The following is a 72,089-nucleotide window of genomic DNA, read 5'->3' on the forward strand; positions in this document are numbered from 1 at the left end:
AGTCATTTTTCTGGCGTTTATCAGACTTTCAGAAAGGGGAAATGTCAGTGAGCGTTCCGATTTCAGTTCCAGAGCGATTCGCCCAATGAGTCCTTGATATTTAGTTGTTTTCAGCCAATTTTCTGGATTTTTGAAAATTTCACTTTTTTGTGAAAATATCCACTAAATGAGGGAATATTATGTGTGAGGGTACCCCAGGAGAGCTCTAAATGTGTGTGGGAAGAATATATATCCCACGGGGGTAAAATTGAAAAAAGTTGAAAAAAATTTTTTTTTGGACTTAGTCATTTTTCCGGCGTTTATCAGACTTTCAGATAGGGCAAATGTCTGTGAGCGTTCCGATTTCAGTTCCAGAGCGATTCGCCCAATGAGTCTTTGATATTTAGTCGTTTTCAGCCAATTTTCTGGATTTTTGAAAATTTCACTTTTTTGTGAAAATATCCACTAAATGAGGGAATAATATGTGTGAGGGTACCCCAGGAGAGTTCCAAATGTGTGTGGGTAGAATATATATCCGACGGAGGTAAAATTGAAAAAAGTTGAAAAAAAATTTTTTTGGACTTAGTCATTTTTCTGGCGTTGATCAGACTTTCAGATAGGGCAAATGTCAGTGAGCATTCCGATTTCAGTTCCAGAGCGATACGCCCAATGAGTCCTTGATATTTAGTCGTTTTCAGCCAATTTTCTGGATTTTTGAAAATTTCACTTTTTTGTGAAAATATCCACTAAATGAGGGAATAATATGTGTGAGGATACCGCAGGAGAGTACCAAATGTGTGTGGGAAGAATATATATCCCACGGGGGTAAAATTGAAAAAAGTTGAAAAAAATTTTTTTTTGGACTTAGTCATTTTTCCGGCGTTTATCAGACTTTCAGATACGAGAAATGTCAGTGAGCGTTCCGATTTCAGCTCCAGAGCGTTTCGCCCAATGAGTCCTTGATATTTAGTCGTTTTCAGCCAATTTTCTGGATTTTTGAAAATTTCACTTTTTTGTGAAAATATCCACTAAATGAGGGAATAATATGTGTGAGGGTAACCCAGGAGAGTTCCAAATGTGTGTGGGAAGAATATATATCCCACGGGGGTAAAATTGAAAAAAGCTGAAAAATTTTTTTTTTGGACTTAGTCATTTTTCTGGCGTTTATCAGACTTTCAGATAGGGGAAATGTCAGTGAGCGTTCCGATTTCAGTTCCAGAGCGATTCGCCCAATGAGTCCTTGATATTTAGTTGTTTTCAGCCAATTTTCTGGATTTTTGAAAATTTCACTTTTTTGTGAAAATATCCACTAAATGAGGGAATAATATGTGTGAGGGTACCCCAGGAGAGCTCTAAATGTGTGTGGGAAGAATATATATCCCACGGGGGTAAAATTGAAAAAAGTTGAAAAAAATTTTTTTGACTTAGTCATTTTTCCGGCGTTTATCAGACTTTCAGATAGGGGAAATGTCAGTGATCGTTCTGATTTCAGTTCCAGAGCGATTCGCCCAATGAGTCCTTGATATTTAGTCGTTTTCAGCCAATTTTCTGGATTTTTGAAAATTTCACTTTTTTGTGAAAATATCCACTAAATGAGGGAATAATATGTGTGAGGATACCGCAGGAGAGTACCAAATGTGTGTGGGAAGAATATATATCCCACGGGGGTAAAATTGAAAAAAGTTGAAAAAAAATTTTTTTTGGACTTAGTCATTTTTCCGGCGTTTATCAGTCTTTCAGATACGAGAAATGTCAGTGAGCATTCCGATTTCAGCTCCAGAGCGTTTCGCCCAATGAGTCCTTGATATTTAGTCGTTTTCAGCCAATTTTCTGGATTTTTGAAAATTTCACTTTTTTGTGAAAATATCCACTAAATGAGGGAATAATATGTGTGAGGGTAACCCAGGAGAGTTTCAAATGTGTGTGGGTAGAATATATATCCGACGGGAGTAAAATTGAAAAAAGTTGAAAAAAAATTTTTTTTGGACTTAGTCATTTTTCTGGCGTTGATCAGACTTTCAGATAGGGCAAATGTCAGTGAGCGTTCCAATTTCAGTTCCAGAGCGATTCGCCCAATGAGTCTTTGATATTTAGTCATTTTCAGCCAATTTTATGGATTTTTGAAAATTTCACTTTTTTGTGAAAATATCCACTAAGTGAGGGAATAATATGTGTTAGGGAACCCCAGGAGAGTTCCAAATGTGTGTGGGTAGAATATATATCCCACGGGGGTAAAATTGAAAAAAGCTGAAAAAATTTTTTTTTGGACTTAGTCATTTTTCTGGCGTTTATCAGACTTTCAGATAGGGGAAATGTCAGTGAGCGTTCCGATTTCAGTTCCAGAGCGATTCGCCCAATGAGTCCTTGATATTTAGTTGTTTTAAGCCAATTTTCTGGATTTTTGAAAATTTCACTTTTTTGTGAAAATATCCACTAAATGAGGGAATATTATGTGTGAGGGTACCCCAGGAGAGCTCTAAATGTGTGTGGGAAGAATATATATCCCACGGGGGTAAAATTGAAAAAAGTTGAAAAAAATTTTTTTTTGGACTTAGTCATTTTTCCGGCGTTTATCAGACTTTCAGATAGGGCAAATGTCTGTGAGCGTTCCGATTTCAGTTCCAGAGCGATTCGCCCAATGAGTCTTTGATATTTAGTCGTTTTCAGCCAATTTTCTGGATTTTTGAAAATTTCACTTTTTTGTGAAAATATCCACTAAATGAGGGAATAATATGTGTGAGGGTACCCCAGGAGAGCTCTAAATGTGTGTGGGAAGAATATATATCCCACGGGGGTAAAATTGAAAAAAGTTGAAAAAATTTTTTTTTTGGACTTAGTCATTTTTCTGGCGTTGATCAGACTTTCAGATAGGGGAAATGTCAGTGAGCGTTCCAATTTCAGTTCCAGAGCGATTCGCCCAATGAGTCCTTGATATTTAGTCGTTTTCTGCCAATTTTCTGGATTTTTGAAAATTTCACTTTTTTGAGAAAATATCCACTAAATGAGGGAATAATAAGTGTGAGGGTACCCCAGAAGAGTTCCAAATGTGTGTGGGTAGAATATATATCCGACTGAGGTAAAATTGAAAAAAGTTGAAAAAAAGTTTTTTTTGGACTTAATCATTTTTCTGGCGTTGATCAGACTTTCAGATAGGGGAAATGTCAGTGAGCGTTCCGATTTCAGTTCCAGAGCGATACGCCCAATGAGTCCTTGATATTTAGTCGTTTTCAGACAATTTTCTGGATTTTTGAAAATTTCACTTTTTTGTGAAAATATCCACTAAATGAGGGAATAATATGTGTGAGGGTACCCCAGGAGAGTTTCAAATGTGTGTGGGTAGAATATATATCCGACGGAGGTAAAATTGAAAAAAGTTGAAAAAAATTTTTTTGACTTAGTCATTTTTCCGGCGTTTATCAGACTTTCAGATAGGGGAAATGTCAGTGAGCGTTCCGATTTCAGTTCCAGAGCGATACGCCCAATGAGTCCTTGATATTTAGTCGTTTTCAGCCAATTTTCTGGATTTTTGAAAATTTCACTTTTTTGTGAAAATATCCACTAAATGAGGGAATAATATGTGTGAGGATACCGCAGGAGAGTACCAAATGTGTGTGGGAAGAATATATATCCCACGGGGGTAAAATTGAAAAAAGTTGAAAAAAATTTTTTTTTGGACTTAGTCATTTTTCCGGCGTTTATCAGTCTTTCAGATACGAGAAATGTCAGTGAGCGTTCCGATTTCAGCTCCAGAGCATTTCGCCCAATGAGTCCTTGATATTTAGTCGTTTTCAGCCAATTTTCTGGATTTTTGAAAATTTCACTTTTTTGTGAAAATATCCACTAAATGAGGGAATAATATGTGTGAGGGTAACCCAGGAGAGTTTCAAATGTGTGTGGGTAGAATATATATCCGACGGGAGTAAAATTGAAAAAAGTTGAAAAAAAATTTTTTTTGGACTTAGTCATTTTTCTGGCGTTGATCAGACTTTCAGATAGGGCAAATGTCAGTGAGCGTTCCAATTTCAGTTCCAGAGCGATTCGCCCAATGAGTCTTTGATATTTAGTCATTTTCAGCCAATTTTATGGATTTTTGAAAATTTCACTTTTTTGTGAAAATATCCACTAAGTGAGGGAATAATATGTGTTAGGGAACCCCAGGAGAGTTCCAAATGTGTGTGGGTAGAATATATATCCCACGGGGGTAAAATTGAAAAAAGCTGAAAAAATTTTTTTTTGGACTTAGTCATTTTTCTGGCGTTTATCAGACTTTCAGATAGGGGAAATGTCAGTGAGCGTTCCGATTTCAGTTCCAGAGCGATTCGCCCAATGAGTCCTTGATATTTAGTTGTTTTAAGCCAATTTTCTGGATTTTTGAAAATTTCACTTTTTTGTGAAAATATCCACTAAATGAGGGAATATTATGTGTGAGGGTACCCCAGGAGAGCTCTAAATGTGTGTGGGAAGAATATATATCCCACGGGGGTAAAATTGAAAAAATTTTTTTTTTGGACTTAGTCATTTTTCTGGCGTTGATCAGACTTTCAGATAGGGGAAATGTCAGTGAGCGTTCCAATTTCAGTTCCAGAGCGATTCGCCCAATGAGTCCTTGATATTTAGTCGTTTTCTGCCAATTTTCTGGATTTTTGAAAATTTCACTTTTTTGAGAAAATATCCACTAAATGAGGGAATAATAAGTGTGAGGGTACCCCAGAAGAGTTCCAAATGTGTGTGGGTAGAATATATATCCGACTGAGGTAAAATTGAAAAAAGTTGAAAAAAAGTTTTTTTTGGACTTAATCATTTTTCTGGCGTTGATCAGACTTTCAGATAGGGGAAATGTCAGTGAGCGTTCCGATTTCAGTTCCAGAGCGATACGCCCAATGAGTCCTTGATATTTAGTCGTTTTCAGACAATTTTCTGGATTTTTGAAAATTTCACTTTTTTGTGAAAATATCCACTAAATGAGGGAATATTATGTGTGAGGGTACCCCAGGAGAGCTCTAAATGTGTGTGGGAAGAATATATATCCCACGGGGGTAAAATTGAAAAAAGTTGAAAAAAAATTTTTTTGGGACTTAGTCATTTTTCCGGCGTTTATCAGACTTTCAGATAGGGCAAATGTCTGTGAGCGTTCCGATTTCAGTTCCAGAGCGATTCGCCCAATGAGTCTTTGATATTTAGTCGTTTTCAGCCAATTTTCTGGATTTTTGAAAATTTCACTTTTTTGTGAAAATATCCACTAAATGAGGGAATAATATGTGTGAGGGTACCCCAGGAGAGCTCTAAATGTGTGTGGGAAGAATATATATCCCACGGGGGTAAAATTGAAAAAAGTTGAAAAAATTTTTTTTTTGGACTTAGTCATTTTTCTGGCGTTGATCAGACTTTCAGATAGGGGAAATGTCAGTGAGCGTTCCAATTTCAGTTCCAGAGCGATTCGCCCAATGAGTCCTTGATATTTAGTCGTTTTCAGACAATTTTCTGGATTTTTGAAAATTTCACTTTTTTGTGAAAATATCCACTAAATGAGGGAATAATATGTGTGAGGGTACCCCAGGAGAGTTTCAAATGTGTGTGGGTAGAATATATATCCGACGGAGGTAAAATTGAAAAAAGTTGAAAAAAATTTTTTTGACTTAGTCATTTTTCCGGCGTTTATCAGACTTTCAGATAGGGGAAATGTCAGTGAGCGTTCCGATTTCAGTTCCAGAGCGATACGCCCAATGAGTCCTTGATATTTAGTCGTTTTCAGCCAATTTTCTGGATTTTTGAAAATTTCACTTTTTTGTGAAAATATCCACTAAATGAGGGAATAATATGTGTGAGGATACCGCAGGAGAGTACCAAATGTGTGTGGGAAGAATATATATCCCACGGGGGTAAAATTGAAAAAAGTTGAAAAAAAATTTTTTTTGGACTTAGTCATTTTTCCGGCGTTTATCAGTCTTTCAGATACGAGAAATGTCAGTGAGCATTCCGATTTCAGCTCCAGAGCGTTTCGCCCAATGAGTCCTTGATATTTAGTCGTTTTCAGCCAATTTTCTGGATTTTTGAAAATTTCACTTTTTTGTGAAAATATCCACTAAATGAGGGAATAATATGTGTGAGGGTAACCCAGGAGAGTTTCAAATGTGTGTGGGTAGAATATATATCCGACGGGAGTAAAATTGAAAAAAGTTGAAAAAAAATTTTTTTTGGACTTAGTCATTTTTCTGGCGTTGATCAGACTTTCAGATAGGGCAAATGTCAGTGAGCGTTCCAATTTCAGTTCCAGAGCGATTCGCCCAATGAGTCTTTGATATTTAGTCATTTTCAGCCAATTTTATGGATTTTTGAAAATTTCACTTTTTTGTGAAAATATCCACTAAGTGAGGGAATAATATGTGTTAGGGAACCCCAGGAGAGTTCCAAATGTGTGTGGGTAGAATATATATCCCACGGGGGTAAAATTGAAAAAAGCTGAAAAAATTTTTTTTTGGACTTAGTCATTTTTCTGGCGTTTATCAGACTTTCAGATAGGGGAAATGTCAGTGAGCGTTCCGATTTCAGTTCCAGAGCGATTCGCCCAATGAGTCCTTGATATTTAGTTGTTTTAAGCCAATTTTCTGGATTTTTGAAAATTTCACTTTTTTGTGAAAATATCCACTAAATGAGGGAATATTATGTGTGAGGGTACCCCAGGAGAGCTCTAAATGTGTGTGGGAAGAATATATATCCCACGGGGGTAAAATTGAAAAAAGTTGAAAAAAATTTTTTTTTGGACTTAGTCATTTTTCCGGCGTTTATCAGACTTTCAGATAGGGCAAATGTCTGTGAGCGTTCCGATTTCAGTTCCAGAGCGATTCGCCCAATGAGTCTTTGATATTTAGTCGTTTTCAGCCAATTTTCTGGATTTTTGAAAATTTCACTTTTTTGTGAAAATATCCACTAAATGAGGGAATAATATGTGTGAGGGTACCCCAGGAGAGCTCTAAATGTGTGTGGGAAGAATATATATCCCACGGGGGTAAAATTGAAAAAAGTTGAAAAAATTTTTTTTTTGGACTTAGTCATTTTTCTGGCGTTGATCAGACTTTCAGATAGGGGAAATGTCAGTGAGCGTTCCAATTTCAGTTCCAGAGCGATTCGCCCAATGAGTCCTTGATATTTAGTCGTTTTCTGCCAATTTTCTGGATTTTTGAAAATTTCACTTTTTTGAGAAAATATCCACTAAATGAGGGAATAATAAGTGTGAGGGTACCCCAGAAGAGTTCCAAATGTGTGTGGGTAGAATATATATCCGACTGAGGTAAAATTGAAAAAAGTTGAAAAAAAGTTTTTTTTGGACTTAATCATTTTTCTGGCGTTGATCAGACTTTCAGATAGGGGAAATGTCAGTGAGCGTTCCGATTTCAGTTCCAGAGCGATACGCCCAATGAGTCCTTGATATTTAGTCGTTTTCAGACAATTTTCTGGATTTTTGAAAATTTCACTTTTTTGTGAAAATATCCACTAAATGAGGGAATAATATGTGTGAGGGTACCCCAGGAGAGTTTCAAATGTGTGTGGGTAGAATATATATCCGACGGAGGTAAAATTGAAAAAAGTTGAAAAAAATTTTTTTGACTTAGTCATTTTTCCGGCGTTTATCAGACTTTCAGATAGGGGAAATGTCAGTGAGCGTTCCGATTTCAGTTCCAGAGCGATACGCCCAATGAGTCCTTGATATTTAGTCGTTTTCAGCCAATTTTCTGGATTTTTGAAAATTTCACTTTTTTGTGAAAATATCCACTAAATGAGGGAATAATATGTGTGAGGATACCGCAGGAGAGTACCAAATGTGTGTGGGAAGAATATATATCCCACGGGGGTAAAATTGAAAAAAGTTGAAAAAAATTTTTTTTTGGACTTAGTCATTTTTCCGGCGTTTATCAGTCTTTCAGATACGAGAAATGTCAGTGAGCGTTCCGATTTCAGCTCCAGAGCGTTTCGCCCAATGAGTCCTTGATATTTAGTCGTTTTCAGCCAATTTTCTGGATTTTTGAAAATTTCACTTTTTTGTGAAAATATCCACTAAATGAGGGAATAATATGTGTGAGGGTAACCCAGGAGAGTTTCAAATGTGTGTGGGTAGAATATATATCCGACGGGAGTAAAATTGAAAAAAGTTGAAAAAAAATTTTTTTTGGACTTAGTCATTTTTCTGGCGTTGATCAGACTTTCAGATAGGGCAAATGTCAGTGAGCGTTCCAATTTCAGTTCCAGAGCGATTCGCCCAATGAGTCTTTGATATTTAGTCATTTTCAGCCAATTTTATGGATTTTTGAAAATTTCACTTTTTTGTGAAAATATCCACTAAGTGAGGGAATAATATGTGTTAGGGAACCCCAGGAGAGTTCCAAATGTGTGTGGGTAGAATATATATCCCACGGGGGTAAAATTGAAAAAAGCTGAAAAAATTTTTTTTTGGACTTAGTCATTTTTCTGGCGTTTATCAGACTTTCAGATAGGGGAAATGTCAGTGAGCGTTCCGATTTCAGTTCCAGAGCGATTCGCCCAATGAGTCCTTGATATTTAGTTGTTTTAAGCCAATTTTCTGGATTTTTGAAAATTTCACTTTTTTGTGAAAATATCCACTAAATGAGGGAATATTATGTGTGAGGGTACCCCAGGAGAGCTCTAAATGTGTGTGGGAAGAATATATATCCCACGGGGGTAAAATTGAAAAAAATTTTTTTTTGGACTTAGTCATTTTTCCGGCGTTTATCAGACTTTCAGATAGGGCAAATGTCTGTGAGCGTTCCGATTTCAGTTCCAGAGCGATTCGCCCAATGAGTCTTTGATATTTAGTCGTTTTCAGCCAATTTTCTGGATTTTTGAAAATTTCACTTTTTTGTGAAAATATCCACTAAATGAGGGAATAATATGTGTGAGGGTACCCCAGGAGAGCTCTAAATGTGTGTGGGAAGAATATATATCCCACGGGGGTAAAATTGAAAAAAGTTGAAAAAATTTTTTTTTTGGACTTAGTCATTTTTCTGGCGTTGATCAGACTTTCAGATAGGGGAAATGTCAGTGAGCGTTCCAATTTCAGTTCCAGAGCGATTCGCCCAATGAGTCCTTGATATTTAGTCGTTTTCTGCCAATTTTCTGGATTTTTGAAAATTTCACTTTTTTGAGAAAATATCCACTAAATGAGGGAATAATAAGTGTGAGGGTACCCCAGAAGAGTTCCAAATGTGTGTGGGTAGAATATATATCCGACTGAGGTAAAATTGAAAAAAGTTGAAAAAAAGTTTTTTTTGGACTTAATCATTTTTCTGGCGTTGATCAGACTTTCAGATAGGGGAAATGTCAGTGAGCGTTCCGATTTCAGTTCCAGAGCGATACGCCCAATGAGTCCTTGATATTTAGTCGTTTTCAGACAATTTTCTGGATTTTTGAAAATTTCACTTTTTTGTGAAAATATCCACTAAATGAGGGAATAATATGTGTGAGGGTACCCCAGGAGAGTTTCAAATGTGTGTGGGTAGAATATATATCCGACGGAGGTAAAATTGAAAAAAGTTGAAAAAAATTTTTTTGACTTAGTCATTTTTCCGGCGTTTATCAGACTTTCAGATAGGGGAAATGTCAGTGAGCGTTCCGATTTCAGTTCCAGAGCGATACGCCCAATGAGTCCTTGATATTTAGTCGTTTTCAGCCAATTTTCTGGATTTTTGAAAATTTCACTTTTTTGTGAAAATATCCACTAAATGAGGGAATAATATGTGTGAGGATACCGCAGGAGAGTACCAAATGTGTGTGGGAAGAATATATATCCCACGGGGGTAAAATTGAAAAAAGTTGAAAAAAATTTTTTTTTGGACTTAGTCATTTTTCCGGCGTTTATCAGTCTTTCAGATACGAGAAATGTCAGTGAGCGTTCCGATTTCAGCTCCAGAGCGTTTCGCCCAATGAGTCCTTGATATTTAGTCGTTTTCAGCCAATTTTCTGGATTTTTGAAAATTTCACTTTTTTGTGAAAATATCCACTAAATGAGGGAATAATATGTGTGAGGGTAACCCAGGAGAGTTTCAAATGTGTGTGGGTAGAATATATATCCGACGGGAGTAAAATTGAAAAAAGTTGAAAAAAAATTTTTTTTGGACTTAGTCATTTTTCTGGCGTTGATCAGACTTTCAGATAGGGCAAATGTCAGTGAGCGTTCCAATTTCAGTTCCAGAGCGATTCGCCCAATGAGTCTTTGATATTTAGTCATTTTCAGCCAATTTTATGGATTTTTGAAAATTTCACTTTTTTGTGAAAATATCCACTAAGTGAGGGAATAATATGTGTTAGGGAACCCCAGGAGAGTTCCAAATGTGTGTGGGTAGAATATATATCCCACGGGGGTAAAATTGAAAAAAGCTGAAAAAATTTTTTTTTGGACTTAGTCATTTTTCTGGCGTTTATCAGACTTTCAGATAGGGGAAATGTCAGTGAGCGTTCCGATTTCAGTTCCAGAGCGATTCGCCCAATGAGTCCTTGATATTTAGTTGTTTTCAGCCAATTTTCTGGATTTTTGAAAATTTCACTTTTTTGTGAAAATATCCACTAAATGAGGGAATATTATGTGTGAGGATACCGCAGGAGAGTACCAAATGTGTGTGGGAAGAATATATATCCCACGGGGGTAAAATTGAAAAAAGTTGAAAAAAATTTTTTTTTGGACTTAGTCATTTTTCCGGCGTTTATCAGACTTTCAGATAGGGGAAATGTCAGTGAGCGTTCCGATTTCAGCTCCAGAGCGTTTCGCCCAATGAGTCCTTGATATTTAGTCGTTTTCAGCCAATTTTCTGGATTTTTGAAAATTTCACTTTTTTTGTGAAAATATCCACTAAATGAGGGAATAATATGTGTGAGGGTACGCCAGGAGAGCTCTAAATGTGTTTGGGAAGAATATATATCCCACGGGGGTAAAATTGAAAAAAGTTGAAAAAATTTTTTTTTTGGACTTAGTCATTTTTCTGGCGTTGATCAGACTTTCAGATAGGGGAAATGTCAGTGAGCGTTCCAATTTCAGTTCCAGAGCGATTCGCCCAATGAGTCCTTGATATTTAGTCGTTTTCAGCCAATTTTCTGGATTTTTGAAAATTTCACTTTTTTGAGAAAATATCCACTAAATGAGGGAATAATAAGTGTGAGGGTACCCCAGAAGAGTTCCAAATGTGTGTGGGTAGAATATATATCCGACGGAGGTAAAATTGAAAAAAGTTGAAAAAAATTTTTTTGACTTAGTCATTTTTCCGGCGTTTATCAGACTTTCAGATCGGGGAAATGTCAGTGAGCGTTCCGATTTCAGTTCCAGAGCGATACGCCCAATGAGTCCTTGATATTTAGTCGTTTTCAGCCAATTTTCTGGATTTTTGAAAATTTCACTTTTTTGTGAAAATATCCACTAAATGAGGGAATAATATGTGTGAGGATACCGCAGGAGAGTACCAAATGTGTGTGGGAAGAATATATATCCCACGGGGGTAAAATTGAAAAAAGTTGAAAAAAATTTTTTTTTGGACTTAGTCATTTTTCCGGCGTTTATCAGACTTTCAGATACGAGAAATGTCAGTGAGCGTTCCGATTTCAGCTCCAGAGCGTTTCGCCCAATGAGTCCTTGATATTTAGTCGTTTTCAGCCAATTTTCTGGATTTTTGAAAATTTCACTTTTTTGTGAAAATATTCACTAAATGAGGGAATAATATGTGTGAGGGTACCCCAGGAGAGTTCTAAATGTGTGTGGGAAGAATATATATCCCACGGGGGTAAAATTGAAAAAAGTTAAAAAAAATTTTTTTTTGGACTTAGTCATTTTTCCGGCGTTTATCAGACTTTCAGATAGGGCAAATGTCAGTGAGCGTTCAAATTTCAGTTCCAGAGCAATTCGCCCAATGAGTCTTTGATATTTAGTCGTTTTCAGCTAATTTTCTGGATTTTTGAAAATTTCACTTTTTTGTGAAAATATCCACTAAGTGAGGGAATAATATGTGTTAGGGAACCCCAGGAGAGTTCCAAATGTGTGTGGGTAGAATATATATCCCACGGGGGTAAAATTGAAAAAAGCTGAAAAAATTTTTTTTTGGACTTAGTCATTTTTCTGGCGTTTATCAGACTTTCAGATAGGGGAAATGTCAGTGAGCATTCCGATTTCAGTTCCAGAGCGATTCGCCCAATGAGTCCTTGATATTTAGTTGTTTTCAGCCAATTTTCTGGATTTTTGAAAATTTCACTTTTTTGTGAAAATATCCACTAAATGAGGGAATATTATGTGTGAGGGTACCCCAGGAGAGCTCTAAATGTGTGTGGGAAGAATATATATCCCACGGGGGTAAAATTGAAAAAAGTTTAAAAAAATTTTTTTTTGGACTTAGTCATTTTTCCGGCGTTTATCAGACTTTCAGATAGGGCAAATGTCTGTGAGCGTTCCAATTTCAATTCCAGAGCGATTCGCCCAATGAGTCTTTGATATTTAGTCGTTTTCAGCCAATTTTCTGGATTTTTGAAAATTTCACTTTTTTGTGAAAATATCCACTAAATGAGGGAATAATATGTGTGAGGGTACCCCAGGAGAGTTCCAAATGTGTGTGGGTAGAATATATATCCGACGGAGGTAAAATTGAAAAAAGTTGAAAAAAAATTTTTTTTGGACTTAGTCATTTTTCTGGCGTTGATCAGACTTTCAGATAGGGCAAATGTCAGTGAGCATTCCGATTTCAGTTCCAGAGCGATACGCCCAATGAGTCCTTGATATTTAGTCGTTTTCAGCCAATTTTCTGGATTTTTGAAAATTTCACTTTTTTGTGAAAATATCCACTAAGTGAGGGAATAATATGTGTTAGGGAACCCCAGGAGAGTTCCAAATGTGTGTGGGTAGAATATATATCCCACGGGGGTAAAATTGAAAAAAGCTGAAAAAATTTTTTTTTGGACTTAGTCATTTTTCTGGCGTTTATCAGACTTTCAGATAGGGGTAATGTCAGTGAGCGTTCCGATTTCAGTTCCAGAGCGATACGCCCAATGAGTCCTTGATATTTAGTCGTTTTCAGCCAATTTTCTGGATTTTTGAAAATTTCACTTTTTTGTGAAAATATCCACTAAATGAGGGAATAATATGTGTGAGGATACCGCAGGAGAGTACCAAATGTGTGTGGGAAGAATATATATCCCACGGGGGTAAAATTGAAAAAAGTTGAAAAAAATTTTTTTTTGGACTTAGTCATTTTTCCGGCGTTTATCAGTCTTTCAGATACGAGAAATGTCAGTGAGCGTTCCGATTTCAGCTCCAGAGCGTTTCGCCCAATGAGTCCTTGATATTTAGTCGTTTTCAGCCAATTTTCTGGATTTTTGAAAATTTCACTTTTTTGTGAAAATATCCACTAAATGAGGGAATAATATGTGTGAGGGTAACCCAGGAGAGTTTCAAATGTGTGTGGGTAGAATATATATCCGACGGGAGTAAAATTGAAAAAAGTTGAAAAAAAATTTTTTTTGGACTTAGTCATTTTTCTGGCGTTGATCAGACTTTCAGATAGGGCAAATGTCAGTGAGCGTTCCAATTTCAGTTCCAGAGCGATTCGCCCAATGAGTCTTTGATATTTAGTCATTTTCAGCCAATTTTATGGATTTTTGAAAATTTCACTTTTTTGTGAAAATATCCACTAAGTGAGGGAATAATATGTGTTAGGGAACCCCAGGAGAGTTCCAAATGTGTGTGGGTAGAATATATATCCCACGGGGGTAAAATTGAAAAAAGCTGAAAAAATTTTTTTTTGGACTTAGTCATTTTTCTGGCGTTTATCAGACTTTCAGATAGGGGTAATGTCAGTGAGCGTTCCGATTTCAGTTCCAGAGCGATACGCCCAATGAGTCCTTGATATTTAGTCGTTTTCAGCCAATTTTCTGGATTTTTGAAAATTTCACTTTTTTGTGAAAATATCCACTAAATGAGGGAATAATATGTGTGAGGATACCGCAGGAGAGTACCAAATGTGTGTGGGAAGAATATATATCCCACGGGGGTAAAATTGAAAAAAGTTGAAAAAAATTTTTTTTTGGACTTAGTCATTTTTCCGGCGTTTATCAGTCTTTCAGATACGAGAAATGTCAGTGAGCGTTCCGATTTCAGCTCCAGAGCGTTTCGCCCAATGAGTCCTTGATATTTAGTCGTTTTCAGCCAATTTTCTGGATTTTTGAAAATTTCACTTTTTTGTGAAAATATCCACTAAATGAGGGAATAATATGTGTGAGGGTAACCCAGGAGAGTTTCAAATGTGTGTGGGTAGAATATATATCCGACGGGAGTAAAATTGAAAAAAGTTGAAAAAAAATTTTTTTTGGACTTAGTCATTTTTCTGGCGTTGATCAGACTTTCAGATAGGGCAAATGTCAGTGAGCGTTCCAATTTCAGTTCCAGAGCGATTCGCCCAATGAGTCTTTGATATTTAGTCATTTTCAGCCAATTTTATGGATTTTTGAAAATTTCACTTTTTTGTGAAAATATCCACTAAGTGAGGGAATAATATGTGTTAGGGAACCCCAGGAGAGTTCCAAATGTGTGTGGGTAGAATATATATCCCACGGGGGTAAAATTGAAAAAAGCTGAAAAAATTTTTTTTTGGACTTAGTCATTTTTCTGGCGTTTATCAGACTTTCAGATAGGGGAAATGTCAGTGAGCGTTCCGATTTCAGTTCCAGAGCGATTCGCCCAATGAGTCCTTGATATTTAGTTGTTTTCAGCCAATTTTCTGGATTTTTGAAAATTTCACTTTTTTGTGAAAATATCCACTAAATGAGGGAATATTATGTGTGAGGATACCGCAGGAGAGTACCAAATGTGTGTGGGAAGAATATATATCCCACGGGGGTAAAATTGAAAAAAGTTGAAAAAAATTTTTTTTTGGACTTAGTCATTTTTCCGGCGTTTATCAGACTTTCAGATAGGGGAAATGTCAGTGAGCGTTCCGATTTCAGCTCCAGAGCGTTTCGCCCAATGAGTCCTTGATATTTAGTCGTTTTCAGCCAATTTTCTGGATTTTTGAAAATTTCACTTTTTTTGTGAAAATATCCACTAAATGAGGGAATAATATGTGTGAGGGTACGCCAGGAGAGCTCTAAATGTGTTTGGGAAGAATATATATCCCACGGGGGTAAAATTGAAAAAAGTTGAAAAAATTTTTTTTTTGGACTTAGTCATTTTTCTGGCGTTGATCAGACTTTCAGATAGGGGAAATGTCAGTGAGCGTTCCAATTTCAGTTCCAGAGCGATTCGCCCAATGAGTCCTTGATATTTAGTCGTTTTCAGCCAATTTTCTGGATTTTTGAAAATTTCACTTTTTTGAGAAAATATCCACTAAATGAGGGAATAATAAGTGTGAGGGTACCCCAGAAGAGTTCCAAATGTGTGTGGGTAGAATATATATCCGACGGAGGTAAAATTGAAAAAAGTTGAAAAAAATTTTTTTGACTTAGTCATTTTTCCGGCGTTTATCAGACTTTCAGATCGGGGAAATGTCAGTGAGCGTTCCGATTTCAGTTCCAGAGCGATACGCCCAATGAGTCCTTGATATTTAGTCGTTTTCAGCCAATTTTCTGGATTTTTGAAAATTTCACTTTTTTGTGAAAATATCCACTAAATGAGGGAATAATATGTGTGAGGATACCGCAGGAGAGTACCAAATGTGTGTGGGAAGAATATATATCCCACGGGGGTAAAATTGAAAAAAGTTGAAAAAAATTTTTTTTTGGACTTAGTCATTTTTCCGGCGTTTATCAGACTTTCAGATACGAGAAATGTCAGTGAGCGTTCCGATTTCAGCTCCAGAGCGTTTCGCCCAATGAGTCCTTGATATTTAGTCGTTTTCAGCCAATTTTCTGGATTTTTGAAAATTTCACTTTTTTGTGAAAATATTCACTAAATGAGGGAATAATATGTGTGAGGGTACCCCAGGAGAGTTCTAAATGTGTGTGGGAAGAATATATATCCCACGGGGGTAAAATTGAAAAAAGTTAAAAAAAATTTTTTTTTGGACTTAGTCATTTTTCCGGCGTTTATCAGACTTTCAGATAGGGCAAATGTCAGTGAGCGTTCAAATTTCAGTTCCAGAGCAATTCGCCCAATGAGTCTTTGATATTTAGTCGTTTTCAGCTAATTTTCTGGATTTTTGAAAATTTCACTTTTTTGTGAAAATATCCACTAAGTGAGGGAATAATATGTGTTAGGGAACCCCAGGAGAGTTCCAAATGTGTGTGGGTAGAATATATATCCCACGGGGGTAAAATTGAAAAAAGCTGAAAAAATTTTTTTTTGGACTTAGTCATTTTTCTGGCGTTTATCAGACTTTCAGATAGGGGAAATGTCAGTGAGCGTTCCGATTTCAGTTCCAGAGCGATTCGCCCAATGAGTCCTTGATATTTAGTTGTTTTCAGCCAATTTTCTGGATTTTTGAAAATTTCACTTTTTTGTGAAAATATCCACTAAATGAGGGAATATTATGTGTGAGGGTACCCCAGGAGAGCTCTAAATGTGTGTGGGAAGAATATATATCCCACGGGGGTAAAATTGAAAAAAGTTTAAAAAAATTTTTTTTTGGACTTAGTCATTTTTCCGGCGTTTATCAGACTTTCAGATAGGGCAAATGTCTGTGAGCGTTCCAATTTCAATTCCAGAGCGATTCGCCCAATGAGTCTTTGATATTTAGTCGTTTTCAGCCAATTTTCTGGATTTTTGAAAATTTCACTTTTTTGTGAAAATATCCACTAAATGAGGGAATAATATGTGTGAGGGTACCCCAGGAGAGTTCCAAATGTGTGTGGGTAGAATATATATCCGACGGAGGTAAAATTGAAAAAAGTTGAAAAAAAATTTTTTTTGGACTTAGTCATTTTTCTGGCGTTGATCAGACTTTCAGATAGGGCAAATGTCAGTGAGCATTCCGATTTCAGTTCCAGAGCGATACGCCCAATGAGTCCTTGATATTTAGTCGTTTTCAGCCAATTTTCTGGATTTTTGAAAATTTCACTTTTTTGTGAAAATATCCACTAAGTGAGGGAATAATATGTGTTAGGGAACCCCAGGAGAGTTCCAAATGTGTGTGGGTAGAATATATATCCCACGGGGGTAAAATTGAAAAAAGCTGAAAAAATTTTTTTTTGGACTTAGTCATTTTTCTGGCGTTTATCAGACTTTCAGATAGGGGTAATGTCAGTGAGCGTTCCGATTTCAGTTCCAGAGCGATTCGCCCAATGAGTCCTTGATATTTAGTTGTTTTCAGCCAATTTTCTGGATTTTTGAAAATTTCACTTTTTTGTGAAAATATCCACTAAATGAGGGAATATTATGTGTGAGGGTACCCCAGGAGAGCTCTAAATGTGTGTGGGAAGAATATATATCCCACGGGGGTAAAATTGAAAAAAGTTGAAAAAAATTTTTTTTTGGACTTAGTCATTTTTCCGGCGTTTATCAGACTTTCAGATACGAGAAATGTCAGTGAGCGTTCCGATTTCAGCTCCAGAGCGTTTCGCCCAATGAGTCCTTGATATTTAGTCGTTTTCAGCCAATTTTCTGGATTTTTGAAAATTTCACTTTTTTGTGAAAATATTCACTAAATGAGGGAATAATATGTGTGAGGGTACCCCAGGAGAGTTCTAAATGTGTGTGGGAAGAATATATATCCCACGGGGGTAAAATTGAAAAAAGTTAAAAAAAATTTTTTTTTGGACTTAGTCATTTTTCCGGCGTTTATCAGACTTTCAGATAGGGCAAATTTCAGTGAGCGTTCCGATTTCAGTTTCAGAGTGATTCGCCCAATGAGTCCTTGATATTTAGTTGTTTTCAGCCAATTTTCTGGATTTTTGAAAATTTCACTTTTTTGTGAAAATATTCACTAAATGAGGGAATAATATGTGTGAGGGTACCCCAGGAGAGTTCCAAATGTGTGTGGGTAGAATATATATCCGACGGAGGTAAAATTGAAAAAAGTTGAAAAAAAATTTTTTTTGGACTTAGTCATTTTTCTGGCGTTGATCAGACTTTCAGATAGGGGAAATGTCAGTGAGCGTTCCGATTTCAGTTCCAAAGCGATACGCCCAATGAGTCCTTGATGTTTAGTCGTTTTCAGACAATTTTCTGGATTTTTGAAAATTTCACTTTTTTGTGAAAATATCCACTAAATGAGGGAATAATATGTGTGAGGGTACCCCAGGAGAGTTCCAAATGTGTGTGGGTAGAATATATATCCGACGGAGGTAAAATTGAAAAAAGTTGAAAAAAAATTTTTTTTGGACTTAGTCATTTTTCTGGCGTTGATCAGACTTTCAGATAGGGGAAATGTCAGTGAGCATTCCGATTTCAGTTCCAGAGCGATACGCCCAATGAGTCCTTGATATTTAGTCGTTTTCAGCCAATTTTCTGGATTTTTGAAAATTTCACTTTTTTTTGAAAATATCCACTAAATGAGGGAATAATATGTGTGAGGATACCGCAGGAGAGTACCAAATGTGTGTGGGAAGAATATATATCCCACGGGGGTAAAATTGAAAAAAGTTGAAAAAAATTTTTTTTTGGACTTAGTCATTTTTCCGGCGTTTATCAGACTTTCAGATACGAGAAATGTCAGTGAGCGTTCCGATTTCAGCTCCAGAGCGTTTCGCCCAATGAGTCCTTGATATTTAGTCGTTTTCAGCCAATTTTCTGGATTTTTGAAAATTTCACTTTTTTGTGAAAATATTCACTAAATGAGGGAATAATATGTGTGAGGGTACCCCAGGAGAGTTCTAAATGTGTGTGGGAAGAATATATATCCCACGGGGGTAAAATTGAAAAAAGTTAAAAAAAATTTTTTTTTGGACTTAGTCATTTTTCCGGCGTTTATCAGACTTTCAAATACGAGAAATGTCAGTGAGCATTCTGATTTCAGCTCCAGAGCGATTCGGCCAATGAGTCCTTGATATTTAGTCATTTTCAGCCAATTTTCTGGATTTTTGAAAATTTCACTTTTTTGTGAAAATATCCACTAAATGAGGGAATAATATGTGTGAGGGTAACCCAGGAGAGTTCCAAATGTGTGTGGGTAGAATATATATCCCACGGGGGTAAAATTGAAAAAATTTGAAAAAAATTTTTTTTTGGACTTAAGTCATTTTTCTGCCGTTGAACAGACTTTCAGATAGGGGAAATGTCAGTGAGCATTCCGATTTCAGTTCCAGAGCGATTCGCCCAATGAGTCCATGATATTTAGTTGTTTTCAGCCAATTTTCTGGATTTTTGAAAATTTCACTTTTTTGTGAAAATATCCACTAAATGAGGGAATAATATGTGTGAGGGTACCCCAGGAGAGTTCCAAATGTGTGTGGGTAGAATATATATCCCACGGAGGTAAAATTGAAAAAAGCTGAAAACATTTTTTTTTGGACTTAGTCATTTTTCCGGCGTTTATCAGACTTTCAGATAGGGCAAATGTCAGTGAGCGTTCCAATTTCAGTTCCAGAGCGATTCGCCCAATGAGTCTTTGATATTTAGTCGCTTTCAGCCAGTTTTCTGGATTTTTGAAAATTTCACTTTTTTGTGAAAATATCCACTAAATGAGGGAATAATATGTGTGAGGGTACCCCAGGAGAGTCCCAAAAGTGTGTGGGAAGAATATATATCCCACGGGGGTAAAATTGAAAAAAGTTGAAAAAAAATTTTTTTTGGACTGTCATTTTTCTGGCGTTTATCAGACTTTCAGATAGGGGAAATGTCAGTGAGCGTTCCGATTTCAGTTCCAGAGCGATACGCCCAATGAGTCTTTGATATTTACTCGTTTTCAGCCAATTTTCTGGATTTTTGAAAATTTCACTTTTTTGTGAAAATATCCACTAAATGAGGGAATAATATGTGTGAGGGTACTGAAGGAGAGCTCCAAATGTGTGTGGGTAGAATATATATCCCACGGGGGTAAAATTGAAAAAAGTTGAAAACATTTTTTTTTTGGACGTAGTCATTTTTCTGGCGTTGATCAGACTTTCAGATAAGGGAAATGTCAGTGAGCGTTCCGATTTCAGCTCCAGAGCGATTCGCCCAATGAGTCCTTGATATTTAGTCGTTTTCAGCCAATTTTCTGGATTTTTGAAAATTTCACTTTTTTGTGAAAATATCCACTAAATGAGGGAATAATATGTGTGAGGATAACCCAGGAGAGTTCCAAATGTGTGTGGGTAGAATATATATCCCACAGGGGTTAAATTGAAAAAAGTTGAAAAAAATTTTTTTGGGGACTTAGTCATTTTTCCGGCGTTTATCAGACTTTCAGATAGGGGAAATGTCAGTGAGCATTCCGATTTCAGTTCCAGAGCGATTCGCCCAATGAGTCCTTGTTATTTAGTCGTTTTCAGCCAATTTTCTGGATTTTTGAAAATTTCACTTTTTTGTGAAAATATCCACTAAATGAGGGAATAATATGTGTGAGAGTACCGAAGGAGAGTTCCAAATGTGTGTGGGTAGAATATATATCCCACGGGGGTAAAATTGAAAAAAGTTGAAAAAAATTTTTTTTTGGACTTAGTCATTTTTCCGGCGTTTATCAGACTTTTAGATAGGGGAAATGTCAGTGAGCGTTCCGATTTCAGTTCCAGAGCGATTCGCCCAATGAGTCTTTGATATTTAGTCGTTTTCAGCCAATTTTCTGGATTTTTGAAAATTTCACTTTTTTGTGAAAATATCCACTAAATGAGGGAATAATATGTGTGAGGGTACCCCAGGAGAGTTCGAAATGTGTGTGGGTAGAATATATATCCCACTGGGGTAAAATTGAAAAAAGTTGAAAAAAAATTTTTTTTTGACTTAGTCGTTTTTCCGACGTTTATCAGACTTTCAGATAGGGGAAATGTCAGTGAGCATTCCGATTTCAGTTCCAGAGCGATTCGCCCAATGAGTCCTTGATATTTAGTCGTTTTTCAGCCAATTTTCTGGATTTTTGAAAATTTATCTTTTTTGTGAAAATATCCACTAAATGAGGGAATAATATGTGTGAGGGTACCCCAGGAGAGTTCCAAATGTGTGTGGGTAGAATATATATCCCACGGGGTTAAAAGAGAAAAAAGTTGAAAACATTTTTTTTTTAGACTTAGTCATTTTTCCGGCGTTTATCAGACTTTCAGATATGGCAAATGTCAGTGAGTGTTCCAATTTCAGTTCCAGAGCGATACGCCCAATGAGTCTTTGATATTTAGTCGTTTTCAGCCAATTTTCTGGATTTTTGAAAATTTCACTTTTTTGTGAAAATATCCACTAAATGAGGGAATAATATGTGTGAGGGTACCCCAGGAGAGTTTCAAATGTGTTTGGGAAGAATATATATCCCACGGGGGTAAAATTGAATAAAGTAGAAACATTTTTTTTTTTGGACTTAGTCATTTTTTCAGCGTTTATCAGACTTTCAGATAGGGGAAATGTCAGTGAGCGTTCCAATTTCAGTTCTAGAGCGATTCGCCGAATGAGTCCTTGATATTTAGTCGTTTTCAGCCAATTTTCTGGATTTTTGAAAATTTCACTTTTTTGTGAAAATATCCACTAAATGAGGGAATAATATGTGTGAGGGTACCCCAGGAGAGTTCCAAATGTGTGTGGGTAGAATATATATCCGACGGGGGTAAAATTGAAAAAAGTTGAAAAAATTTTTTTTTTTGACTTAGTCGTTTTTCCGACGTTTATCAGACTTTCAGATAGGGGAAATGTCAGTGAGCATTCCGATTTCAGTTCCAGAGCGATTCGCCCAATGAGTCCTTGTTATTTAGTCATTTTCAGCCAATTTTCTGGATTTTTGAAAATTTATCTTTTTTGTGAAAATATCCACTAAATGAGGGAATAATATGTGTGAGGGTACCCCAGGAGAGTTCCAAATGTGTGTGGGTAGAATATATATCCCACGGGGTTAAAAGAGAAAAAAGTTGAAAACATTTTTTTTTTGGACTTAGTCATTTTTCCGGCGTTTATCAGACTTTCAGATATGGCAAATGTCAGTGAGTGTTCCAATTTCAGTTCCAGAGCGATACGCCCAATGAGTCTTTGATATTTAGTCGTTTTCAGCCAATTTTCTGGATTTTTGAAAATTTCACTTTTTTGTGAAAATATCCACTAAATGAGGGAATAATATGTGTGAGGGTACCCCAGGAGAGTTTCAAATGTGTTTGGGAAGAATATATATCCCACGGGGGTAAAATTGAATAAAGTAGAAACATTTTTTTTTTTGGACTTAGTCATTTTTTCAGCGTTTATCAGACTTTCAGATAGGGGAAATGTCAGTGAGCGTTCCAATTTCAGTTCTAGAGCGATTCGCCGAATGAGTCCTTGATATTTAGTCGTTTTCAGCCAATTTTCTGGATTTTTGAAAATTTCACTTTTTTGTGAAAATATCCACTAAATGAGGGAATAATATGTGTGAGGGTACCCCAGGAGAGTTCCAAATGTGTGTGGGTAGAATATATATCCGACGGGGGTAAAATTGAAAAAAGTTGAAAAAAATTTTTTTTTTGACTTAGTCGTTTTTCCGACGTTTATCAGACTTTCAGATAGGGGAAATGTCAGTGAGCATTCCGATTTCAGTTCCAGAGCGATTCGCCCAATGAGTCCTTGTTATTTAGTCATTTTCAGCCAATTTTCTGGATTTTTGAAAATTTCACTTTTTTGTGAAAATATCCACTAAATGAGGGAATAATATGTGTGAGAGTACCGAAGGAGAGTTCCAAATGTGTGTGGGTAGAATATATATCCCACGGGGGTAAAATTGAAAAAAGTTGAAAAAAATTTTTTTTTTGACTTAGTAATTTTTCCGGCGTTTATCAGACTTTCAGATAGGGGAAATGTCAGTGAGCGTTCCGATTTCAGTTCCAGAGCGATTCGCCCAATGAGTCCTTGATATCTAGTCGTTTTTCAGCCAATTTTCTGGATTTTTGAAAATTTCACTTTTTTGTGAAAATATCCACTAAATGAGGGAATAATATGTGTTAGGGTACCCCAGGAGAGTTCCAAATGTGTGTGGGTAGAATATATATCCCACGGGGTTAAAAGAGAAATAAGTTGAAAAAAATTTTTTTTTGGACTTAGTCATTTTTTCGGCGTTTATCAGACTTTTAGATAGGGGAAATGTCAGTGAGCGTTCCGATTTCAGTTCCAGAGCGATTCGCCCAATGAGTCTTTGATATTTAGTTGTTTTAAGCCAATTTTCTGGATTTTTGAAAATTTCACTTTTTTGTGAAAATATCCACTAAATGAGGGAATATTATGTGTGAGGGTACCCCAGGAGAGCTCTAAATGTGTGTGGGAAGAATATATATCCCACGGGGGTAAAATTGAAAAAAGTTGAAAAAAATTTTTTTTTGGACTTAGTCATTTTTCCGGCGTTTATCAGACTTTCAGATAGGGCGAATGTCTGTGAGCGTTCCGATTTCAGTTCCAGAGCGATTCGCCCAATGAGTCTTTGATATTTAGTCGTTTTCAGCCAATTTTCTGGATTTTTGAAAATTTCACTTTTTTGTGAAAATATCCACTAAATGAGGGAATAATATGTGTGAGGGTACCCCAGGAGAGCTCTAAATGTGTGTGGGAAGAATATATATCCCACGGGGGTAAAATTGAAAGAAGTTGAAAAAATTTTTTTTTTGGACTTAGTCATTTTTCTGGCGTTGATCAGACTTTCAGATAGGGGAAATGTCAGTGAGCGTTCCAATTTCAGTTCCAGAGCGATTCGCCCAATGAGTCCTTGATATTTAGTCGTTTTCTGCCAATTTTCTGGATTTTTGAAAATTTCACTTTTTTGAGAAAATATCCACTAAATGAGGGAATAATAAGTGTGAGGGTACCCCAGAAGAGTTCCAAATGTGTGTGGGTAGAATATATATCCGACTGAGGTAAAATTGAAAAAAGTTGAAAAAAAGTTTTTTTTGGACTTAATCATTTTTCTGGCGTTGATCAGACTTTCAGATAGGGGAAATGTCAGTGAGCGTTCCGATTTCAGTTCCAGAGCGATACGCCCAATGAGTCCTTGATATTTAGTCGTTTTCAGACAATTTTCTGGATTTTTGAAAATTTCACTTTTTTGTGAAAATATCCACTAAATGAGGGAATAATATGTGTGAGGGTACCCCAGGAGAGTTTCAAATGTGTGTGGGTAGAATATATATCCGACGGAGGTAAAATTGAAAAAAGTTGAAAAAAATTTTTTTGACTTAGTCATTTTTCCGGCGTTTATCAGACTTTCAGATAGGGGAAATGTCAGTGAGCGTTCCGATTTCAGTTCCAGAGCGATACGCCCAATGAGTCCTTGATATTTAGTCGTTTTCAGCCAATTTTCTGGATTTTTGAAAATTTCACTTTTTTGTGAAAATATCCACTAAATGAGGGAATAATATGTGTGAGGATACCGCAGGAGAGTACCAAATGTGTGTGGGAAGAATATATATCCCACGGGGGTAAAATTGAAAAAAGTTGAAAAAAATTTTTTTTTGGACTTAGTCATTTTTGCGGCGTTTATCAGTCTTTCAGATACGAGAAATGTCAGTGAGCGTTCCGATTTCAGCTCCAGAGCGTTTTGCCCAATGAGTCCTTGATATTTAGTCGTTTTCAGCCAATTTTCTGGATTTTTGAAAATTTCACTTTTTTGTGAAAATATCCACTAAATGAGGGAATAATATGTGTGAGGGTAACCCAGGAGAGTTTCAAATGTGTGTGGGTAGAATATATATCCGACGGGAGTAAAATTGAAAAAAGTTGAAAAAAAATTTTTTTTGGACTTAGTCATTTTTCTGGCGTTGATCAGACTTTCAGATAGGGCAAATGTCAGTGAGCGTTCCAATTTCAGTTCCAGAGCGATTCGCCCAATGAGTCTTTGATATTTAGTCATTTTCAGCCAATTTTATGGATTTTTGAAAATTTCACTTTTTTGTGAAAATATCCACTAAGTGAGGGAATAATATGTGTTAGGGAACCCCAGGAGAGTTCCAAATGTGTGTGGGTAGAATATATATCCCACGGGGGTAAAATTGAAAAAAGCTGAAAAAATTTTTTTTTGGACTTAGTCATTTTTCTGGCGTTTATCAGACTTTCAGATAGGGGAAATGTCAGTGAGCGTTCCAATTTCAGTTCCAGAGCGATTCGCCCAATGAGTCCTTGATATTTAGTTGTTTTAAGCCAATTTTCTGGATTTTTGAAAATTTCACTTTTTTGTGAAAATATCCACTAAATGAGGGAATATTATGTGTGAGGGTACCCCAGGAGAGCTCTAAATGTGTGTGGGAAGAATATATATCCCACGGGGGTAAAATTGAAAAAAGTTGAAAAAAATTTTTTTTTGGACTTAGTCATTTTTCCGGCGTTTATCAGACTTTCAGATAGGGCAAATGTCTGTGAGCGTTCCGATTTCAGTTCCAGAGCGATTCGCCCAATGAGTCTTTGATATTTAGTCGTTTTCAGCCAATTTTCTGGATTTTTGAAAATTTCACTTTTTTGTGAAAATATCCACTAAATGAGGGAATATTATGTGTGAGGGTACCCCAGGAGAGCTCTAAATGTGTGTGGGAAGAATATATATCCCACGGGGGTAAAATTGAAAAAAGTTGAAAAAAATTTTTTTTTGGACTTAGTCATTTTTCCGGCGTTTATCAGACTTTCAGATAGGGCAAATGTCAGTGAGCATTCCGATTTCAGTTCCAGAGCGATACGCCCAATGAGTCCTTGATATTTAGTCGTTTTCAGCCAATTTTCTGGATTTTTGAAAATTTCACTTTTTTGTGAAAATATCCACTAAATGAGGGAATAATATGTGTGAGGATACCGCAGGAGAGTACCAAATGTGTGTGGGAAGAATATATATCCCACGGGGGTAAAATTGAAAAAAGTTGAAAAAAATTTTTTTTTGGACTTAGTCATTTTTCCGGCGTTTATCAGACTTTCAGATACGAGAAATGTCAGTGAGCGTTCCGATTTCAGTTCCAGAGCGATTCGCCCAATGAGTCCTTGATTTTTAGTTGTTTTCAGCCAATTTTCTGGATTTTTTAAAATTTCACTTTTTTGTGAAAATATCCACTAAATGAGGGAATAATATGTGTGAGGGTACGCCAGGAGAGCTCTAAATGTGTTTGGGAAGAATATATATCCCACGGGGGTAAAATTGAAAAAAGTTGAAAAAATTTTTTTTTTGGACTTAGTCATTTTTCTGGCGTTGATCAGACTTTCAGATAGGGGAAATGTCAGTGAGCGTTCCAATTTCAGTTCCAGAGCGATTCGCCCAATGAGTCCTTGATATTTAGTCGTTTTCAGCCAATTTTCTGGATTTTTGAAAATTTCACTTTTTTGAGAAAATATCCACTAAATGAGGGAATAATAAGTGTGAGGGTACCCCAGAAGAGTTCCAAATGTGTGTGGGTAGAATATATATCCGACTGAGGTAAAATTGAAAAAAGTTGAAAAAAAGTTTTTTTTGGACTTAATCATTTTTCTGGCGTTGATCAGACTTTCAGATAGGGGAAATGTCAGTGAGCGTTCCGATTTCAGTTCCAGAGCGATACGCCCAATGAGTCCTTGATATTTAGTCATTTTCAGACAATTTTCTGGATTTTTGAAAATTTCACTTTTTTGTGAAAATATCCACTAAATGAGGGAATAATATGTGTGAGGGTACCCCAGGAGAGTTTCAAATGTGTGTGGGTAGAATATATATCCGACGGAGGTAAAATTGAAAAAAGTTGAAAAAAATTTTTTTGACTTAGTCATTTTTCCGGCGTTTATCAGACTTTCAGATCGGGGAAATGTCAGTGAGCGTTCCGATTTCAGTTCCAGAGCGATACGCCCAATGAGTCCTTGATATTTAGTCGTTTTCAGCCAATTTTCTGGATTTTTGAAAATTTCACTTTTTTGTGAAAATATCCACTAAATGAGGGAATAATATGTGTGAGGATACCGCAGGAGAGTACCAAATGTGTGTGGGAAGAATATATATCCCACGGGGGTAAAATTGAAAAAAGTTGAAAAAAATTTTTTTTTGGACTTAGTCATTTTTCCGGCGTTTATCAGACTTTCAGATACGAGAAATGTCAGTGAGCGTTCCGATTTCAGCTCCAGAGCGTTTCGCCCAATGAGTCCTTGATATTTAGTCGTTTTCAGCCAATTTTCTGGATTTTTGAAAATTTCACTTTTTTGTGAAAATATTCACTAAATGAGGGAATAATATGTGTGAGGGTACCCCAGGAGAGTTCTAAATGTGTGTGGGAAGAATATATATCCCACAGGGGTAAAATTGAAAAAAGTTAAAAAAAATTTTTTTTTGGACTTAGTCATTTTTCCGGCGTTTATCAGACTTTCAGATAGGGCAAATGTCAGTGAGCGTTCAAATTTCAGTTCCAGAGCAATTCGCCCAATGAGTCTTTGATATTTAGTCGTTTTCAGCTAATTTTCTGGATTTTTGAAAATTTCACTTTTTTGTGAAAATATCCACTAAGTGAGGGAATAATATGTGTTAGGGAACCCCAGGAGAGTTCCAAATGTGTGTGGGTAGAATATATATCCCACGGGGGTAAAATTGAAAAAAGCTGAAAAAATTTTTTTTTGGACTTAGTCATTTTTCTGGCGTTTATCAGACTTTCAGATAGGGGAAATGTCAGTGAGCGTTCCGATTTCAGTTCCAGAGCGATTCGCCCAATGAGTACTTGATATTTAGTTGTTTTCAGCCAATTTTCTGGATTTTTGAAAATTTCACTTTTTTGTGAAAATATCCACTAAATGAGGGAATATTATGTGTGAGGGTACCCCAGGAGAGCTCTAAATGTGTGTGGGAAGAATATATATCCCACGGGGGTAAAATTGAAAAAAGTTGAAAAAAATTTTTTTTTGGACTTAGTCATTTTTCCGACGTTTATCAGACTTTCAGATAGGGGAAATGTCAGTGAGCGTTCCAATTTCAGTTCCAGAGCGATTCGCCCAATGAGTCCTTGATATTTAGTCGTTTTCAGCCAATTTTCTGGATTTTTGAAAATTTCACTTTTTTGAGAAAATATCCACTAAATGAGGGAATAATAAGTGTGAGGGTACCCCAGAAGAGTTCCAAATGTGTGTGGGTAGAATATATATCCGACTGAGGTAAAATTGAAAAAAGTTGAAAAAAAGTTTTTTTGGACTTAATCATTTTTCTGGCGTTGATCAGACTTTCAGATAGGGGAAATGTCAGTGAGCGTTCCGATTTCAGTTCCAGAGCGATACGCCCAATGAGTCCTTGATATTTAGTCATTTTCAGACAATTTTCTGGATTTTTGAAAATTTCACTTTTTTGTGAAAATATCCACTAAATGAGGGAATAATATGTGTGAGGGTACCCCAGGAGAGTTTCAAATGTGTGTGGGTAGAATATATATCCGACGGAGGTAAAATTGAAAAAAGTTGAAAAAAATTTTTTTGACTTAGTCATTTTTCCGGCGTTTATCAGACTTTCAGATCGGGGAAATGTCAGTGAGCGTTCCGATTTCAGTTCCAGAGCGATACGCCCAATGAGTCCTTGATATTTAGTCGTTTTCAGCCAATTTTCTGGATTTTTGAAAATTTCACTTTTTTGTGAAAATATCCACTAAATGAGGGAATAATATGTGTGAGGATACCGCAGGAGAGTACCAAATGTGTGTGGGAAGAATATATATCCCACGGGGGTAAAATTGAAAAAAGTTGAAAAAAATTTTTTTTTGGACTTAGTCATTTTTCCGGCGTTTATCAGACTTTCAGATAGGGCAAATGTCAGTGAGCGTTCAAATTTCAGTTCCAGAGCAATTCGCCCAATGAGTCTTTGATATTTAGTCGTTTTCAGCTAATTTTCTGGATTTTTGAAAATTTCACTTTTTTGTGAAAATATCCACTAAATGAGGGAATAATATGTGTGAGGGTACCCCAGGAGAGTTTCAAATGTGTTTGGGTAGAATATATATCCGATGGGAGTAAAATTGAAAAAAGTTGAAAAAAAATTTTTTTTGGACTTAGTCATTTTTCTGGCGTTGATCAGACTTTCAGATAGGGCAAATGTCAGTGAGCGTTCCAATTTCAGTTCCAGAGCGATTCGCCCAATGAGTCTTTGATATTTAGTCATTTTCAGCCAATTTTATGGATTTTTGAAAATTTCACTTTTTTGTGAAAATATCCACTAAGTGAGGGAATAATATGTGTTAGGGAACCCCAGGAGAGTTCCAAATGTTTGTGGGTAGAATATATATCCCACGGGGGTAAAATTGAAAAAAGCTGAAAAAATTTTTTTTTGGACTTAGTCATTTTTCTGGCGTTTATCAGACTTTCAGATAGGGGAAATGTCAGTGAGCGTTCCGATTTCAGTTCCAGAGCGATTCGCCCAATGAGTCCTTGATATTTAGTTGTTTTCAGCCAATTTTCTGGATTTTTGAAAATTTCACTTTTTTGTGAAAATATCCACTAAATGAGGGAATATTATGTGTGAGGGTACCCCAGGAGAGCTCTAAATGTGTGTGGGAAGAATATATATCCCACGGGGGTAAAATTGAAAAAAGTTGAAAAAATTTTTTTTTTGGACTTAGTCATTTTTCCGGCGTTTATCAGACTTTCAGATACGAGAAATGTCAGTGAGCGTTCCGATTTCAGCTCCAGAGCGTTTCGCCCAATGAGTCCTTGATATTTAGTCGTTTTCAGCCAATTTTCTGGATTTTTGAAAATTTCACTTTTTTGTGAAAATATTCACTAAATGAGGGAATAATATGTGTGAGGGTACCCCAGGAGAGTTCTAAATGTGTGTGGGAAGAATATATATCCCACGGGGGTAAAATTGAAAAAAGTTAAAAAAAATTTTTTTTTGGACTTAGTCATTTTTCCGGCGTTTATCAGACTTTCAGATAGGGCAAATTTCAGTGAGCGTTCCGATTTCAGTTTCAGAGTGATTCGCCCAATGAGTCCTTGATATTTAGTTGTTTTCAGCCAATTTTCTGGATTTTTGAAAATTTCACTTTTTTGTGAAAATATTCACTAAATGAGGGAATAATATGTGTGAGGGTACCCCAGGAGAGTTCCAAATGTGTGTGGGTAGAATATATATCCGACTGAGGTAAAATTGAAAAAAGTTGAAAAAAAGTTTTTTTTGGACTTAATCATTTTTCTGGCGTTGATCAGACTTTCAGATAGGGGAAATGTCAGTGAGCGTTCCGATTTCAGTTCCAGAGCGATACGCCCAATGAGTCCTTGATATTTAGTCATTTTCAGACAATTTTCTGGATTTTTGAAAATTTCACTTTTTTGTGAAAATATCCACTAAATGAGGGAATAATATGTGTGAGGGTACCCCAGGAGAGTTTCAAATGTGTGTGGGTAGAATATATATCCGACGGAGGTAAAATTGAAAAAAGTTGAAAAAAATTTTTTTGACTTAGTCATTTTTCCGGCGTTTATCAGACTTTCAGATCGGGGAAATGTCAGTGAGCGTTCCGATTTCAGTTCCAGAGCGATACGCCCAATGAGTCCTTGATATTTAGTCGTTTTCAGCCAATTTTCTGGATTTTTGAAAATTTCACTTTTTTGTGAAAATATCCACTAAATGAGGGAATAATATGTGTGAGGATACCGCAGGAGAGTACCAAATGTGTGTGGGAAGAATATATATCCCACGGGGGTAAAATTGAAAAAAGTTGAAAAAAATTTTTTTTTGGACTTAGTCATTTTTCCGGCGTTTATCAGACTTTCAGATACGAGAAATGTCAGTGAGCGTTCCGATTTCAGCTCCAGAGCGTTTCGCCCAATGAGTCCTTGATATTTAGTCGTTTTCAGCCAATTTTCTGGATTTTTGAAAATTTCACTTTTTTGTGAAAATATTCACTAAATGAGGGAATAATATGTGTGAGGGTACCCCAGGAGAGTTCTAAATGTGTGTGGGAAGAATATATATCCCACGGGGGTAAAATTGAAAAAAGTTAAAAAAAATTTTTTTTTGGACTTAGTCATTTTTCCGGCGTTTATCAGACTTTCATATAGGGCAAATGTCAGTGAGCGTTCAAATTTCAGTTCCAGAGCAATTCGCCCAATGAGTCTTTGATATTTAGTCGTTTTCAGCTAATTTTCTGGATTTTTGAAAATTTCACTTTTTTGTGAAAATATCCACTAAGTGAGGGAATAATATGTGTTAGGGAACCCCAGGAGAGTTCCAAATGTGTGTGGGTAGAATATATATCCCACGGGGGTAAAATTGAAAAAAGCTGAAAAAATTTTTTTTTGGACTTAGTAATTTTTCTGGCGTTTATCAGACTTTCAGATAGGGGAAATGTCAGTGAGCGTTCCGATTTCAGTTCCAGAGCGATTCGCCCAATGAGTCCTTGATATTTAGTTGTTTTCAGCCAATTTTCTGGATTTTTGAAAATTTCACTTTTTTGTGAAAATATCCACTAAATGAGGGAATATTATGTGTGAGGGTACCCCAGGAGAGCTCTAAATGTGTGTGGGAAGAATATATATCCCACGGGGGTAAAATTGAAAAAAGTTGAAAAAAATTTTTTTTTGGACTTAGTCATTTTTCCGGCGTTTATCAGACTTTCAGATAGGGCAAATGTCTGTGAGCGTTCCAATTTCAGTTCCAGAGCGATTCGCCCAATGAGTCTTTGATATTTAGTCGTTTTCAGCCAATTTTCTGGATTTTTGAAAATTTCACTTTTTTGTGAAAATATCCACTAAATGAGGGAATAATATGTGTGAGGGTACCCCAGGAGAGTTCCAAATGTGTGTGGGTAGAATATATATCCGACGGAGGTAAAATTGAAAAAAGTTGAAAAAAAATTTTTTTTGGACTTAGTCATTTTTCTGGCGTTGATCAGACTTTCAGATACGGCAAATGTCAGTGAGCATTCCGATTTCAGTTCCAGAGCGATACGCCCAATGAGTCCTTGATATTTAGTCGTTTTCAGCCAATTTTCTGGATTTTTGAAAATTTCACTTTTTTGTGAAAATATCCACTAAGTGAGGGAATAATATGTGTTAGGGAACCCCAGGAGAGTTCCAAATGTGTGTGGGTAGAATATATATCCCACGGGGGTAAAATTGAAAAAAGCTGAAAAAATTTTTTTTTGGACTTAGTCATTTTTCTGGCGTTTATCAGACTTTCAGATAGGGGAAATGTCAGTGAGCATTCCGATTTAAGTTCCAGAGCGATACGCCCAATGAGTCCTTGATATTTAGTCGTTTTCAGCCAATTTTCTGGATTTTTGAAAATTTCACTTTTTTGTGAAAATATCCACTAAATGAGGGAATAATATGTGTGAGGATACCGCAGGAGAGTACCAAATGTGTGTGGGAAGAATATATATCCCACGGGGGTAAAATTGAAAAAAGTTGAAAAAAATTTTTTTTTGGACTTAGTCATTTTTCCGGCGTTTATCAGACTTTCAGATACGAGAAATGTCAGTGAGCGTTCCGATTTCAGCTCCAGAGCGTTTCGCCCAATGAGTCCTTGATATTTAGTCATTTTCAGCCAATTTTCTGGATTTTTGAAAATTTCACTTTTTTGTGAAAATATCCACTAAATGAGGGAATAATATGTGTGAGGGTAACCCAGGAGAGTTCCAAATGTGTGTGGGTAGAATATATATCCCACGGGGGTAAAATTGAAAAAATTTGAAAAAAATTTTTTTTTGGACTTAAGTCATTTTTCTGCCGTTGAACAGACTTTCAGATAGGGGAAATGTCAGTGAGCATTCCGATTTCAGTTCCAGAGCGATTCGCCCAATGAGTCCATGATATTTAGTTGTTTTCAGCCAATTTTCTGGATTTTTGAAAATTTCACTTTTTTGTGAAAATATCCACTAAATGAGGGAATAATATGTGTGAGGGTACCCCAGGAGAGTTCCAAATGTGTGTGGGTAGAATATATATCCCACGGAGGTAAAATTGAAAAAAGCTGAAAACATTTTTTTTTGGACTTAGTCATTTTTCCGGCGTTTATCAGACTTTCAGATAGGGCAAATGTCAGTGAGTGTTCCAATTTCAGTTCCAGAGCGATTCGCCCAATGAGTCTTTGATATTTAGTCGCTTTCAGCCAGTTTTCTGGATTTTTGAAAATTTCACTTTTTTGTGAAAATATCCACTAAATGAGGGAATAATATGTGTGAGGGTACCCCAGGAGAGTCCCAAAAGTGTGTGGGAAGAATATATATCCCACGGGGGTAAAATTGAAAAAAGTTGAAAAAAAATTTTTTTTGGACTGTCATTTTTCTGGCGTTTATCAGACTTTCAGATAGGGGAAATGTCAGTGAGCGTTCCGATTTCAGTTCCAGAGCGATACGCCCAATGAGTCTTTGATATTTACTCGTTTTCAGCCAATTTTCTGGATTTTTGAAAATTTCACTTTTTTGTGAAAATATCCACTAAATGAGGGAATAATATGTGTGAGGGTACTGAAGGAGAGCTCCAAATGTGTGTGGGTAGAATATATATCCCACGGGGGTAAAATTGAAAAAAGTTGAAAACATTTTTTTTTTGGACGTAGTCATTTTTCCGGCGTTTATCAGACTTTCAGATAGGGGAAGTGTCAGTGAGCATTCCGATTTCAGTTCCAGAGCGATACGCCCAATGAGTCTTTGATATTTAGTCGTTTTCAGCCACTTTTCTGGATTTTTGAAAATTTCACTTTTTTGTGAAAATATCCACTAAATGAGGGAGTAATAAGTGTGAGGGTACCCCAGAAGAGTTCCAAATATGTGTGGGTAGAATATATATCCGACGGGGGTAAAATTGAAAAAAGTTGAAAAAAATTTTTTTTTGGACTTAGTCATTTTTCTGGCGTTGATCAGACTTTCAGATAAGGGAAATGTCAGTGAGCATTCCGATTTCAGTTCCAGAGCGATTCGCCCAATGAGTCTTTGATATTTAGTCGTTTTCAGCCAATTTTCTGGATTTTTGAAAATTTCACTTTTTTGTGAAAATATCCACTAAATGAGGGAATAATATGTGTGAGGGTACCCCAGGAGAGTTCCAAATGTGTGTGGGTAGAATATATATCCCACGGAGGTAAAATTGAAAAAAGCTGAAAAAATTTTTTTTTGGACTTAGTCATTTTTCCAGCGTTTATCAGACTTTCAGATACGAGAAATGTCAGTGAGCGTTCCGATTTCAGCTCCAGAGCGATTCGCCCAATGAGTCCTTGATATTTAGTCGTTTTCAGCCAATTTTCTGGATTTTTGAAAATTTCACTTTTTTGTGAAAATATCCACTAAATGAGGGAATAATATGTGTGAGGATAACCCAGGAGAGTTCCAAATGTGTGTGGGTAGAATATATATCCCACAGGGGTTAAATTGAAAAAAGTTGAAAAAAATTTTTTTGGGGACTTAGTCATTTTTCCGGCGTTTATCAGACTTTCAGATAGGGGAAATGTCAGTGAGCATTCCGATTTCAGTTCCAGAGCGATTCGCCCAATGAGTCCTTGTTATTTAGTCGTTTTCAGCCAATTTTCTGGATTTTTGAAAATTTCACTTTTTTGTGAAAATATCCACTAAATGAGGGAATAATATGTGTGAGAGTACCGAAGGAGAGTTCCAAATGTGTGTGGGTAGAATATATATCCCACGGGGGTAACATTGAAAAAAGTTGAAAAAAATTTTTTTTTGGACTTAGTCATTTTTCCGGCGTTTATCAGACTTTTAGATAGGGGAAATGTCAGTGAGCGTTCCGATTTCAGTTCCAGAGCGATTTGCCCAATGAGTCTTTGATATTTAGTCGTTTTCAGCCAATTTTCTGGATTTTTGAAAATTTCACTTTTTTGTGAAAATATCCACTAAATGAGGGAATAATATGTGTGAGGGTACCCCAGGAGAGTTCGAAATGTGTGTGGGTAGAATATATATCCCACTGGGGTAAAATTGAAAAAAGTTGAAAAAAAATTTTTTTTGGACTTAGTCGTTTTTCCGACGTTTATCAGACTTTCAGATAGGGGAAATGTCAGTGAGCATTCCGATTTCAGTTCCAGAGCGATTCGCCCAATGAGTCCTTGTTATTTAGTCGTTTTCAGCCAATTTTCTGGATTTTTGAAAATTTCACTTTTTTGTGAAAATATCCACTAAATTAGGGAATAATATGTGTGAGAGTACCGAAGGAGAGTTCCAAATGTGTGTGGGTAGAATATATATCCCACTGGGGTAAAATTGAAAAAAGTTGAAAAAAAATTTTTTTTGGACTTAGTCGTTTTTCCGACGTTTATCAGACTTTCGGATAGGGGAAATGTCAGTGAGCATTCCGATTTCAGTTCCAGAGCGATTCGCCCAATGAGTCCTTGATATTTAGTCGTTTTTCAGCCAATTTTCTGGATTTTTGAAAATTTATCTTTTTTGTGAAAATATCCACTAAATGAGGGAATAATATGTGTGAGGGTACCCCAGGAGAGTTCCAAATGTGTGTGGGTAGAATATATATCCCACGGGGTTAAAAGAGAAAAAAGTTGAAAACATTTTTTTTTTAGACTTAGTCATTTTTCCGGCGTTTATCAGACTTTCAGATATGGCAAATGTCAGTGAGTGTTCCAATTTCAGTTCCAGAGCGATACGCCCAATGAGTCTTTGATATTTAGTCGTTTTCAGCCAATTTTCTGGATTTTTGAAAATTTCACTTTTTTGTGAAAATATCCACTAAATGGGGGAATAATATGTGTGAGGGTACCCCAGGAGAGTTTCAAATGTGTTTGGGAAGAATATATATCCCACGGGGGTAAAATTGAATAAAGTAGAAACATTTTTTTTTTTGGACTTAGTCATTTTTTCAGCTTTTATCAGACTTTCAGATAGGGGAAATGTCAGTGAGCGTTCCAATTTCAGTTCTAGAGCGATTCGCCGAATGAGTCCTTGATATTTAGTCATTTTCAGCCAATTTTCTGGATTTTTGAAAATTTCACTTTTTTGTGAAAATATCCACTAAATGAGGGAATAATATGTGTGAGCGTACCCCAGGAGAGTTCCAAATGTGTGTGGGTAGAATATATATCCGACGGGGGTAAAATTGAAAAAAGTTGAAAAAATTTTTTTTTTTGACTTAGTCGTTTTTCCGACGTTTATCAGACTTTCAGATAGGGGAAATGTCAGTGAGCATTCCGATTTCAGTTCCAGAGCGATTCGCCCAATGAGTCCTTGTTATTTAGTCATTTTCAGCCAATTTTCTGGATTTTTGAAAATTTATCTTTTTTGTGAAAATATCCACTAAATGAGGGAATAATATGTGTGAGGGTACCCCAGGAGAGTTCCAAATGTGTGTGGGTAGAATATATATCCCACGGGGTTAAAAGAGAAAAAAGTTGAAAACATTTTTTTTTTGGACTTAGTCATTTTTCCGGCGTTTATCAGACTTTCAGATATGGCAAATGTCAGTGAGTGTTCCAATTTCAGTTCCAGAGCGATACGCCCAATGAGTCTTTGATATTTAGTCGTTTTCAGCCAATTTTCTGGATTTTTGAAAATTTCACTTTTTTGTGAAAATATCCACTAAATGAGGGAATAATATGTGTGAGGGTACCCCAGGAGAGTTTCAAATGTGTTTGGGAAGAATATATATCCCACGGGGGTAAAATTGAATAAAGTAGAAACATTTTTTTTTTTGGACTTAGTCATTTTTTCAGCGTTTATCAGACTTTCAGATAGGGGAAATGTCAGTGAGCGTTCCAATTTCAGTTCTAGAGCGATTCGCCGAATGAGTCCTTGATATTTAGTCGTTTTCAGCCAATTTTCTGGATTTTTGAAAATTTCACTTTTTTGTGAAAATATCCACTAAATGAGGGAATAATATGTGTGAGGGTACCCCAGGAGAGTTCCAAATGTGTGTGGGTAGAATATATATCCGACGGGGGTAAAATTGAAAAAAGTTGAAAAAAATTTTTTTTTTGACTTAGTCGTTTTTCCGACGTTTATCAGACTTTCAGATAGGGGAAATGTCAGTGAGCATTCCGATTTCAGTACCAGAGCGATTCGCCCAATGAGTCCTTGTTATTTAGTCATTTTCAGCCAATTTTCTGGATTTTTGAAAATTTCACTTTTTTGTGAAAATATCCACTAAATGAGGGAATAATATGTGTGAGAGTACCGAAGGAGAGTTCCAAATGTGTGTGGGTAGAATATATATCCCACGGGGGTAAAATTGAAAAAAGTTGAAAAAAAATTTTTTTTTGACTTAGTAATTTTTCCGGCGTTTATCAGACTTTCAGATAGGGGAAATGTCAGTGAGCGTTCCGATTTCAGTTCCAGAGCGATTCGCCCAATGAGTCCTTGATATCTAGTCGTTTTTCAGCCAATTTTCTGGATTTTTGAAAATTTCACTTTTTTGTGAAAATATCCACTAAATGAGGGAATAATATGTGTTAGGGTACCCCAGGAGAGTTCCAAATGTGTGTGGGTAGAATATATATCCCACGGGGTTAAAAGAGAAATAAGTTGAAAAAAATTTTTTTTTGGACTTAGTCATTTTTTCGGCGTTTATCAGACTTTTAGATAGGGGAAATGTCAGTGAGCGTTCCGATTTCAGTTCCAGAGCGATTCGCCCAATGAGTCTTTGATATTTAGTCGTTTTCAGCCAATTTTCTGGATTTTTGAAAATTTCACTTTTTTGTGAAAATATCCACTAAATGAGGGAATAATATGTGTGAGGGTACCCCAGGAGAGTTTCAAATGTGTGTGGGAAGAATATATATCCCACGGGGGTAAAATTGAATAAAGTTGAAAAAAAATTTTTTTTGGACTTAGTCGTTTTTCCGACGTTTATCAGACTTTCAGATAGGGGAAATGTCAGTGAGCATTCCGATTTCAGTTCCAGAGCGATTCGCCCAATGAGTCCTTGTTATTTAGTCGTTTTCAGCCAATTTTCTGGATTTTTGAAAGTTTCACTTTTTTGTGAAAATATCCACTAAATGAGGGAATAATATGTGTGAGAGTACCGAAGGAGAGTTCCAAATGTGTGTGGGTAGAATATATATCCCACGGGGGTAAAATTGAAAAAAGTTGAAAAAAATTTTTTTTGGACTGTCATTTTTCCGGCGTTTATCAGACTTTTAGATAGGGGAAATGTCAGTGAGCGTTCCGATTTCAGTTCCAGAGCGATTCGCCCAATGAGTCTTTGATATTTAGTCGTTTTCAGCCAATTTTCTGGATTTTTGAAAATTTCACTTTTTTGTGAAAATATCCACTAAATGAGGGAATAATATGTGTGAGGGTACCCCAGGAGAGTTTCAAATGTGTTTGGGAAGAGTATATATCCCACGGGGGTAAAATTGAATAAAGTAGAAACATTTTTTTTTTTGGACTTAGTCATTTTTTCAGCGTTTATCAGACTTTCAGATAGGGGAAATGTCAGTGAGCGTTCCAATTTCAGTTCTAGAGCGATTCGCCGAATGAGTCCTTGATATTTAGTCGTTTTCAGCCAATTTTCTGGATTTTTGAAAATTTCACTTTTTTGTGAAAATATCCACTAAATGAGGGAATAATATGTGTGAGGGTACCCCAGGAGAGTTCCAAATGTGTGTGGGTAGAATATATATCCGACGGGGGTAAAATTGAAAAAAGTTGAAAAAAATTTTTTTTTTTACTTAGTCGTTTTTCCGACGTTTATCAGACTTTCAGATAGGGGAAATGTCAGTGAGCATTCCGATTTCAGTACCAGAGCGATTCGCCCAATGAGTCCTTGTTATTTAGTCATTTTCAGCCAATTTTCTGGATTTTTGAAAATTTCACTTTTTTGTGAAAATATCCACTAAATGAGGGAATAATATGTGTGAGAGTACCGAAGGAGAGTTCCAAATGTGTGTGGGTAGAATATATATCCCACGGGGGTAAAATTGAAAAAAGTTGAAAAAAAATTTTTTTTTGACTTAGTAATTTTTCCGGCGTTTATCAGACTTTCAGATAGGGGAAATGTCAGTGAGCGTTCCGATTTCAGTTCCAGAGCGATTCGCCCAATGAGTCCTTGATATCTAGTCGTTTTTCAGCCAATTTTCTGGATTTTTGAAAATTTCACTTTTTTGTGAAAATATCCACTAAATGAGGGAATAATATGTGTTAGGGTACCCCAGGAGAGTTCCAAATGTGTGTGGGTAGAATATATATCCCACGGGGTTAAAAGAGAAATAAGTTGAAAAAAATTTTTTTTTGGACTTAGTCATTTTTTCGGCGTTTATCAGACTTTTAGATAGGGGAAATGTCAGTGAGCGTTCCGATTTCAGTTCCAGAGCGATTCGCCCAATGAGTCTTTGATATTTAGTCGTTTTCAGCCAATTTTCTGGATTTTTGAAAATTTCACTTTTTTGTGAAAATATCCACTAAATGAGGGAATAATATGTGTGAGGGTACCCCAGGAGAGTTTCAAATGTGTGTGGGAAGAATATATATCCCACGGGGGTAAAATTGAATAAAGTTGAAAAAAAATTTTTTTTGGACTTAGTCGTTTTTCCGACGTTTATCAGACTTTCAGATAGGGGAAATGTCAGTGAGCATTCCGATTTCATTTCCAGAGCGATTCGCCCAATGAGTCCTTGTTATTTAGTCGTTTTCAGCCAATTTTCTGGATTTTTGAAAGTTTCACTTTTTTGTGAAAATATCCACTAAATGAGGGAATAATATGTGTGAGAGTACCGAAGGAGAGTTCCAAATGTGTGTGGGTAGAATATATATCCCACGGGGGTAAAATTGAAAAAAGTTGAAAAAAATTTTTTTTGGACTGTCATTTTTCCGGCGTTTATCAGACTTTTAGATAGGGGAAATGTCAGTGAGCATTCCGATTTCAGTTCCAGAGCGATTCGCCCAATGAGTCCTTGTTATTTAGTCGTTTTCAGCCAATTTTCTGGATTTTTGAAAATTTCACTTTTTTGTGAAAATATCCACTAAATGAGGGAATAATATGTGTGAGGGTACCCCAGGAGAGTTCGAAATGTGTGTGGGTAGAATATATATCCCACTGGGGTAAAATTGAAAAAAGTTGAAAAAAAAATTTTTTTTGGACTTAGTCGTTTTTCCGATGTTTATCAGACTTTCAGATAGGGGAAATGTCAGTGAGCATTCCGATTTCAGTTCCAGAGCGATTCGCCCAATGAGTCCTTGTTATTTAGTCGTTTTCAGCCAATTTTCTGGATTTTTGAAAATTTCGCTTTTTTGTGAAAATATCCACTAAATGAGGGAATAATATGTGTGAGAGTACCGAAGGAGAGTTCCAAATGTGTGTGGGTAGAATATATATCCCACGGGGGTAAAATTGAAAAAAGTTGAAAAAAATTTTTTTTGGACTGTCATTTTTCCGGCGTTTATCAGACTTTTAGATAGGGGAAATGTCAGTGAGCATTCCGATTTCAGTTCCAGAGCGATTCGCCCAATGAGTCTTTGATATTTAGTCGTTTTCAGCCAATTTTCTGGATTTTTGAAAATTTCACTTTTTTGTGAAAATATCCACTAAATGAGGGAATAATATGTGTGAGGGTACCCCAGGAGAGTTCGAAATGTGTGTGGGTAGAATATATATCCCACTGGGGTAAAATTGAAAAAAGTTGAAAAAAAAATTTTTTTTGGACTTAGTCGTTTTTCCGATGTTTATCAGACTTTCAGATAGGGGAAATGTCAGTGAGCATTCCGATTTCAGTTCCAGAGCGATTCGCCCAATGAGTCCTTGTTATTTAGTCGTTTTCAGCCAATTTTCTGGATTTTTGAAAATTTCGCTTTTTTGTGAAAATATCCACTAAATGAGGGAATAATATGTGTGAGGGAACCCCAGGAGAGTTCCAAATGTGTGTGGGTAGAATATATATCCGACGGGGGTAAAATTGAAAAAAGTTGAAAAAAAATTTTTTTTGGACTTAGTAATTTTTCCGGCGTTTATCAGACTTTCAGATAGGGGAAATGTCAGTGAGCGTTCCGATTTCAGTTCCAGAGCGATTCGCCCAATGAGTCCTTGATATTTAGTCGTTTTTCAGCCAATTTTCTGGATTTTTGAAAATTTCTCTTTTTTGTGAAAATATCCACTAAATGAGGGAATAATATGTGTGAGGGTACCCCAGGAGAGTTCCAAATGTGTGTGGGTAGAATATATATCCCACGGGGTTAAAAGAGAAAAAAGTTGAAAACATTTTTTTTTTGGACTTAGTCATTTTTTCAGCGTTTATCAGACTTTCAGATATGGCAAATGTCAGTGAGTGTTCCAATTTCAGTTCCAGAGCGATACGCCCAATGAGTCTTTGATATTTAGTCGTTTTCAGCCAATTTTCTGGATTTTTGAAAATTTCACTTTTTTGTGAAAATATCCACTAAATGAGGGAATAATATGTGTGAGGGTACCCCAGGAGAGTTTCAAGTGTGTTTGGGAAGAATATATATCCCACGGGGGTAAAATTGAATAAAGTAGAAACATTTTTTTTTTTGGACTTAGTCATTTTTTCAGCGTTTATCAGACTTTCAGATAGGGGAAATGTCAGTGAGCGTTCCGATTTCAGTTCCAGAGCGATTCGCAGAATGAATCCTTGATATTTAGTCGTTTTCAGCCAATTTTCTGGATTTTTGAAAATTTCACTTTTTTGTGAAAATATCCACTAAATGAGGGAATAATATGTGTGAGGGTACCCCAGGAGAGTTCCAAATGTGTGTGGGTAGAATATATATCCGATGGGGGTAAAATTGAAAAAAGTTGAAAAAAAATTTTTTTTGGACTTAGTCGTTTTTCCGACGTTTATCAGACTTTCAGATAGGGGAAATGTCAGTGAGCATTCCGATTTCAGTTCCAGAGCGATTCGCCCAATGAGTCCTTGTTATTTAGTCATTTTCAGCCAATTTTCTGGATTTTTGAAAATTTCACTTTTTTGTGAAAATATCCACTAAATGAGGGAATAATATGTGTGAGGGTACCCCAGGAGAGTTCCAAATGTTTGTGGGTAGAATATATATCCCACGGGGGTAAAATTGAATAAAGTAGAAAAATTTTTTTTTTTTGGACTTAGTCATTTTTTCAGCGTTTATCAGACTTTCAGATAGTGGAAATGTCAGTGAGCGTTCCGATTTCAGTTCCAGAGCGATTCGCCGAATGGGTCCTTGATATTTAGTCGTTTTCAGCCAATTTTCTGGATTTTTGAAAATTTCACTTTTTTGTGAAAATATCCACTAAATGAGGGAATAATATGTGTGAGGGTACCCCAGGAGAGTTCCAAATGTGTGTGGGTAGAATATATATCCCACGGGGGTAAAATTGAAAAAAATTGAAAAAAATTTTTTTTTGGACTTAGTCATTTTTCCGGCGTTTATCAGACTTTCAGATAGGGGAAATGTCAGTGAGCGTTCCGATTTCAGTTCCAGAGTGATTTGCCCAATGAGTCCTTGTTATTTAGTTGTTTTCAGCCAATTTTCTGGATTTTTGAAAATTTCACTTTTTTGTGAAAATATCCACTAAGTGAGGGAATAATATGTGTGAGGGTACCCCAGGAGAGTTCCAAATGTGTGTGGGAAGAATATATATCCCACGGGGGTAAAATTGAAAAAAGTTGAAAAAATTTTGTTTTTGGACTTAGTCATTTTTCCGGCGTTTATCAGTCTTTTAGATAGGGGAAATGGCAGTGAGCGTTCCGATTTCAGTTCCAGAGCGATTCACCCAATGAGACCTTGTTATTTAGTCGTTTTCAGCCAATTTTCTGGATTTTTGAAAATTTCACTTTTTTGTGAAAATATCCACTAAATGAGGGAATAATATGTGTGAGGGTACCGAAGGAGAGTTCCAAATGTGTGTGGGTAGAATATATATCCCACGGGGGTAAAATTGAAAAAAAAATTTTTTTGGACTTAGTCATTTTTCTGGCGTTTATCAGACTTTCAGATAGGGGAAATGTCAATGAGCGTTCCGATTTCAGTTCCAGAGCGATTCGCCCAATGAGTCCTTGATATTTAGTCGTTTTCAGCCAATTTTCTGGATTTTTGAAAATTTAATTTTTTGTGAAAATATCCACTAAATGAGGGAATAATATGTGTGAGGGTACCCCAGGAGAGTTCCAAATGTGTGTGGGAAGAAAATATATCCCACGGGGGTAAAATTGAAGAAAGTTGAAAAAAAAATTTTTGGGACTTAATCATTTTTCCGGCGTTTATCAGACTTTCAGATAGGGGAAATGTCAGTGAGTGTTCCGATTTCAGTTCCAGAGCGATTCGCCCAATGAGACCTTGATATTTAGTCGTTTTCAGCCAATTTTCTGGATTTTTGAAAATTTCACTTTTTTGTGAAAATATCCACTAAATGAGGGAATAATATGTGTGAGGGTACCCCAGGAGAGTTCCAAATGTTTGTGGGTAGAATATATATCCCACGGGGGTAAAATTGAATAAAGTAGAAAAATTTTTTTTTTTGGACTTAGTCATTTTTTCGGCGTTTATCAGACTTTCAGATAGGGGAAATGTCAGTGAGCATTCCGATTTCAGTTCCAGAGCGATTCGCCCAATGAGTCCTTGTTATTTAGTAGTTTTCAGACAATTTTCTGGATTTTTGAAAATTTCACTTTTTTGTGAAAATATCCACTAAATGAGGGAATAATATGTGTGAGAGTACCGAAGGAGAGTTCCAAATGTTTGTGGGTAGAATATATATCCCACGGGGGTAAAATTGAAAAAAGTTGAAAAAAATTTTTTTTTGGACTTAGTCATTTTTCCGGCGTTTATCAGACTTTCAGATAGGGGAAATGTCAGTGAGCGTTCCGATTTCAGTTCCAGAGTGATTCGCCCAATGAGTCCTTGTTATTTAGTTGTTTTCAGCCAATTTTCTGGATTTCTGAAAATTTCACTTTTTTGTGAAAATATCCACTAAATGAGGGAATAATATGTATGAGGGTACCCCAGGAGACTTCCAAATGTGTGTGGGAAGAATATATATCCCACGGGGGTAAAATTGAATAAAGTAGAAAATTTTTTTTTTTTGGACTTAGTCATTTTTTCGGCGTTTATCAGACTTTCAGATAGGGGAAATGTCAGTGAGCATTCCGATTTCAGTTCCAGAGCGATTCGCCGAATGAGTCCTTGATATTTAGTGGTTTTCAGCCAATTTTCTGGATTTTTGAAAATTTCACTTTTTTGTGAAAATATCCACTAAATGAGGGAATAATATGTGTGAGGGTACCCCAGGAGAGTTCCAAATGTGTGTGGGTAGAATATATATCCCACGGGGGTAAAATTGAAAAAACATTTTTTTGAACTTAGTCATTTTTCCGGCGTTTATCAGACTTTCAGATAGGGGAAATGTCAGTGAGCTTTCCGATTTCAATTCCAGAGTGATTCGCCCAATGAGTCTTTGATATTTAGTCGTTTTCAGCCAATTTTCTGGATTTTTGAAAATTTCACTTTTTTGTGAAAATATCCACTAAATGAGGGAATAATATGTATGAGGGTACCCCAGGAGAGTTTCAAATGTGTGTGGGAAGAATATATATCCCACGGGGGTAAAATTGAATATAGTAGAAATTTTTTTTTTTTGGACTTAGTCATTTTTCCGGCGTTTATCAGACTTTAAGATAGGGGAAATGTCAGTGAGTGTTCCGATTTCAGTTCCAGAGTGATTCGCCCAATGAGTCTTTGATATTTAGTCGTTTTCAGCCAATTTTCTGGATTTTTGAAAATTTCACTTTTTTGTGAAAATATCCAATAAATGAGGGAGTAATATGTGTGAGGGTACCCCAGGAGAGTTTCAAATGTGTGTGGGAAGAATATATATGCCATGGGGGTAAAATTGAAAAAAGTTTAAAAAAAATTTTTTTTGAACTTAGTCATTTTTCCGGCGTTTATCAGACTTTCAGATAGGGGAAATGTCAGTGAGCGTTCCGATTTCAGTTCCAGAGCGATTCGCCGAATGAGTCCTTGTTATTTAGTCGTTTTCAGCCAATTTTCTGGATTTTTGAAAATTTCACTTTTTTGTGAAAATATCCACTAAATGAGGGAATAATATGTGTGAGGGTACCCCAGGAGAGTTCCAAATGTTTGTGGGTAGAATATATATCGCACGGGGGTAAAATTGAAAAAAGTAGAAACATTTTTTTTTTGGACTTAGTCGTTTTTCCGGCGTTTATCAGACTTTAAGATAGGGGAAATGTCAGTGAGTGTTCCGATTTCAGTTCCAGAGCGATTCGCCCAATGAGTCTTTGATATTTAGTCGTTTTCAGCCAATTTTCTGGATTTTTGAAAATTTCACTTTTTTGTGAAAATATCCACTAAATGAGGGAATAATATGTGTGAGGGTTCCCCAGGAGAGTTCCAAATGTGTGTGGGAAGAATATATATCCCACGGGGGTAAAATTGAAAAAAGTTGAAAAAAATTATTTTTTGGACTTAGTCATTTTTCTGGCGTTTATCAGACTTTCAGATAGGGGAAATGTCAGTGAGCGTTCCGATTTCAGTTCCAGAGCGATTCGCCCAATGAGTCTTTGATATTTAGTCGTTTTCAGCCAATTTTCTGGATTTTTGAAAATTTCACTTTTTTGTGAAAATATCCACTAAATGAGGGAATAATATGTGTGAGGGTTCCCCAGGAGAGTTCCAAATGTGTGTGGGAAGAATATATATCCCACGGGGGTAAAATTGAAAAAAAAATTTTTTTGGACTTAGTCATTTTTCCGGCGTTTATCAGACTTTCAGATAGGGGAAATGTCAGTGAGTGTTCCGATTTCAGTTCCAGAGCGATTCACCCAATGATTCCTTGATATTTAGTCGTTTTCAGCCAATTTTCTGGATTTTTGAAAATTTCACTTTTTTGTGAAAATATCCACTAAATGAGGGAATAATATGTGTGAGGGTACCCCAGGAGAGTTCCAAATGTTTGTGGGTAGAATATATATCGCACGGGGGTAAAATTGAAAAAAGTAGAAACATTTTTTTTTTGGACTTAGTCGTTTTTCCGGCGTTTATCAGACTTTAAGATAGGGGAAATGTCAGTGAGTGTTCCGATTTCAGTTCCAGAGCGATTCGCCCAATGAGTCTTTGATATTTAGTCGTTTTCAGCCAATTTTCTGGATTTTTGAAAATTTCACTTTTTTGTGAAAATATCCACTAAATGAGGGAATAATATGTGTGAGGGTACCCCAGGAGAGTTTCAAATGTGTGTGGGAAGAATATATATGCCACGGGGGTAAAATTGAAAAAAGTTTAAAAAAAATTTTTTTTGGACTTAGTCATTTTTCCGGCGTTTATCAGACTTTCAGATAGGGGAAATGTCAGTGAGTGTTCCGATTTCAGTTCCAGAGCGATTCGCCCAATGATTCCTTGTTATTTAGTCATTTTCAGCCAATTTTCTGGATTTTTGAAAATTTCACTTTTTTGTGAAAATATCCACTAAATGAGGGAATAATATGTGTGAGGGTACCGAAGGAGAGTTCCAAATGTGTGTGGGTAGAATATATATCCCACGGGGGTAAAATTGAAAAAAGTTGAAATAAATTTTTTTTTGGACTTAGTCATTTTTCCGGCGTTTATCAGACTTTCAGATAGGGGAAATGTCAGTGAGCGTTCCGATTTCAGTTCCAGAGCGATTCGCAGAATGAGTCCTTGATATTTAGTCGTTTTCAGCCAATTTTCTGGATTTTTGAAAATTTCACTTTTTTGTGAAAATATCCACTAAATGAGGGAATAATATGTGTGAGGGTACCGAAGGAGAGTTCCAAATGTGTGTGGGTAGAATATATATCCCACGGGGGTAAAATTGAAAAAGGTTGAAAAAAATTTTTTTTTGGACTTAGTCATTTTTCCAGCGTTTATCATACTTTCAGATAGGGGAAATGTCAGTGAGCGTTCCAATTTCAGTTCCAGAGCGATTCGCCCAATGAGTCCTTGATATTTAGTCGTTTTCAGCCAATTTTCTGGATTTTTGAAAATTTCACTTTTTTGTGAAAATATCCACTAAATGAGGGAATAATATGTGTGAAGGTACCCCAGGAGAGTTCAAAATGTGTGTGGGAAGAATATATATCCCACGGGGGTAAAATTGAATATAGTAGAAAATTTTTTTTTTTTGGACTTAGTCATTTTTCCGGCGTTTATCAGACTTTAAGATAGGGGAAATGTCAGTGAGTGTTCCGATTTCAGTTCCAGAGTGATTCGCCCAATGAGTCTTTGATATTTAGTCGTTTTCAGCCAATTTTCTGGATTTTTGAAAATTTCACTTTTTTGTGAAAATATACAATAAATGAGGGAATAATATGTGTGAGGGTACCCCAGGAGAGTTTCAAATGTGTGTGGGAAGAATATATATGCCATGGGGGTAAAATTGAAAAAAGTTTAAAAAAAATTTTTTTTGAACTTAGTCATTTTTCCGGCGTTTATCAGACTTTCAGATAGGGGAAATGTCAGTGAGCGTTCCGATTTCAGTTCCAGAGCGATTCGCCGAATGAGTCCTTGTTATTTAGTCGTTTTCAGCCAATTTTCTGGATTTTTGAAAATTTCACTTTTTTGTGAAAATATCCACTAAATGAGGGAATAATATGTGTGAGGGTACCCCAGGAGAGTTCCAAATGTTTGTGGGTAGAATATATATCGCACGGGGGTAAAATTGAAAAAAGTAGAAACATTTTTTTTTTGGACTTAGTCGTTTTTCCGGCGTTTATCAGACTTTAAGATAGGGGAAATGTCAGTGAGTGTTCCGATTTCAGTTCCAGAGCGATTCGCCCAATGAGTCTTTGATATTTAGTCGTTTTCAGCCAATTTTCTGGATTTTTGAAAATTTCACTTTTTTGTGAAAATATCCACTAAATGAGGGAATAATATGTGTGAGGGTTCCCCAGGAGAGTTCCAAATGTGTGTGGGAAGAATATATATCCCACGGGGGTAAAATTGAAAAAAGTTGAAAAAAATTATTTTTTGGACTTAGTCATTTTTCTGGCGTTTATCAGACTTTCAGATAGGGGAAATGTCAGTGAGCGTTCCGATTTCAGTTCCAGAGCGATTCGCCCAATGAGTCCTTGATATTTAGTCGTTTTCAGCCAATTTTCTGGATTTTTGAAAATTTCACTTTTTTGTGAAAATATCCACTAAATGAGGGAATAATATGTGTGAGGGTTCCCCAGGAGAGTTCCAAATGTGTGTGGGAAGAATATATATCCCACGGGGGTAAAATTGAAAAAAAAATTTTTTTGGACTTAGTCATTTTTCCGGCGTTTATCAGACTTTCAGATAGGGGAAATGTCAGTGAGTGTTCCGATTTCAGTTCCAGAGCGATTCACCCAATGATTCCTTGTTATTTAGTCGTTTTCAGCCAATTTTCTGGATTTTTGAAAATTTCACTTTTTTGTGAAAATATCCACTAAATGAGGGAATAATATGTGTGAGGGTACCCCAGGAGAGTTCCAAATGTTTGTGGGTAGAATATATATCGCACGGGGGTAAAATTGAAAAAAGTAGAAACATTTTTTTTTTTGGACTTAGTCGTTTTTCCGGCGTTTATCAGACTTTAAGATAGGGGAAATGTCAGTGAGTGTTCCGATTTCAGTTCCAGAGCGATTCGCCCAATGAGTCTTTGATATTTAGTCGTTTTCAGCCAATTTTCTGGATTTTTGAAAATTTCACTTTTTTGTGAAAATATCCACTAAATGAGGGAATAATATGTGTGAGGGTACCCCAGGAGAGTTTCAAATGTGTGTGGGAAGAATATATATGCCACGGGGGTAAAATTGAAAAAAGTTTAAAAAAAATTTTTTTTGGACTTAGTCATTTTTCCGGCGTTTATCAGACTTTCAGATAGGGGAAATGTCAGTGAGTGTTCCGATTTCAGTTCCAGAGCGATTCGCCCAATGATTCCTTGTTATTTAGTCATTTTCAGCCAATTTTCTGGATTTTTGAAAATTTCACTTTTTTGTGAAAATATCCACTAAATGAGGGAATAATATGTGTGAGGGTACCGAAGGAGAGTTCCAAATGTGTGTGGGTAGAATATATATCCCACGGGGGTAAAATTGAAAAAAGTTTAAAAAAAATTTTTTTTGGACTTAGTCATTTTTCTGCCGTTTATCAGACTTTCACATAGGGGAAATGTCAGTGAGCGTTCCGATTTCAGTTCCAGAGTGATTCGTCCAATGGGTCCTTGTTATTTAGTTGTTTTCAGCCAATTTTCTGGATTTTTGAAAATTTCACTTTTTTGTGAAAATATCCACTAAATGAGGGAATAATATGTGTGAGGGTACCCCAGGAGAGTTCCAAATGTGTGTGGGAAGAATATATATCCCACGGGGGTAAAATTGAAAAAAGTTGAAAAAAATTTTTTTTTGGAGTTAGTCATTTTTCTGGCGTTTATCAGACTTTCAGATAGGGGAAATGTCAGTGAGCGTTCCTATTTCAGTTCCAGAGCGATTCACCCAATGAGTCCTTGATATTTAGTTGTTTTCAGCCAATTTTCTGGATTTTTGAAAATTTCACTTTTTTGTGAAAATATCCACTAAATGAGGGAATAATATGTGTGAGGGTACCCCAGGAGAGTTCCAAATGTGTGTGGGTAGAATATATATCCCACGGGGGTAAAATTGAAAAAAGTTTAAAAAATTTGTTTGAGGGATTTAGTCATTTTTCCGGCGTTTATCAGACTTTCAGATAGGGGAAATGTCAGTGAGTGTTCCGATTTCAGTTCCAGAGCGATTCGCCCAATGAGTCCTTGTTATTTAGTTGTTTTCAGCCAATTTTCTGGATTTTTGAAAATTTCACTTTTTTGTGAAAATATCCACTAAATGAGGGAGTAATATGTGTGAGGGTACCCCAGGAGAGTTCCAAATGTGTGTGGGTAGAATATATATCCCACGGGGGTAAAATTGAAAAAGGTTGAAAAAAATTTTTTTTTGGACTTAGTCATTTTTCCAGCGTTTATCATACTTTCAGATAGGGGAAATGTCAGTGAGCGTTCCAATTTCAGTTCCAGAGCGATTCGCCCAATGAGTCCTTGATATTTAGTCGTTTTCAGCCAATTTTCTGGATTTTTGAAAATTTCACTTTTTTGTGAAAATATCCACTAAATGAGGGAATAATATGTGTGAAGGTACCCCAGGAGAGTTCAAAATGTGTGTGGGAAGAATATATATCCCACGGGGGTAAAATTGAAAAAAGTTGAAAAAAATTTTTTTTTGGACTTAGTCATTTTTCTGGCGTTTATCAGACTTTCAGATAGGGGAAATGTCAGTGAGCGTTCCGATTTCAGTTCCAGAGCGTTTCGCCCAATGAGTCCTTGATATTTAGTCGTTTTCAGCCAATTTTCTGGATTTTTGAAAATTTCATTTTTTTGTGAAAATATCCACTAAATGAGGGAATAATATGTGTGAGGGTACCCCAGGAGAGTTCCAAATGTGTGTGGGTAGAATATATATCCCGCGGGGGTAAAATTGAAAAAAGTTGAAAAAAATTTTTGGGGGGATTTAGTCATTTTTCCGGCGTTTATCAGACTTTCAGATAGGGGAAATGTCAGTGAGTGTTCCGATTTCAGTTCCAGAGCGATTCGCCCAATGAGTCCTTGTTATTTAGTTGTTTTCAGCCAATTTTCTGGATTTTTGAAAATTTCACTTTTTTGTGATAATATCCACTAAATGACGGAATAATATGTGTGAGGGTACCCCAGGAGAGTTCCAAATGTGTGTGGGTAGAATATATATCCCACGGGGGTAAAATTGAAAAAAGTTGAAAAAAATTTTTTTTTGGACTTAGTCATTTTTCTGGCGTTTATCAGACTTTCAGATAGGGGAAATGTCAGTGAGCATTCCGATTTCAGTTCCAGAGCGTTTCACCCAATGAGTCCTTGATATTTAGTCGTTTTCAGCCAATTTTCTGGATTTTTGAAAATTTCACTTTTTTGTGAAAATATCCACTAAATGAGGGAATAAAAAGTGTGAGGGTACCCCAGGAGAGTTCCAAATGTGTGTGGGAAGAATATATATCCCACGGGGTTAAAATTGAAAAAAGTTGAAAAAAATTTTTTTTTGGACTTAGTCATTTTTCTGGCGTTTATTAGACTTTCCCATAGGGGAAATGTCAGTGAGCGTTCCGATTTCAGTTCCAGAGTGATTCGCCCAATGAGTCCTTGTTATTTAGTTTTCAGCCAATTTTCTGGATTTTTGAAAATTTCACTTTTTTGTGAAAATATCCACTAAATGAGGGAATAATATGTGTGAGGGTACCCCAGGAGAGTTCCAAATGTGTGTGGGTAAAATATATATCCGACGGGGGTAAAATTGAAAAAAGTTGAAAAAAAATTTTTTTGGGACTTAGTCATTTTTCCGACGTTTATCAGACTTTCAGATAGGGGAAATGTCAGTGAGCATTCCGATTTCAGTTCCACAGCGATTCGCCCAATGAGTCCTTGTTATTTAGTCGTTTTCAGCCAATTTTCTGGATTTTTGAAAATTTCACTTTTTTGTGAAAATATCCACTAAATGAGGGAATAATATGTGTGAGGGTACCCCAGGAGAGTTCCAAATGTGTGTAGGAAGAATATATATCCCACGGGGTAAAATTGAAAAAAGTTGAAAAAAATTATTTTTTGGACTTAGTCATTTTTCTGGCGTTTATCAGACTTTCAGATAGGGGAAATGTCAGTGAGCGTTCCGATTTCAGTTCCAGAGCGATTCGCCCAATGAGTCCTTGTTATTTAGTTGTTTTCAGCCAATTTTCTGGATTTTTGAAAATTTCACTTTTTTGTGAAAATATCCACTAAATGAGGGAATAATATGTGTGAGGGTACCCCAGGAGAGTTCCAAATGTGTGTGGGAAGAATATATATCCCACGGGGGTAAAATTGAAAAAAGTTGAAAAAAATTTTTTTTTGGAGTTAGTCATTTTTCTGGCGTTTATCAGACTTTCAGATAGGGGAAATGTCAGTGAGCGTTCCTATTTCAGTTCCAGAGCGATTCACCCAATGAGTCCTTGATATTTAGTTGTTTTCAGCCAATTTTCTGGATTTTTGAAAATTTCACTTTTTTGTGAAAATATCCACTAAATGAGGGAATAATATGTGTGAGGGTACCCCAGGAGAGTTCCAAATGTGTGTGGGTAGAATATATATCCCACGGGGGTAAAATTGAAAAAAGTTTAAAAAATTTGTTTGGGGGATTTAGTCATTTTTCCGGCGTTTATCAGACTTTCAGATAGGGGAAATGTCAGTGAGTGTTCCGATTTCAGTTCCAGAGCGATTCGCCCAATGAGTCCTTGTTATTTAGTTGTTTTCAGCCAATTTTCTGGATTTTTGAAAATTTCACTTTTTTGTGAAAATATCCACTAAATGAGGGAGTAATATGTGTGAGGGTACCCCAGGAGAGTTCCAAATGTGTGTGGGTAGAATATATATCCCACGGGGGTAAAATTGAAAAAGGTTGAAAAAAATTTTTTTTTGGACTTAGTCATTTTTCCAGCGTTTATCATACTTTCAGATAGGGGAAATGTCAGTGAGCGTTCCAATTTCAGTTCCAGAGCGATTCGCCCAATGAGTCCTTGATATTTAGTCGTTTTCAGCCAATTTTCTGGATTTTTGAAAATTTCACTTTTTTGTGAAAATATCCACTAAATGAGGGAATAATATGTGTGAAGGTACCCCAGGAGAGTTCAAAATGTGTGTGGGAAGAATATATATCCCACGGGGGTAAAATTGAATATAGTAGAAAATTTTTTTTTTTTGGACTTAGTCATTTTTCCGGCGTTTATCAGACTTTAAGATAGGGGAAATGTCAGTGAGTGTTCCGATTTCAGTTCCAGAGTGATTCGCCCAATGAGTCTTTGATATTTAGTCGTTTTCAGCCAATTTTCTGGATTTTTGAAAATTTCACTTTTTTGTGAAAATATACAATAAATGAGGGAATAATATGTGTGAGGGTACCCCAGGAGAGTTTCAAATGTGTGTGGGAAGAATATATATGCCATGGGGGTAAAATTGAAAAAAGTTTAAAAAAAATTTTTTTTGAACTTAGTCATTTTTCCGGCGTTTATCAGACTTTCAGATAGGGGAAATGTCAGTGAGCGTTCCGATTTCAGTTCCAGAGCGATTCGCCCAATGAGTCCTTGATATTTAGTCGTTTTCAGCCAATTTTCTGGATTTTTGAAAATTTCACTTTTTTGTGAAAATATCCACTAAATGAGGGAATAATATGTGTGAGGGTTCCCCAGGAGAGTTCCAAATGTGTGTGGGAAGAATATATATCCCACGGGGGTAAAATTGAAAAAAAAATTTTTTTGGACTTAGTCATTTTTCCGGCGTTTATCAGACTTTCAGATAGGGGAAATGTCAGTGAGTGTTCCGATTTCAGTTCCAGAGCGATTCACCCAATGATTCCTTGTTATTTAGTCGTTTTCAGCCAATTTTCTGGATTTTTGAAAATTTCACTTTTTTGTGAAAATATCCACTAAATGAGGGAATAATATGTGTGAGGGTACCCCAGGAGAGTTCCAAATGTTTGTGGGTAGAATATATATCGCACGGGGGTAAAATTGAAAAAAGTAGAAACATTTTTTTTTTGGACTTAGTCGTTTTTCCGGCGTTTATCAGACTTTAAGATAGGGGAAATGTCAGTGAGTGTTCCGATTTCAGTTCCAGAGCGATTCGCCCAATGAGTCTTTGATATTTAGTCGTTTTCAGCCAATTTTCTGGATTTTTGAAAATTTCACTTTTTTGTGAAAATATCCACTAAATGAGGGAATAATATGTGTGAGGGTACCCCAGGAGAGTTTCAAATGTGTGTGGGAAGAATATATATGCCACGGGGATAAAATTGAAAAAAGTTTAAAAAAAATTTTTTTTGGACTTAGTCATTTTTCCGGCGTTTATCAGACTTTCAGATAGGGGAAATGTCAGTGAGTGTTCCGATTTCAGTTCCAGAGCAATTCGCCCAATGATTCCTTGTTATTTAGTCATTTTCAGCCAATTTTCTGGATTTTTGAAAATTTCACTTTTTTGTGAAAATATCCACTAAATGAGGGAATAATATGTGTGAGGGTACCGAAGGAGAGTTCCAAATGTGTGTGGGTAGAATATATATCCCACGGGGGTAAAATTGAAAAAAGTTTAAAAAAAATTTTTTTTGGACTTAGTCATTTTTCTGCCGTTTATCAGACTTTCACATAGGGGAAATGTCAGTGAGCGTTCCGATTTCAGTTCCAGAGTGATTCGTCCAATGGGTCCTTGTTATTTAGTTGTTTTCAGCCAATTTTCTGGATTTTTGAAAATTTCACTTTTTTGTGAAAATATCCACTAAATGAGGGAATAATATGTGTGAGGGTACCCCAGGAGAGTTCCAAATGTGTGTGGGAAGAATATATATCCCACGGGGGTAAAATTGAAAAAAGTTGAAAAAAATTTTTTTTTGGAGTTAGTCATTTTTCTGGCGTTTATCAGACTTTCAGATAGGGGAAATGTCAGTGAGCGTTCCTATTTCAGTTCCAGAGCGATTCACCCAATGAGTCCTTGATATTTAGTTGTTTTCAGCCAATTTTCTGGATTTTTGAAAATTTCACTTTTTTGTGAAAATATCCACTAAATGAGGGAATAATATGTGTGAGGGTACCCCAGGAGAGTTCCAAATGTGTGTGGGTAGAATATATATCCCACGGGGGTAAAATTGAAAAAAGTTTAAAAAATTTGTTTGGGGGATTTAGTCATTTTTCCGGCGTTTATCAGACTTTCAGATAGGGGAAATGTCAGTGAGTGTTCCGATTTCAGTTCCAGAGCGATTCGCCCAATGAGTCCTTGTTATTTAGTTGTTTTCAGCCAATTTTCTGGATTTTTGAAAATTTCACTTTTTTGTGAAAATATCCACTAAATGAGGGAGTAATATGTGTGAGGGTACCCCAGGAGAGTTCCAAATGTGTGTGGGTAGAATATATATCCCACGGGGGTAAAATTGAAAAAGGTTGAAAAAAATTTTTTTTTGGACTTAGTCATTTTTCCAGCGTTTATCATACTTTCAGATAGGGGAAATGTCAGTGAGCGTTCCAATTTCAGTTCCAGAGCGATTCGCCCAATGAGTCCTTGATATTTAGTCGTTTTCAGCCAATTTTCTGGATTTTTGAAAATTTCACTTTTTTGTGAAAATATCCACTAAATGAGGGAATAATATGTGTGAAGGTACCCCAGGAGAGTTCAAAATGTGTGTGGGAAGAATATATATCCCACGGGGGTAAAATTGAATATAGTAGAAAATTTTTTTTTTTTGGACTTAGTCATTTTTCCGGCGTTTATCAGACTTTAAGATAGGGGAAATGTCAGTGAGTGTTCCGATTTCAGTTCCAGAGTGATTCGCCCAATGAGTCTTTGATATTTAGTCGTTTTCAGCCAATTTTCTGGATTTTTGAAAATTTCACTTTTTTGTGAAAATATACAATAAATGAGGGAATAATATGTGTGAGGGTACCCCAGGAGAGTTTCAAATGTGTGTGGGAAGAATATATATGCCATGGGGGTAAAATTGAAAAAAGTTTAAAAAAAATTTTTTTTGAACTTAGTCATTTTTCCGGCGTTTATCAGACTTTCAGATAGGGGAAATGTCAGTGAGCGTTCCGATTTCAGTTCCAGAGCGATTCGCCGAATGAGTCCTTGTTATTTAGTCGTTTTCAGCCAATTTTCTGGATTTTTGAAAATTTCACTTTTTTGTGAAAATATCCACTAAATGAGGGAATAATATGTGTGAGGGTACCCCAGGAGAGTTCCAAATGTTTGTGGGTAGAATATATATCGCACGGGGGTAAAATTGAAAAAAGTAGAAACATTTTTTTTTTGGACTTAGTCGTTTTTCCGGCGTTTATCAGACTTTAAGATAGGGGAAATGTCAGTGAGTGTTCCGATTTCAGTTCCAGAGCGATTCGCCCAATGAGTCTTTGATATTTAGTCGTTTTCAGCCAATTTTCTGGATTTTTGAAAATTTCACTTTTTTGTGAAAATATCCACTAAATGAGGGAATAATATGTGTGAGGGTTCCCCAGGAGAGTTCCAAATGTGTGTGGGAAGAATATATATCCCACGGGGGTAAAATTGAAAAAAGTTGAAAAAAATTATTTTTTGGACTTAGTCATTTTTCTGGCGTTTATCAGACTTTAAGATAGGGGAAATGTCAGTGAGTGTTCCGATTTCAGTTCCAGAGCGATTCGCCCAATGAGTCTTTGATATTTAGTCGTTTTCAGCCAATTTTCTGGATTTTTGAAAATTTCACTTTTTTGTGAAAATATCCACTAAATGAGGGAATAATATGTGTGAGGGTACCCCAGGAGAGTTTCAAATGTGTGTGGGAAGAATATATATGCCACGGGGATAAAATTGAAAAAAGTTTAAAAAAAATTTTTTTTGGACTTAGTCATTTTTCCGGCGTTTATCAGACTTTCAGATAGGGGAAATGTCAGTGAGTGTTCCGATTTCAGTTCCAGAGCAATTCGCCCAATGATTCCTTGTTATTTAGTCATTTTCAGCCAATTTTCTGGATTTTTGAAAATTTCACTTTTTTGTGAAAATATCCACTAAATGAGGGAATAATATGTGTGAGGGTACCGAAGGAGAGTTCCAAATGTGTGTGGGTAGAATATATATCCCACGGGGGTAAAATTGAAAAAAGTTTAAAAAAAATTTTTTTTGGACTTAGTCATTTTTCTGCCGTTTATCAGACTTTCACATAGGGGAAATGTCAGTGAGCGTTCCGATTTCAGTTCCAGAGTGATTCGTCCAATGGGTCCTTGTTATTTAGTTGTTTTCAGCCAATTTTCTGGATTTTTGAAAATTTCACTTTTTTGTGAAAATATCCACTAAATGAGGGAATAATATGTGTGAGGGTACCCCAGGAGAGTTCCAAATGTGTGTGGGAAGAATATATATCCCACGGGGGTAAAATTGAAAAAAGTTGAAAAAAATTTTTTTTTGGAGTTAGTCATTTTTCTGGCGTTTATCAGACTTTCAGATAGGGGAAATGTCAGTGAGCGTTCCTATTTCAGTTCCAGAGCGATTCACCCAATGAGTCCTTGATATTTAGTTGTTTTCAGCCAATTTTCTGGATTTTTGAAAATTTCACTTTTTTGTGAAAATATCCACTAAATGAGGGAATAATATGTGTGAGGGTACCCCAGGAGAGTTCCAAATGTGTGTGGGTAGAATATATATCCCACGGGGGTAAAATTGAAAAAAGTTTAAAAAATTTGTTTGGGGGATTTAGTCATTTTTCCGGCGTTTATCAGACTTTCAGATAGGGGAAATGTCAGTGAGTGTTCCGATTTCAGTTCCAGAGCGATTCGCCCAATGAGTCCTTGTTATTTAGTTGTTTTCAGCCAATTTTCTGGATTTTTGAAAATTTCACTTTTTTGTGAAAATATCCACTAAATGAGGGAGTAATATGTGTGAGGGTACCCCAGGAGAGTTCCAAATGTGTGTGGGTAGAATATATATCCCACGGGGGTAAAATTGAAAAAGGTTGAAAAAAATTTTTTTTTGGACTTAGTCATTTTTCCAGCGTTTATCATACTTTCAGATAGGGGAAATGTCAGTGAGCGTTCCAATTTCAGTTCCAGAGCGATTCGCCCAATGAGTCCTTGATATTTAGTCGTTTTCAGCCAATTTTCTGGATTTTTGAAAATTTCACTTTTTTGTGAAAATATCCACTAAATGAGGGAATAATATGTGTGAAGGTACCCCAGGAGAGTTCAAAATGTGTGTGGGAAGAATATATATCCCACGGGGGTAAAATTGAATATAGTAGAAAATTTTTTTTTTTTGGACTTAGTCATTTTTCCGGCGTTTATCAGACTTTAAGATAGGGGAAATGTCAGTGAGTGTTCCGATTTCAGTTCCAGAGTGATTCGCCCAATGAGTCTTTGATATTTAGTCGTTTTCAGCCAATTTTCTGGATTTTTGAAAATTTCACTTTTTTGTGAAAATATACAATAAATGAGGGAATAATATGTGTGAGGGTACCCCAGGAGAGTTTCAAATGTGTGTGGGAAGAATATATATGCCATGGGGGTAAAATTGAAAAAAGTTTAAAAAAAATTTTTTTTGAACTTAGTCATTTTTCCGGCGTTTATCAGACTTTCAGATAGGGGAAATGTCAGTGAGCGTTCCGATTTCAGTTCCAGAGCGATTCGCCGAATGAGTCCTTGTTATTTAGTCGTTTTCAGCCAATTTTCTGGATTTTTGAAAATTTCACTTTTTTGTGAAAATATCCACTAAATGAGGGAATAATATGTGTGAGGGTACCCCAGGAGAGTTCCAAATGTTTGTGGGTAGAATATATATCGCACGGGGGTAAAATTGAAAAAAGTAGAAACATTTTTTTTTTGGACTTAGTCGTTTTTCCGGCGTTTATCAGACTTTAAGATAGGGGAAATGTCAGTGAGTGTTCCGATTTCAGTTCCAGAGCGATTCGCCCAATGAGTCTTTGATATTTAGTCGTTTTCAGCCAATTTTCTGGATTTTTGAAAATTTCACTTTTTTGTGAAAATATCCACTAAATGAGGGAATAATATGTGTGAGGGTTCCCCAGGAGAGTTCCAAATGTGTGTGGGAAGAATATATATCCCACGGGGGTAAAATTGAAAAAAGTTGAAAAAAATTATTTTTTGGACTTAGTCATTTTTCTGGCGTTTATCAGACTTTCAGATAGGGGAAATGTCAGTGAGCGTTCCGATTTCAGTTCCAGAGCGATTCGCCCAATGAGTCCTTGATATTTAGTCGTTTTCAGCCAATTTTCTGGATTTTTGAAAATTTCACTTTTTTGTGAAAATATCCACTAAATGAGGGAATAATATGTGTGAGGGTTCCCCAGGAGAGTTCCAAATGTGTGTGGGAAGAATATATATCCCACGGGGGTAAAATTGAAAAAAAAATTTTTTTGGACTTAGTCATTTTTCCGGCGTTTATCAGACTTTCAGATAGGGGAAATGTCAGTGAGTGTTCCGATTTCAGTTCCAGAGCGATTCACCCAATGATTCCTTGTTATTTAGTCGTTTTCAGCCAATTTTCTGGATTTTTGAAAATTTCACTTTTTTGTGAAAATATCCACTAAATGAGGGAATAATATGTGTGAGGGTACCCCAGGAGAGTTCCAAATGTTTGTGGGTAGAATATATATCGCACGGTGGTAAAATTGAAAAAAGTAGAAACATTTTTTTTTTGGACTTAGTCGTTTTTCCGGCGTTTATCAGACTTTAAGATAGGGGAAATGTCAGTGAGTGTTCCGATTTCAGTTCCAGAGCGATTCGCCCAATGAGTCTTTGATATTTAGTCGTTTTCAGCCAATTTTCTGGATTTTTGAAAATTTCACTTTTTTGTGAAAATATCCACTAAATGAGGGAATAATATGTGTGAGGGTACCCCAGGAGAGTTTCAAATGTGTGTGGGAAGAATATATATGCCACGGGGATAAAATTGAAAAAAGTTTAAAAAAAATTTTTTTTGGACTTAGTCATTTTTCCGGCGTTTATCAGACTTTCAGATAGGGGAAATGTCAGTGAGTGTTCCGATTTCAGTTCCAGAGCAATTCGCCCAATGATTCCTTGTTATTTAGTCATTTTCAGCCAATTTTCTGGATTTTTGAAAATTTCACTTTTTTGTGAAAATATCCACTAAATGAGGGAATAATATGTGTGAGGGTACCGAAGGAGAGTTCCAAATGTGTGTGGGTAGAATATATATCCCACGGGGGTAAAATTGAAAAAAGTTTAAAAAAAATTTTTTTTGGACTTAGTCATTTTTCTGCCGTTTATCAGACTTTCACATAGGGGAAATGTCAGTGAGCGTTCCGATTTCAGTTCCAGAGTGATTCGTCCAATGGGTCCTTGTTATTTAGTTGTTTTCAGCCAATTTTCTGGATTTTTGAAAATTTCACTTTTTTGTGAAAATATCCACTAAATGAGGGAATAATATGTGTGAGGGTACCCCAGGAGAGTTCCAAATGTGTGTGGGAAGAATATATATCCCACGGGGGTAAAATTGAAAAAAGTTGAAAAAAATTTTTTTTTGGAGTTAGTCATTTTTCTGGCGTTTATCAGACTTTCAGATAGGGGAAATGTCAGTGAGCGTTCCTATTTCAGTTCCAGAGCGATTCACCCAATGAGTCCTTGATATTTAGTTGTTTTCAGCCAATTTTCTGGATTTTTGAAAATTTCACTTTTTTGTGAAAATATCCACTAAATGAGGGAATAATATGTGTGAGGGTACCCCAGGAGAGTTCCAAATGTGTGTGGGTAGAATATATATCCCACGGGGGTAAAATTGAAAAAAGTTTAAAAAATTTGTTTGGGGGATTTAGTCATTTTTCCGGCGTTTATCAGACTTTCAGATAGGGGAAATGTCAGTGAGTGTTCCGATTTCAGTTCCAGAGCGATTCGCCCAATGAGTCCTTGTTATTTAGTTGTTTTCAGCCAATTTTCTGGATTTTTGAAAATTTCACTTTTTTGTGAAAATATCCACTAAATGAGGGAGTAATATGTGTGAGGGTACCCCAGGAGAGTTCCAAATGTGTGTGGGTAGAATATATATCCCACGGGGGTAAAATTGAAAAAGGTTGAAAAAAATTTTTTTTTGGACTTAGTCATTTTTCCAGCGTTTATCATACTTTCAGATAGGGGAAATGTCAGTGAGCGTTCCAATTTCAGTTCCAGAGCGATTCGCCCAATGAGTCCTTGATATTTAGTCGTTTTCAGCCAATTTTCTGGATTTTTGAAAATTTCACTTTTTTGTGAAAATATCCACTAAATGAGGGAATAATATGTGTGAAGGTACCCCAGGAGAGTTCAAAATGTGTGTGGGAAGAATATATATCCCACGGGGGTAAAATTGAAAAAAGTTGAAAAAAATTTTTTTTTGGACTTAGTCATTTTTCTGGCGTTTATCAGACTTTCAGATAGGGGAAATGTCAGTGAGCGTTCCGATTTCAGTTCCAGAGCGTTTCGCCCAATGAGTCCTTGATATTTAGTCGTTTTCAGCCAATTTTCTGGATTTTTGAAAATTTCACTTTTTTGTGAAAATATCCACTAAATGAGGGAATAATATGTGTGAGGGTACCCCAGGAGAGTTCCAAATGTGTGTGGGTAGAATATATATCCCGCGGGGGTAAAATTGAAAAAAGTTGAAAAAATTTTTTGGGGGGATTTAGTCATTTTTCCGGCGTTTATCAGACTTTCAGATAGGGGAAATGTCAGTGAGTGTTCCGATTTCAGTTCCAGAGCGATTCGCCCAATGAGTCCTTGTTATTTAGTTGTTTTCAGCCAATTTTCTGGATTTTTGAAAATTTCACTTTTTTGTGATAATATCCACTAAATGACGGAATAATATGTGTGAGGGTACCCCAGGAGAGTTCCAAATGTGTGTGGGTAGAATATATATCCCACGGGGGTAAAATTGAAAAAAGTTGAAAAAAATTTTTTTTTGGACTTAGTCATTTTTCTGGCGTTTATCAGACTTTCAGATAGGGGAAATGTCAGTGAGCATTCCGATTTCAGTTCCAGAGCGTTTCACCCAATGAGTCCTTGATATTTAGTCGTTTTCAGCCAATTTTCTGGATTTTTGAAAATTTCACTTTTTTGTGAAAATATCCACTAAATGAGGGAATAAAAAGTGTGAGGGTACCCCAGGAGAGTTCCAAATGTGTGTGGGAAGAATATATATCCCACGGGGTTAAAATTGAAAAAAGTTGAAAAAAATTTTTTTTTGGACTTAGTCATTTTTCTGGCGTTTATTAGACTTTCCCATAGGGGAAATGTCAGTGAGCGTTCCGATTTCAGTTCCAGAGTGATTCGCCCAATGAGTCCTTGTTATTTAGTTTTCAGCCAATTTTCTGGATTTTTGAAAATTTCACTTTTTTGTGAAAATATCCACTAAATGAGGGAATAATATGTGTGAGGGTACCCCAGGAGTGTTCCAAATGTGTGTGGGTAAAATATATATCCGACGGGGGTAAAATTGAAAAAAGTTGAAAAAAATTTTTTTTGGGACTTAGTCATTTCTCCGACGTTTATCAGACTTTCAGATAGGGGAAATGTCAGTGAGCATTCCGATTTCAGTTCCACAGCGATTCGCCCAATGAGTCCTTGTTATTTAGTCGTTTTCAGCCAATTTTCTGGATTTTTGAAAATTTCACTTTTTTGTGAAAATATCCACTAAATGAGGGAATAATATGTGTGAGGGTACCCCAGGAGAGTTCCAAATGTGTGTAGGAAGAATATATATCCCACGGGGTAAAATTGAAAAAAGTTGAAAAAAATTATTTTTTGGACTTAGTCATTTTTCTGGCGTTTATCAGACTTTCAGATAGGGGAAATGTCAGTGAGCGTTCCGATTTCAGTTCCAGAGCGATTCGCCCAATGAGTCCTTGTTATTTAGTTGTTTTCAGCCAATTTTCTGGATTTTTGAAAATTTCACTTTTTTGTGAAAATATCCACTAAATGAGGGAATAATATGTGTGAGGGTACCCCAGGAGAGTTCCAAATGTGTGTGGGTAGAATATATATCCCGCGGGGGTAAAATTGAAAAAAGTTGAAAAAATTTTTTGGGGGGATTTAGTCATTTTTCCGTCGTTTATCAGACTTTCAGATAGGGGAAATGTCAGTGAGTGTTCCGATTTCAGTTCCAGAGCGATTCGCCCAATGAGTCCTTGTTATTTAGTCATTTTCAGCCAATTTTCTGGATTTTTGAAAATTTCACTTTTTTGTGAAAATATCCACTAAATGAGGGAATAATATGTGTGAGGGTACCGAAGGAGAGTTCCAAATGTGTGTGGGTAGAATATATATCCCACGGGGGTAAAATTGAAAAAAGTTGAAATAAATTTTTTTTTGGACTTAGTCATTTTTCCGGCGTTTATCAGACTTTCAGATAGGGGAAATGTCAGTGAGCGTTCCGATTTCAGTTCCAGAGCGATTCGCAGAATGAGTCCTTGATATTTAGTCGTTTTCAGCCAATTTTCTGGATTTTTGAAAATTTCACTTTTTTGTGAAAATATCCACTAAATGAGGGAATAATATGTGTGAGGGTACCGAAGGAGAGTTCCAAATGTGTGTGGGTAGAATATATATCCCACGGGGGTAAAATTGAAAAAAGTTTAAAAAAAATTTTTTTTGGACTTAGTCATTTTTCTGCCGTTTATCAGACTTTCACATAGGGGAAATGTCAGTGAGCGTTCCGATTTCAGTTCCAGAGTGATTCGTCCAATGGGTCCTTGTTATTTAGTTGTTTTCAGCCAATTTTCTGGATTTTTGAAAATTTCACTTTTTTGTGAAAATATCCACTAAATGAGGGAATAATATGTGTGAGGGTACCCCAGGAGAGTTCCAAATGTGTGTGGGTAGAATATATATCCCACGGGGTAAAATTGAAAAAAGTTTAAAAAATTTGTTTGGGGGATTTAGTCATTTTTCCGGCGTTTATCAGACTTTCAGATAGGGGAAATGTCAGTGAGTGTTCCGATTTCAGTTCCAGAGCGATTCGCCCAATGAGTCCTTGATATTTAGTTGTTTTCAGCCAATTTTCTGGATTTTTGAACATTTCACTTTTTTGTGAAAATATCCACTAAATGAGGGAATAATATGTGTGAGGGTAGCCCAGGAGAGTTCCAAATGTGTGTGGGATGAATATATATCCCACGGGGGTAAAATTGAAAAAAGTTGAAAAAATTTTTTTTTGGACTTAGTCATTTTTCCGGCGTTTATCAGACTTTCAGATAGGGCGAATGTCAGTGAGCGTTCCGATTTCAGTTCCAGAGCGATTCGCCCAATGAGGCCTTGATATTTAGTCATTTTCAGCCAATTTTCTGGATTTTTGAAAATTTCACTTTTTTGTGAAAATATTCACTAAATGAGGGAATAATATGTGTGAGGGTACCCCAGGAGAGTTCCAAATGTGTGTGGGTAGAATATATATCCCGCGGGGGTAAAATTGAAAAAAGTTGAAAAATTTTTTTGGGGGGATTTAGTCATTTTTCCGGCGTTTATCAGACTTTCAGATAGGGGAAATGTCAGTGAGTGTTCCGATTTCAGTTCCAGAGCGATTCGCCCAATGAGTCCTTGTTATTTAGTTTTCAGCCAATTTTCTGGATTTTTGAAAATTTCACTTTTTTGTGATAATATCCACTAAATGACGGAATAATATGTGTGAGGGTACCCCAGGAGAGTTCCAAATGTGTGTGGGTAGAATATATATCCCACGGGGGTAAAATTGAAAAAAGTTGAAAAAAATTTTTTTTTGGACTTAGTCATTTTTCTGGCGTTTATCAGACTTTCAGATAGGGGAAATGTCAGTGAGCATTCCGATTTCAGTTCCAGAGCGTTTCACCCAATGAGTCCTTGATATTTAGTCGTTTTCAGCCAATTTTCTGGATTTTTGAAAATTTCACTTTTTTGCGAAAATATCCACTAAATGAGGGAATAAAAAGTGTGAGGGTACCCCAGGAGAGTTCCAAATGTGTGTGGGAAGAATATATATCCCACGGGGTTAAAATTGAAAAAAGTTGAAAAAAATTTTTTTTTGGACTTAGTCATTTTTCTGGCGTTTATTAGACTTTCCCATAGGGGAAATGTCAGTGAGCGTTCCGATTTCAGTTCCAGAGTGATTCGCCCAATGAGTCCTTGTTATTTAGTTTTCAGCCAATTTTCTGGATTTTTGAAAATTTCACTTTTTTGTGAAAATATCCACTAAATGAGGGAATAATATGTGTGAGGGTACCCCAGGAGAGTTCCAAATGTGTGTGGGTAAAATATATATCCGACGGGGGTAAAATTGAAAAAAGTTGAAAAAAAATTTTTTTGGGACTTAGTCGTTTTTCCGACGTTTATCAGACTTTCACATAGAGGAAATGTCAGTGAGCGTTCCGATTTCAGTTCCAGAGTGATTCGTCCAATGAGTCCTTGTTATTTAGTTGTTTTCAGCCAATTTTCTGGATTTTTGAAAATTTCACTTTTTTGTGAAAATATCCACTAAATGAGGGAATAATATGTGTGAGGGTACCCCAGGAGAGTTCCAAATGTGTGTAGGAAGAATATATATCCCACGGGGTAAAATTGAAAAAAGTTGAAAAAAATTATTTTTTGGACTTAGTCATTTTTCTGGCGTTTATCAGACTTTCAGATAGGGGAAATGTCAGTGAGCGTTCCGATTTCAGTTCCAGAGCGATTCGCCCAATGAGTCCTTGTTATTTAGTTGTTTTCAGCCAATTTTCTGGATTTTTGAAAATTTCACTTTTTTGTGAAAATATCCACTAAATGAGGGAATAATATGTGTGAGGGTACCCCAGGAGAGTTCCAAATGTGTGTGGGTAAAATATATATCCGACGGGGGTAAAATTGAAAAAAGTTGAAAAAAAATTTTTTTGGGACTTAGTCGTTTTTCCGACGTTTATCAGACTTTCAGATAGGGGAAATGTCAGTGAGCATTCCGATTTCAGTTCCACAGCGATTCGCCCAATGAGTCCTTGTTATTTAGTCGTTTTCAGCCAATTTTCTGGATTTTTGAAAATTTCACTTTTTTGTGAAAATATCCACTAAATGAGGGAATAATATGTGTGAGGGTACCCCAGGAGAGTTCCAAATGTGTGTAGGAAGAATATATATCCCACGGGGTAAAATTGAAAAAAGTTGAAAAAAATTATTTTTTGGACTTAGTCATTTTTCTGGCGTTTATCAGACTTTCAGATAGGGGAAATGTCAGTGAGCGTTCCGATTTCAGTTCCAGAGCGATTCGCCCAATGAGTCCTTGTTATTTAGTTGTTTTCAGCCAATTTTCTGGATTTTTGAAAATTTCACTTTTTTGTGAAAATATCCACTAAATGAGGGAATAATATGTGTGAGGGTACCCCAGGAGAGTTCCAAATGTGTGTGGGTAGAATATATATCCCGCGGGGGTAAAATTGAAAAAAGTTGAAAAAATTTTTTGGGGGGATTTAGTCATTTTTCCGGCGTTTATCAGACTTTCAGATAGGGGAAATGTCAGTGAGTGTTCCGATTTCAGTTCCAGAGCGATTCGCCCAATGAGTCCTTGTTATTTAGTTGTTTTCAGCCAATTTTCTGGATTTTTGAAAATTTCACTTTTTTGTGAAAATATCCACTAAATGAGGGAATAATATGTGTGAGGGTACCGAAGGAGAGTTCCAAATGTGTGTGGGTAGAATATATATCCCACGGGGGTAAAATTGAAAAAAGTTTAAAAAAAAATTTTTTTGGACTTAGTCATTTTTCGGCCGTTTATCAGACTTTCACATAGAGGAAATGTCAGTGAGCGTTCCGATTTCAGTTCCAGAGTGATTCGTCCAATGAGTCCTTGTTATTTAGTTGTTTTCAGCCAATTTTCTGGATTTTTGAAAATTTCACTTTTTTGTGAAAATATCCACTAAATGAGGGAATAATATGTGTGAGGGTACCCCAGGAGAGTTCCAAATGTGTGTAGGAAGAATATATATCCCACGGGGTAAAATTGAAAAAAGTTGAAAAAAATTATTTTTTGGACTTAGTCATTTTTCTGGCGTTTATCAGACTTTCAGATAGGGGAAATGTCAGTGAGCGTTCCGATTTCAGTTCCAGAGCGATTCGCCCAATGAGTCCTTGTTATTTAGTTGTTTTCAGCCAATTTTCTGGATTTTTGAAAATTTCACTTTTTTGTGAAAATATCCACTAAATGAGGGAATAATATGTGTGAGGGTACCCCAGGAGAGTTCCAAATGTGTGTGGGTAGAATATATATCCCGCGGGGGTAAAATTGAAAAAAGTTGAAAAAATTTTTTGGGTGGATTTAGTCATTTTTCCGGCGTTTATCAGACTTTCGGATAGGGGAAATGTCAGTGAGTGTTCCGATTTCAGTTCCAGAGCGATTCGCCCAATGAGTCCTTGTTATGTAGTTGTTTTCAGCCAATTTTCTGGATTTTTGAAAATTTCACTTTTTTGTGAAAATATCCACTAAATGTCAGTGAGCGTTCCGATTTCAGTTCCAGAGTGATTCGCCCAATGAGTCCTTGTTATTTAGTTTTCAGCCAATTTTCTGGATTTTTGAAAATTTCACTTTTTTGTGAAAATATCCACTAAATGAGGGAATAATATGTGTGAGAGTACCCCAGGAGAGTTTCAAATGTGTGTGGGAAGAATATATATCCCACGGGGGTAAAATTGAAAAAAGTTGAAAAAAATTATTTTTTGGACTTAGTCATTTTTCTGGCGTTTATCAGACTTTCAGATAGGGGAAATGTCAGTGAGCGTTCCAATTTCAGTTCCAGAGTGATTCGCCCAATGAGTCCTTGTTATTTAGTTGTTTTCAGCCAATTTTCTGGATTTTTGAAAATTTCACTTTTTTGTGAAAATATTCAGTAAATGAGGGAATAATATGTGTGAGGGTACCCCAGGAGAGTTCCAAATGTGTGTGGGTAGAATATATATCCCGCGGGGGTAAAATTGAAAAAAGTTGAAAAATTTTTTTGGGGGGATTTAGTCATTTTTCCGGCGTTTATCAGACTTTCAGATAGGGGAAATGTCAGTGAGCGTTCCAATTTCAGTTCCAGAGTGATTCGCCCAATGAGTCCTTGATATTTAGTCGTTTTCAGCCAATTTTCTGGATTTTTGAAAATTTCACTTTTTTGTGAAAATATCCACTAAATGAGGGAATAATATGTGTGAGGTACCCCAGGAGAGTTCCAAATGTGTGTGGGTAGAATATATATCCCACGGGGGTAAAATTGAAAAAAGTTGAAAAATTTTTTTGGGGGGGTTTAGTCATTTTTCCGGCGTTTATCAGACTTTCAGATAGGGGAAATGTCAGTGAGCGTTCCGATTTCAGTTCCAGAGTGATTCGCCCAATGAGTCCTTGTTATTTAGTTTTCAGCCAATTTTCTGGATTTTTGAAAATTTCACTTTTTTGTGAAAATATCCACTAAATGAGGGAATAATATGTGTGAGAGTACCCCAGGAGAGTTTCAAATGTGTGTGGGAAGAATATATATCCCACGGGGGTAAAATTGAAAAAAGTTGAAAAAAATTATTTTTTGGACTTAGTCATTTTTCTGGCGTTTATCAGACTTTCAGATAGGGGAAATGTCAGTGAGCGTTCCAATTTCAGTTCCAGAGTGATTCGCCCAATGAGTCCTTGTTATTTAGTTGTTTTCAGCCAATTTTCTGGATTTTTGAAAATTTCACTTTTTTGTGAAAATATTCAGTAAATGAGGGAATAATATGTGTGAGGGTACCCCAGGAGAGTTCCAAATGTGTGTGGGTAGAATATATATCCCGCGGGGGTAAAATTGAAAAAAGTTGAAAAATTTTTTTGGGGGGATTTAGTCATTTTTCCGGCGTTTATCAGACTTTCAGATAGGGGAAATGTCAGTGAGCGTTCCAATTTCAGTTCCAGAGTGATTCGCCCAATGAGTCCTTGATATTTAGTCGTTTTCAGCCAATTTTCTGGATTTTTGAAAATTTCACTTTTTTGTGAAAATATCCACTAAATGAGGGAATAATATGTGTGAGGTACCCCAGGAGAGTTCCAAATGTGTGTGGGTAGAATATATATCCCACGGGGGTAAAATTGAAAAAAGTTGAAAAATTTTTTTGGGGGGGTTTAGTCATTTTTCCGGCGTTTATCAGACTTTCAGATAGGGGAAATGTCAGTGAGCGTTCCGATTTCAGTTCCAGAGTGATTCGCCCAATGAGTCCTTGTTATTTAGTTTTCAGCCAATTTTCTGGATTTTTGAAAATTTCACTTTTTTGTGAAAATATCCACTAAATGAGGGAATAATATGTGTGAGGGTACCCCAGGAGAGTTCCAAATGTGTGTGGGAAGAATATATATCCCACGGGGGTAAAATTGAAAAAAGTTGAAAAAAATTATTTTTTGGACTTAGTCATTTTTCTGGCGTTTATCAGACTTTCAGATAGGGGAAATGTCAGTGAGCGTTCCAATTTCAGTTCCAGAGTGATTCGCCCAATGAGTCCTTGTTATTTAGTTGTTTTCAGCCAATTTTCTGGATTTTTGAAAATTTCACTTTTTTGTGAAAATATTCAGTAAATGAGGGAATAATATGTGTGAGGGTACCCCAGGAGAGTTCCAAATGTGTGTGGGTAGAATATATATCCCGCGGGGGTAAAATTGAAAAAAGTTGAAAAATTTTTTTGGGGGGATTTAGTCATTTTTCCGGCGTTTATCAGACTTTCAGATAGGGGAAATGTCAGTGAGCATTCCAATTTCAGTTCCAGAGTGATTCGCCCAATGAGTCCTTGATATTTAGTCGTTTTCAGCCAATTTTCTGGATTTTTGAAAATTTCACTTTTTTGTGAAAATATCCACTAAATGAGGGAATAATATGTGTGAGGTACCCCAGGAGAGTTCCAAATGTGTGTGGGTAGAATATATATCCCACGGGGGTAAAATTGAAAAAAGTTGAAAAATTTTTTTGGGGGGGTTTAGTCATTTTTCCGGCGTTTATCAGACTTTCAGATAGGGGAAATGTCAGTGAGCGTTCCGATTTCAGTTCCAGAGCGATTCGCCCAATGAGTCCTTGTTATTTAGTTGTTTTCAGCCAATTTTCTGGATTTTTGAAAATTTCACTTTTTTGTGAAAATATCCACTAAATGAGGGAATAATATGTGTGAGGGTACCCCAGGAGAGTTCCAAATGTGTGTGGGTAGAATATATATCCCACGGGGGTAAAATTGAAAAAAGTTGAAAAAAATTTTTTTTTGGACTTAGTCATTTTTCCGGCGTTTATCAGACTTTCAGATAGGGGAAATGTCAGTGAGCATTCCAATTTCAGTTCCAGAGTGATTCGCCCAATGAGTCCTTGATATTTAGTCGTTTTCAGCCAATTTTCTGGATTTTTGAAAATTTCACTTTTTTGTGAAAATATCCACTAAATGAGGGAATAATATGTGTGAGGGTACCCCAGGAGAGTTCCAAATGTGTGTGGGAAGAATATATATCCCACGGGGGTAAAATTGAAAAAAGTTGAAAAAATTTATTTTTTGGACTTAGTCATTTTTCTGGCGTTTATCAGACTTTCAGATAGGGGAAATGTCAGTGAGCATTCCAATTTCAGTTCCAGAGTGATTCGCCCAATGAGTCCTTGATATTTAGTCGTTTTCAGCCAATTTTCTGGATTTTTGAAAATTTCACTTTTTTGTGAAAATATCCACTAAATGAGGGAATAATATGTGTGAGGGTACCCCAGGAGAGTTCCAAATGTGTGTGGGAAGAATATATATCCCACGGGGGTAAAATTGAAAAAAGTTGAAAAAATTTATTTTTTGGACTTAGTCATTTTTCTGGCGTTTATCAGACTTTCAGATAGGGGAAATGTCAGTGAGCGTTCCGATTTCAGTTCCAGAGCGATTCGCCCAATGAGTCCTTGATATTTAGTCGTTTTCAGCCAATTTTCTGGATTTTTGAAAATTTAACTTTTTTGTGAAAATATCCACTAAATGAGGGATTAATATGTGTGAGGGTACCCCAGGAGAGTTCAAAATGTGTGTGGGAAGAATATATATCCCACGGGGGTAAAATTGAAGAAAGTTGAAAAAAAAATTTTTTTGGACTTAGTCATTTTTCCGGCGTTTATCAGACTTTCAGATAGGGCGAATGTCAGTGAGTGTTCCGATTTCAGTTCCAGAGTGATTCACCCAATGAGTCCTTGTTATATAGTTGTTTTCAGCCAATTTTCTGGATTTTTGAAAATTTCACTTTTTTGTGAAAATATCCACTAAATGAGGGAATAATATGTGTGAGGGTACCCCAGGAGAGTTCCAAATGTGTGTGGGAAGAATATATATCCCACGGGGGTAAAATTGAAAAAAGTTGAAAAAAATTTTTTTTTGGACTTAGTCATTTTTCCGGCGTTTATCAGACTTTCAGATAGGGCAAATGTCAGTGAGCGTTCCGATTTCAGTTCCAGAGCGATTCGCCCAATAAGTCCTTGATATTTAGTCGTTTTCAGCCAATTTTCTGGATTTTTGAAAATTTCACTTTTTTGTGAAAATATTCACTAAATGAGGGAATAATATGTGTGAGGGTACCCCAGGAGAGTTCCAAATGTGTGTGGGTAGAATATATATCCCGCGGGGGTAAAATTGAAAAAAGTTGAAAAATTTTTTGGGGGGGATTTAGTCATTTTTCCGGTGTTTATCGGACTTTCAGATAGGGGAAATGTCAGTGAGCGTTCCGATTTCAGTTCCAGAGTGATTCACCCAATGAGTCCTTGTTATTTAGTTGTTTTCAGCCATTTTTCTGGATTTTTGAAAATTTCACTTTTTTGTGAAAATATCCACTAAATGAGGGAATAATATGTGTGAGGGTACCCCAGGAGAGTTCCAAATGTGTGTGGGTAGAATATATATCCCACGGGGGTAAAATTGAAAAAGGTTGAAAAAAATTTTTTTTTGGACTTAGTCATTTTTCCGGCGTTTATCAGACTTTCAGATAGGGGAAATGTCAGTGAGCGTTCCAATTTCAGTTCCAGAGTGATTCGCCCAATGAGTCCTTGATATTTAGTCGTTTTCAGCCAATTTTCTGGATTTTTGAAAATTTCACTTTTTTGTGAAAATATCCACTAAATGAGGGAATAATATGTGTGAGGGTACCCCAGGAGAGTTACAAATGTGTGTGGGAATAATATATATCCCACGGGGGTAAAATTGAAAAAAGTTGAAAAAAATTATTTTTTGGACTTAGTCATTTTTCTGGCGTTTATCAGAATTTCAGATAGGGGAAATGTCAGTGAGCATTCCAATTTCAGTTCCAGAGTGATTCGCCCAATGAGTCCTTGATATTTAGTCGTTTTCAGCCAATTTTCTGGATTTTTGAAAATTTCACTTTTTTGTGAAAATATCCACTAAATGAGGGAATAATATGTGTGAGGGTACCCCAGGAGAGTTCCAAATGTGTGTGGGAAGAATATATATCCCACGGGGGTAAAATTGAAAAAAGTTGAAAAAATTTATTTTTTGGACTTAGTCATTTTTCTGGCGTTTATCAGACTTTCAGATAGGGGAAATGTCAGTGAGCGTTCCGATTTCAGTTCCAGAGCGATTCGCCCAATAAGTCCTTGATATTTAGTCGTTTTCAGCCAATTTTCTGGATTTTTGAAAATTTAACTTTTTTGTGAAAATATCCACTAAATGAGGGATTAATATGTGTGAGGGTACCCCAGGAGAGTTCCAAATGTGTGTGGGAAGAATATATA

The sequence above is a fragment of the Phyllobates terribilis genome, unplaced genomic scaffold (genome assembly GCF_046119375.1).
Source record: "Phyllobates terribilis strain yellow unplaced genomic scaffold, ASM4611937v1 Scaffold_2__4_contigs__length_985480577, whole genome shotgun sequence".
NCBI lineage: Eukaryota > Metazoa > Chordata > Amphibia > Anura > Dendrobatidae > Phyllobates > Phyllobates terribilis.